The 72,089-nt window shown below is 37.9% G+C and overlaps 3 protein-coding genes across 3 annotated transcripts; all 3 read left to right on the forward strand.

The window, feature by feature from the left end:
• The first annotated feature begins 2,485 nt into the window (after positions 1-2,485).
• On the forward strand, positions 2,486-5,120 carry LOC137827054 (putative receptor protein kinase ZmPK1). The gene has a single exon (XM_068633262.2). The coding sequence runs from the start codon at positions 2,521-2,523 to the stop codon at positions 4,909-4,911; it is 2,391 nt and encodes a 796-aa protein (XP_068489363.2). The 5' UTR covers positions 2,486-2,520; the 3' UTR covers positions 4,912-5,120.
• A 32,214-nt stretch (positions 5,121-37,334) lies between these two features.
• On the forward strand, positions 37,335-39,928 carry LOC137826535 (putative receptor protein kinase ZmPK1). Its single transcript, XM_068632533.2, has one exon. The coding sequence runs from the start codon at positions 37,437-37,439 to the stop codon at positions 39,828-39,830; it is 2,394 nt and encodes a 797-aa protein (XP_068488634.2). The 5' UTR covers positions 37,335-37,436; the 3' UTR covers positions 39,831-39,928.
• A 1,751-nt stretch (positions 39,929-41,679) lies between these two features.
• LOC150025475 (uncharacterized) lies at positions 41,680-42,498 on the forward strand. The gene is made up of 2 exons (XM_090294054.1): positions 41,680-41,864; positions 42,216-42,498. The coding sequence occupies exons 1-2, from the start codon at positions 41,680-41,682 to the stop codon at positions 42,496-42,498; spliced, it is 468 nt and encodes a 155-aa protein (XP_090150180.1).
• The last annotated feature ends 29,591 nt before the right edge of the window (positions 42,499-72,089 follow it).

Genomic DNA, 72,089 nt, shown 5'->3' on the forward strand with positions numbered 1-72,089 from the left:
ATGATGAATTTGCAAGAATTTAAATAAAGCAAAGTAAAATATTTGTGTGATTCAATTGAGAAAATTGAGATTGAGGTTCGTATTGATTCTTCGCATAAAAAATTATTAAGAGAATCTTTTAAATATCAATTCATCGCATATTTATAAAAACTCCTTATCATTATGAACAAATGTTATAAAACAATTAACATTTCAAATCTATTCCTAACATTCAAATATGTTAAGTGCATTATCATTTAGGTCAAATTCTTATAAGTACTTTCCAGTCAAATCTAAGAATCAAAATCATGAATAATTCAAGCTTTGAAAATAAAATGATAATACCAATCTTTCAATCAAGAACTAAAATATTGTAGATAAATATCACCTCAATACATAAGAGTTTGAACAAATTACTCTTAATCCCAAAGGAAAAAATTAGTCACTCATGGTGACTATTACAAACATGGACAACAAGAAAAGAAGATCTAGAGCATTTCTCCTTGACGGCGGTCCCCTTCCTTTGGTTCCCCCAATGATCTCAATGATGTTTAGGGTCATGCCTTGCACCTCATATTTAACCTAGTTGGGCTTGGGCTAAGTGACTTCTTGTCTAGGTGAGTTATTACTTGTTTGACGAGAAAAAACTCAACTTCAATGGAGTGAACTCGCTTGGGCTAGTCTTGGGCAAGTTTCACTAATGATCTTGTTTAGGCGAATTTGAGCGAGTTTGTGTTTTAGCTTTCTCTTTTCATCTTTTTTTATTCTCCTTTAGTCCTTTCATCTCCATCTTCTCCTAGAATCCTAAAATTAACACAAATTTGAGAATAAATAGTTCTTATTCATATTATAATCACAAAATATGTAAAAGGATTTAAATTCATAAATTAGGGGTTAAATTATAGTTATTTTATCAATAAATATCCATAAGTGTTTATCTTTTAATATCAAATATTACTGAAATATGACCCTTATCAAGAAGGAATGCTCTCCATTTAGGTGTAGCCAAGTGTCCTTCACACCTTCCATGTGGCTGATCCAGCTGGATATTTACACTTCCCTAACTAGACTCTGTAATCTTATTTTTACCCCACTCTACTAGGCTCAATACATGGCTTAAATACAAGCCCAAATAAATCTTACACAAATTTACAAATTTATACACTCTATACAAATTTACAAGACTAAGAAGATGAAAAAGACTCTAAAAAAAGGATGCTCTAATGTAAGTTCTATCTTCTTCAATCTTCTTAGTCCAAAGTTGCGGTGGCTTGATGGTCCTCCATCCCCACCCTTTCAGGATCCACTAACTTCTCACTCTCATCCTTTCTAATAGTTGCCTCCACCGCATGCAATATTCTCTAAAAGACTCACTTTCGTCTCTACCATTCACTTTACTCTCTATCGTTTGCTTCTATCGTTAGCCATTACCTTTATCGTCAATTAAATGTAAATATTTGATACCTTCCAACTTTAAATATCTACTTAAAATGCAACTTTTGGGTTTGTCATTAGCATGTCAGGGTCTAGATTGACCATGTCACGGTCTGGATTGATCACATAAGAGTGTGGCATTGTACGTGAAACCTAGGTATACAGTGAAACTTTTTATTCTACTTTTTAGGAAAAAATGTTACTTTGACATTTACAAGCAAAAATAATCCCTCTTGACAAATGTGACATGACACGGGGTGTTTATGTGGCAAAGGGTAATTTTTTCTTTTTAAAGAATTAAAATTTTGAAATATGCAAAAGGACTATTGAGGGAATATAAAAGACGCCAAATTTAGGTCGAAGGAATTTTTGACGAACTTGAGTGGAGGAGCGCTTGGATCTTGGCTTGAGAAGTGCTTGACTCTTGGCTTAATTAAACTAGGAGGATGAATGTTTGGCTTTTTGGCTCAATCTGAACTAGAAAATAACCCCATACCAGAGGGAAGGAAAGAGAGGACGAGAGTACATCAAGAAATCTCGTATAGTGATCACGTGCCACACTAAGAAATCGTCCCTCATCTAAATAAAAGAAAGGAGTGAGATCGATACCACCGAGAAAGGAATGAGGATATGCATAGGATAAAAAGGAAGAAGAAATGAGTCAAAACTCCTCATTCATTTTCATTAAAAAGTCATCCCACATTTATTAAAAATTAATAATAACCATGCCAAGATCATCATTTATCGAGGATAATGATATTAACAACCCACATTTTTTATACAACCCACATTTTTTATACAACAACATTACAACTCCCAGTATTATTATTTTAATATTTTTTCATATCATTTAATTTCATAAGAGTTCTATGGAAATCTATGGTTTTTTCAATGTATCATTTTCCTTTATCAAGTGCAGGAAAAAGGGTTGTTAACTTATAGAAACTCATTTTTACGTGAAATCTCATGAGAAACATATCAACAAATGTGCCATCAGAACTTTTGATCCACTGAACAAACCTTTTAGATGTGCAACTGAGTATATATTAGCATCTCTGTCTTCTTATACGGTAGTTCAACAAGTACACCCAATAACTTGCATTGAATATGAGTATGACTTTGTTAGCCACGTTCTTTCTTCTAGCATCGTTATTGTCCTTCCAACCTTCACGTTCTTCATCATCATTGAGAATGGGTTCTTCCCTCTCTGTGGAAAATCCACAACATATTCTCATCTCACCAAATGCTATCTTCTCTGCAGGCTTCTTAGCCATTGGCCATAACGCATATTCATTTGCAATATGGTTCACGGAGCCTCATTTTCACAGCCCTAACACTGTCACATGGATGGCAAACCGTGACCAACCTGTGAACGGAAAACGCTCCAAACTTTCCCTAACACACGATGGCAACATACTCTTGATTGATGCTTCTCTTAACACTGCTTGGTCTTCAAACACCGATTCATTAGACCCAGTAGAATTGCATCTCAAAGATGATGGCAATCTAGTGTTGCGCAAGCTTCAAGGAACCGTTCTGTGGCAAAGTTTCGATTTTCCAACCGACACGCTCGTTCCTGGCCAGCCTCTTACCAGATACACACAACTGGTGTCTTCAAGAAGCCACACTAACCATTCATCTTGTTTCTACAAGCTGTTTTTCGGCGATGATAACATTCTTCGTCTTGTATACGATGGCCCTGATGTTTCCAGCAATTACTGGCCAAGTCCCTGGCGAGTAAGTTGGGATGTTGGTAGAACTTTATTCAATAGCTCTAGAATAGCTGTGTTGAATTCTTTTGGGGTCTTTCATTCCTCAGATAACTTCACTTCTAAAACATCAGATTATGGCACCATACTTCAGAGAAGGTTGAAATTAGATTCTGATGGTAATTTCCGAGTGTATAGTCGAAAGAGTGTGTCAGAGAAATGGTATGTTTCGTGGCAAGCCATTACTAATGGTTGCTTGATTCATGGGGTTTGTGGAGCCAACAGCACGTGTGGTTATGATGGTAAGAGTGGGAAAAAGTGTAAGTGTCTTCCAGGGTACAGATTGAACAACCAGAGTGATTGGTCTCATGGGTGCAAACCCATGTTTGATCTCACCTGCAATAGGAATGAGTCTACCTTCTTGGAGATGCGGGGTGTTGAATTTTACGGGTATGATAATTATTATATACAATTTAGTAACTTCAGTGCTTGTGAAGATTTGTGCTTGCAAAATTGCAGTTGTCAGGGGTTTCAGTACTCCTATAACGATAAAAAGGGTATCACCTTCAAGTGTTATACCAAAACGCAATTGCTCAATGGAAGGCGTTCGCCCAGATTCCCAGGAGCAACATACTTGAGAGTGTCCAAAAGTTATAGCTTCTCTGGCGAAGAATCTGCTAATGACACTGCACATGATCATCGAGTTTGTTCAGTTCAACTTCAAAGAGATTACATAAAAACATCTGGAAACCGAATTGTGAGTGTTTTTATGTGGTTTGCTACCGCACTTGGAGCTTTTGAAATGGTTTGCGTTTCTGTGATTTGGTGCTTCCTAATTAGGACCAGCCAAAAGTCCGATGCAGATCAACAGGGCTACCATCTTACAGCAACGGGATTCAGAAAATTTAGCTACTCCGAGCTGAAAAAGGCTACAAAGGGATTCAGTGAAGAGATTGGAAGAGGTGGGGGAGGGGTTGTGTACAAAGGTATTTTATCAGATCAGAGACATGCAGCAATTAAGAGACTTTATAATGCTAAACAAGGAGAAGGGGAGTTTCTTGCTGAAGTAGGCATCATTGGAAAGCTTAACCACATGAACTTGATTGAAATGTGGGGATATTGTGCTGAGGGAAAACATAGGTTGTTGGTGTATGAGTATATGGAGAATGGTTCTTTGGCAGAAAATCTCTCTACTAACAAACTTGATTGGAGTAAGAAATATAACATTGCAATTGGAACAGCAAGAGTTCTAGCATATCTGCATGAAGAATGCTTGGAGTGGATTTTACACTGTGATATAAAGCCACAAAATATACTTCTAGATTCCAATTATGAGCCAAAGTTAGCAGACTTTGGCTTGTCTAAGCTCCTGAACAGAAATAACCCCAACAATCCAAGCATCTCTATGATCAGAGGGACCAGAGGCTACATGGCACCTGAGTGGGTTCTGAACTTGCCTATCACATCCAAGGTGGATGTTTATAGCTATGGAATTGTTGTTTTGGAAATGGTAACTGGGAGAAGCACAGTAAGTGTGCAAGAAATTAATGGTGAAGAGACATATGATGGGAGGCTAGTGGCATGGGTGAGAGAAAAAAGAAGCAACACCAACTCATATTGGGTGGAACAAATAATTGAACCTTCTATTGGACCTGATTATGATAGAAGTAAGATGGAAATGTTGACTACAGTGGCTTTGAACTGTGTAAATGAAGACAGAGATTCAAGACCAAGCATGAGCCAAGTAGTTGAGATGCTTCAAGGTCATGGAAGTGATCCTTATTCATGATTCGGTACTGTCTCATTCTCTTATGGCTAGTTTTAACATATCATTCAACAGATTTTTTACTTCAACTTTATTCAGGATTTACACAAATTGTCTGTTTTTCATAGGTATTTAAAAAGATGGAGATATTTCTTATGGGAGAACTGCACCTTTGTTCACGATTTCTTTTTTATTTATATCTGACCTTCCTCAAGAAATTTATAGATGTATTCCCTCCCCCAAAGATAATTTGAGAAAATTTATGTTCTAGTTATGTCTCTTGAGGCAATATCCTTGTCTAGAATTTGATGTACCTCGTGGTTCAAGTTGAAAGTAATAAGGAACTGAATTCGAACACACGCTTAAAAAGCATAAAAAAAACGAGATTAGAGATGAATAGGAGTGCTGGAATTAATGCACAAGTTCATTATAAACAAAAGTAGAGAGTTAGTTAATGTGATTCAAATGAACTCTAGGCTACATCTAGGGACAAATTCAATATGAATAACTTCTTTCTTAAACAATTTACAAAAAGAACTTCAAGGATTATCATTCATAAAATATTCACACTCTTAACATAATCAATTTTTGCAACTCAATCTAACAACTAATGGTATATTTTACACAATGTATCTATATATATAACAAACTCTTTTTAAGAGTCATGTTAAGTATCACTCAATAAAATTCGACTCATGAAACATGTGCTTCACACTTAGATTTATAGGAAACACGAAAGGCACACTACATTGTGAAAGACATAGTTGAAATGCAACACCAAACAAGCATGTATACAAGACATGTTTCATTAGATGGGTAGAAAAAACACTCTTTTACCAAATGGGTATACGAGATGCTCTTTAGTAGACAGTAGACGAGGCACACTTAACCAAACAGGTACATGAGGTGTTCTTTACCAAACTAATACATAAGGAAAAATGATAGTTTGACAATTCTTAGAGTTGTATACAACTCTAGATGTGATGAGTTTAGAAATAAATATATATAATAAAGGATAAAATTGTAATTAAATTATATAAAAAAATATTAAAATAATAGTATTAGGAGTTGTAATGTGGTTGTATAAAAACATGGGATTGTCAATGTATCATTACATATAAACAAGATAGTAAACTAGATGGGTAGACGATTCATTCTTCACTCCACATGTGTGTGAGAAGACTTTCACTTGACACCCCTAAATAGTAAACAATCATGTGCTATCAAATTACCTTTTTCAGCTAGATGATATTTGATCATATTTTTATGAACCAATTTTTATAGATCTCCAGCTTTTGAGCAAGACTTGCTTTAACTACCACTAAGTTCATCATAACCTTAATAACCAATTAACAAGATTAAATCCAAACAATGAAATAATTTGCTACCTAACAAGATTTTTGTAATCAAATCAAATATTATGATTTGTTAAGACCTTCATTACCTTCACATACCATCTAGCAATCACCTTACAAAATGTAGCTTGATATCTGTATCGACTAGGTCATCGGGTATGATGACGTGTCTAACACGTGACTATGTGGGGCGTGCTCAGGAGAACGCGTGGACAAGAGGAAGATGAATAGTTCAGACGTGAGCATAGTCGCCGATTCGTGGAACTAGCGTTCTATAAGGAACGTGGTCGGTTGTCGTTGGATTTGTATGTGATCGACGTAGTACGTAATGGAAGATCAGGTGGTCTGACATCGCCACAAGGAGCACATCGCCGAATCTCCCAGTAAGCTTAGTTGAAGCTGCTGGAGGCTCAGAAGAGTAAGTTCAAGCGTATAAGTTCAGTAAGATGATTGTTGCGCCAACATAGGGCGTGAAGGGCATGTGGGTTGAAGGGAACAACTTGCCCATCAGCGACAGGATTCCCAGAGTGGACATTCGTTGGTGGCAAGGTTTCCCCAGCTAGAACATGCATGGCGTAACAATAAGGAAGGTGCCACTTGCGACAAGCGATATCACAGAGATGGTGCACTTTGCTGCATCCGATACTCGCCTTGTCAGGTGGTGTTCCAGAGCATATTACGTGCTAGATTACTCCTTGAGTAGGAGACTTAGCCGCGCAACTGGTTATTACACAAAAATAACGCTCAAGTTACCCCAACCCAGATGACGACACATGTAGGGTTGGATGCAATATGGAAATGACGCTCGAGTTATCCTAGCTCAGATGATGACACGTGTAGGGCTGGGTGCTACCTGCTACCCCAGCCCAGATGATGACACGTGTAGGGTATAGTGTTCAAAGAAGGAGGGAATAGAATACACCTGGGTATTACAAAGCTAAAGGTTCAAAAGTACACAACTCAATCATATTCTACACACTTGAGATGACCCAAAGCTTTTAAAATCTTGAAAAACGTTTTTGATAATCTCTCTTAGTTTATTTAAAAAAATGTTAAACAACCTTTATATAACCTCAATCAAGTGGTCAAAGCTGTTAAATCAAAAACCAAAAGTAGTTGGAATCATTTAAAACAATTTAAAACACTTAACATAATTATGTTATGAAAACGAGTTGTTTTCCAAATTAATCAATTGAAAATAATTTTTCTGTTAAGGTTTTCATAAAAACAACCAGTTGGTTTATCGAAACAATCGGTTGATTCTCTCTGACACCAAAGAAAAAAAAAGCAAAGCTTTTCCAAACCATTTTAAAAACCACTAAGTTTCAAACAACAGGTTGATTCGACATTTCAACAGGTTGAAATTTCACAGCCTTTTAGAAAACCCATATTTTCAAAAAGATAAAGATTCAAATGAACTTGGATCATCCTAAGGATTGAATTAACAAGTTAAAAACTACTAGACAACATTCACACACCCAGGAACAAGATCTTCTAGCTTTCCACTTAGATTTGGAGGCATCAAAGCATCTTTTCAACAATCTCTCCCTATTTGATGAAGACAAATCCCTTGTTTGTTTGTGTTGTAGTTTTTGAACTTAAAAGGTCTTGCACACAAAACTAGTTTTTTGCATAAGCAAAAAGTAGAAAAAAACCAGTCAAAACAGTGTGCAAATCAGTTTGTATCAACAGAAGTATGCAGCAAAATCAATGAGCATCAGAGTGTAGCAACAGTAGTTTACACACCATAGTTTAGTAGAAATTAGAACCAAGAAACCACTAATTCTCCCTCTATTTGTCTTTACAAATAGACTTAGGAAATGAATGAAACAAAATTAAAAGAAACACTAGAAATAGAATTAAAAAACCAGTTCAATAAAATTAAAAAAAACCCAGAATTAAATCCTTCAGTCATCCTTGTCATACTGGAATTCAAAAAGCTGGTTCTATACAACTTCAATTTGTTCATCAAGATTTTGGAACCTGGCAGCACAAAACTCATAGTGGTTCATTTAATCACTGGCCATATTGTCCAAGCGATTGATCATCAACCTATCAAAAGGTGACATAGGAATAACATACTCATTTACATTTCCAGCACTTGGACCAACTCCATATGTTTCACCAGCAGCTTTTTCATTTGGATTCTTAGTGGCCTTGATTATCATGTTCAACTTGGTGTTCATCATCTGATCCACCTTGATCTTCATAAGTAGGATCCACCTATTCTTCATCTTTACTCACCCATTTGTTGCCAACCTTGATGGATCCCATTTTGCTAAGAGACCCATTGTTAATTTCATGAGATGGCTTCACCACCTCAAATAGTTATTCCTCAAGGTCAATTTCAAAATATTGCAGAAATTTTGATATAAGAACAACAAAAGGGAAATGATAGTTTTTAGAATGTATGGCTTTAAACTAGAGGGGGTGAATGGTTTAAAGAGAGATTTCGAAAACTTTTAAGCCTTGAATGAAATTACTTCGAGAATATCTTGATTAAGAAATTAGTTTTTCAAACACAAAGCAAAAAGCACTGCACCAGAAAAACAATCGGTTGTTTCGCAAAAACAATCGGTTGTTTATACCAGTTTACAAATAACAAAACTGAATTTAAAGAGTTAAGGGATAGAGAAAATGCACACGGAGATTTATACTGGTTCACTCTAAACCCAGAGCTAAATCCAGTCTTCTCAGAAACCACTGAGGAACACCACTAAGCAATCAAACCTAGATTAATTACAACACAACCAAGAAAGTGACCTTGATCCCCTCAAGACACACACTTCTCTTGGCCAACACACAAACACTAAGAATGTTGATCTTGATCCCCTCAAGAACACACAACACTTCTCAGCAAACACACAAAGATTCTTGTTCAACAAAATACAAGGATTACACTTGTTACAGAAGCAATTATGAAATCAATACACGCAGAAATCCTATTTCACACTCTTTGATCAATCTCAATCTCTAAGCAATCTCAACTCTTTGAAAAACTCAAAACACTTCAAAAAACTTCTTAATTCAAATTCTGTTTTTCTGAATATATTCAAAGATGTTGTTTGTTATCAAATCTTAACAAACTTATTCATTGCATTTAAGGATTGGTCAAAGCATTAAAGACTGGAGTGTAAACAGTTAGAAAAACATTTAATGCTCAGTCAAAGTGTAAACCATTTTTCTGTTATGGTACCAAAACAAACAATCGGTTGTTTCCACGAATCAATCGGTTGTTTTAGTTTTAACAGCTCAACCATTTGAAAAACAGTTTTCAACCTTTTCTAAAAACTCCTAAGTATAAAACAATCGGTTGTTTCGACAAAACAATCGGTTGTTTTTCACTTAGTTTGAAAAACACTTTTCTTTTAAAAAGATTGAGAATGCCTATGCTTTGGATTCAATCAAGAGTGGATTACATAAACAATCTACCCCAGATCCTATCTAAGACATCTCAGCAACAGCAAGCATAGCCAAGCCTTCAACATCCTTCAAAGGGTTTGGATTCTTCAAAGCTTGAACACCACTTGGTTCAACAATCACCCCCTATTTGATGAAGACAAATCCCTGGTGCTAGTGTTTGATCTGATTGAATCTGAAGCAGTACCTGCAAAAATAGCATATCTACCATCCAATGCTTCTTACAGCAGTAGGTTAGATTTTCACACATTTAAGACATAAAATCTGATAAACAATCGGTTGTTTACTCGAAACAATCGGTTGTTTCTATCAGCAACAACAGAAACCAGTTTTATATCAGAGATTTTAACAGAATCAAATAGTTTCAGATAAGGATTCACAAGACCAATTAATTCTCCCCCTATTTGTCTTCACAAATAGACTTTAACAGTAACAACACATATTTAGGAGAGATTATTAAGATCAAGAATACCTAACTCATTTCTTAGGAAAAAGAACCTCTCTTTTGGTAGTGGTTTTGTGAAGATGTCAGCTAATTTCAGTTTGGTCTCCATAAACTTCACTTCACAGTTCCCATTGTTTACATGATCCCTGATGAAATGATGTCTTATCTCAATATGTTTGGTCCTTGAGTGCTGAATTTGATTTTTGGTAAGATTGATGGCACTTGTGTTATCACACATCAAAGGAACTTTGTTGATTTGTAATCCAAAATCTGCTAATTGTTGTTTGAGCCATAGAATCTGTGCACAGCAGCTACCAGCAGCTATATACTCAGCCTCAGCAGTAGAGAGAGCAACACATGCTTGCTTCTTGCTATGCCATGAGATTAGGCTTGAGCCAAGGAGGTGGCAAGTGCCACTTATGCTCTTTCTATCTAGCTTGCAACCTGCAAAGTCAGAATCTGAATAACCAATTAAATGAATTGGAGAGTGAGAAGGATACCATTATCCAACAGATGATGTTCCTTTGAGATATTTCAGAATTCTTTTTGCAGCTTTGAAGTGTGACTCTTTAGGATTTGCTTGATATCTAGCACAAAGACACACCGCAAACATGATGTCCGACCTACTAGCTGTTAGATATAGCAAAGAGCCAATCAATCCTCTGTATTTGGTTTGATCTACACTATTTCCAGCAGAATCAGCATCCATGTAGCAGCTTGATGGCATTAGAGTGCTTGCTTCTTTGCAACTCTCCATTTCAAATTTCTTGAGAATCTCTTTGCAATACTTTGATTGACATAGAAAGATCCCATCCTTTGTTTGCTTAACCTGCAATCCAAGAAAGAAAGACAATTCTCCCATCATAGACATTTCAAACTCACCTTTCATTGCAGCCACAAATTCTTCACACAAATTATCTTGCGTAGCACCAAAGATGATGTCATCAACATAGATTTGCAGCAGAAAGTTGCTAAGCCTCTCATACCACTGCCTTGGAGCTTGCTTCAGTCCATACAAAGCTTTCTTCAACTTGAAGACATGGTTGGGATGCTTATGATCTTCAAAACCCGGTGGTTGATCTACATACACTTCCTCATTGATGTAGCCATTCAAGAAGGCACTCTTGACATCCATTTGGAAGAGTTTGAAACCACTCATACAAGCAAAAGCCAGCAGTAGCCTCACAGCCTCCAACCTTGCAACAAGGGCAAAGGTTTCACCATAATCTATGCCCTCCTCTTGATTGTAGCCTTTGGCAACTAGCCTTGCTTTGTTCCTTGTGATCACATCATCTTCATCTAACTTGTTCCTGAAAACCCACTTCGAACCTATAATGTTCATTTCATCTGTTCTAGGAACAAGAAACCAGACCTCATTCCTTGCAAACTGATTTAACTCTTCATGCATAGCTTCAACCCACTTCTCGTCCTTAAGAGCTTCATCAATTGACTTTGGTTCAATTTGAGATACGAAAGTTGTGTGCCTGCAGAAGTTTGAGATGGAGCTTCGTGTGGAGACACCTTCCTTTATCTGCCCTATGATGTTTTCCACAGACAGATCTCTAGGAATCCTCCACTCTTTGGGCAACTCACTCTGTTGCAGAATTTCAATCGGTTGTTTCTGCGAATCAACCGGTTGGTTTTCTGCACAGATTTCCAGCTTCTCCAAACTGATGCTTTGTTCATCCTCTTCAGCTCTGGTCTTCAGGATTTGGATGTTTCTGTGATCTACCTCATCAAAGACAATGTGAACTGATTCTTCTACAGTCATCAACCTCTTATTGTAGATTCTATATGCATGACTTGTGAGAGAATACCTTATGAAGATGCCAAGATCCGCTTTCTCATCAAGCTTCCCCAAGTTTTCCTTTCCATTGTTGAGAACGAAACAACTGCAGCCAAAAACTCTAAGATGGTTGATGTTAGGCTTCCTTCCATTGAAGAGTTCATATGGAGTTTTCTTCAAAATGGGCCTAATAAGCACTCTATTCATCACATAACACGAAGTGCTCACTGCATTCGCCTAAAAGTACTTAGGAAGAGATGATTCACTGAGCATTATCCTTGCTAGCTCTTCAAGAGACCTGTTCTTCCTCTCTACCACACCATTCTGCTGTGGAGTTCTTGGAGCAGAGAAGTTGTGCATAATCCCCATCTTTTCACGGAATTTGCTAAACTTCTCATTTTGGAATTCTCCTCCATCGTCACTTCTAATAGAGCCTATGTTGCAGTTCTTTGTATTTTGTATCCTTCTTGCTAGCTTTTTGAATGCAGAAAAGGCGTTACTCTTTGATTCCAAGAAAAGAGTCCACGTAAACCTAGAAAAGTCATCAACAATAACAAGAGCATAATAATTTCCAACAGGACTCATAGTTCTTGAGGGTCCAAAGAGATCCATGTGAAGAAGTTCAAGGGGTTTTAAAGAAGAAACAACATTTTTTATTTTAAAAGAACTTTTCACTTGTTTCCCTTTTTGGCATGCTTCACAAATATGATCCCTCTCAAACTTGAGCTTTGGTAGCCCAATCACAAAATCCCTTGAAATTAACTTATTCAAGTGATTCATGTGAATATGAGCAATTCTTCTATGCCAAAGCCAAGATTCATCTTGCTTGGATAGAAGACATCCAATTGAACATGGTGAAGAGATATCTAGAAGATACACATTATTTACTCTCTTACCTACCAATATTAATCTTTTGTGTTGGGTAGACAGATTTCACATGTGTTTGACTTGAACATCACTTGATATCCCTTGTCACATAGGTGGCTAATGATCAGCAGATTGTGCTTTAGACCTTCTACATAGAGCACATCATGAATGACCAAGATGTCTTTGTCTCCTATGGATCCTCTCCCAAGAATCCTTCCTTTGTTGTTGTCCCCATAGGTGACATGCCCTTCTTGCTTAAAGGAGATGCTCAGGAACTTTGATTTGTCCCCTGTCATGTGCTTGGAGCAACCACTGTCCAAGTACCATTGTTGCTTGCTCTCCTCCAAGATTTCCTACAAAGAAGATTTTCAAGTACAAAGATTTGGTCCCCTTATGAATGTGGGTCCATTTTGTTTATATTCATCAATTGAATCTTTATTGCACTTAGGAATCCACTTCATAAAGCCTCTAGGAACAACAAATTTTCTTATTTTACAGAACCTCACAGAATGACCTCTTTTCATGCAATAAAAGCATGTAACAATCGGTTGTTTCGATGGTCCAATCGGTTGTTTTTCTGGCATTTTCGAAAATGATTTTGAAAATCTATCTTGTTTGTTTTGTGGGTTAAAACCCAATCCAGCTTTTCCAAAAACACAGTTTTGAGATGCCAAGACATTCTCAAAGTTGAATTGACCTTTAGAAAGCTTATCCACAGTTTTAACAAGATAGTGAACCTTATTTTCAAGATTTTCGCAATTTTCACAAACAAGAGTATTACACTTGCAAGAGGAGATTTTGTAAATGATTTCAAGGTTTTCAAAATCTGTTTTTGAATTTTCTAATTCCTCTTCCAATGATTTTACTCTGTTTTCAAGCCAGTTATTCTTTTCTTTTAACCGATTGTTCAAAAGGGCCAATCAGTTGGCTTCTTCATGCGTTTCTTGAAAATCTTGAAGTAATTGACCATAATTTTCAGAGTTTGAGGAGTTAGATGAACTTACACTACTTGAGTGATACTCCTTTCTGGCCATGAAGCAGAGGTTGAGGCTTTTCTTGTTTTGCCTTCTTTTCCTTCTTGCTTGACTCTTTGACCTTGCCTCCTTTGGTTCATTGTTTCCATGAGTAGCCTTGAGTGTGTCCCACATCTCTTTAGCAGTTTTGCAGTTTGATATCCTAAAAAACTCATTAGTATCTAGTGCAGAAGCTATTATGTTTTGAGCAGTACAATCAAGCTTGGCCATTTTACATTCATCATTGGTCCATTGAGACCAAGGTTTTGCAATGAAAGAACCATTCTTTTTAAACTTTGGAATGTAAGGACCATTCTCAATTGAGTCCCAAATTCCTTGATCAATAGATTCCACAAAGATTTTCATTTTGGCTTCCCAGTATTTGTAATCCAATCCACATAATAAAGGTGGTTTGTAGATTGAAGCACCTTCCTCAAAAGATTGTTTTCCAGCCATAGAAAAAAAAACTTTTGGATCAACTTGAATAACTTTCAAGAACCAAGCTCTGATACCAATTGTTAGAATGTATGGCTTTAAACTAGAGGGGGGGGGGTGTGAATGGTTTAAAGAGAGATTTCGAAAACTTTTAAGCCTTGACTGAAATTACTTCGAGAATATATTGATTAAGAAATTAGTTTTTCAAAACACAAAGCAAAAAGCACAGCACCAGAAAAATAATTGGTTGTTTCGCAAAAACAATCGGTTGTTTATACCAGTTTACAAATAACAAAACTGAATTTAAAGAGTTAAGGGATAGAGAAAATGCACACGGAGATTTATACTGGTTCACTCTAAACTCAGAGCTACATCCAGTCTTCTCATAAACCACTGAGGAACACCACTAAGCAATCAAACCTAAATCACTTACAACACAACCAAGAAAGTGACCTTGATCCCCTCAAGACACACACTTCTCTTGGCCAACACACCAACACTAAGAATGCTAATCTTGATCCCCTCAAGAACACACAACACTTCTTAGCAAACACACAAAGATTATTGTTCAACAAAATACAAGGATTACACTTGTTACAGAAGCAATTCTGAAATCAATAATGGCAAAAATCCTATCTCACACTCTTTGATCAATCTCAATCTCTAAGCAATCTCAACTCTTTGAAAAACTCAAAACACTTCAAAAAACTTCTTAATTCAAATTCTGTTTTTCTGAATATATTCAAAGATGTTGTTTGTTATCAAATCTTAACAAACATATTCATTGCATTTAAGGATTGGTCAAAGCATTAAATACTGGAACGTAAACAGTTACAAAAACATTTAATGCTCAGTCAAAGTGTAAACCATTTTTCTGTTATGGTACCAAAACAAACAATCGGTTGTTTCCACGAATCAATCGGTTGTTTTGGTTTTAACAGCTCAACCATTTGAAAAATAGTTTTCAACCTTTTCTAAAAACTCCTAAGTATAAAACAATCGGTTGTTTCGACAAAACAATCGGTTGTTTCAACAAAACAATCGGATGTTTCGACAAAACAATCGGTTGTTTTTCACTTAGTTTGAAAAACACTTTTCTTTTAAAAAGATTGAGAATGCCTATGCTTTGGATTCAATCAAGAGTGGATTACATTAACAATCTACCCAGATCCTATCTAAGACAGCTCAGCAACCGCAAGCACAGCCAAACCTTCAACATCCTTCAAAGGGTTTGGATTCTTCAAAGCTTGAACACCACTTGGTTCAACAATCACTTAACCTCATAGGCTTTTGCATGTGCTCCTTGAAGAAATGAATCAAATTAACTTTGATGTTTTTCATTATGCAGTATATGAGAAAAAGATCTTCTTCAGTGAGGACCGAGTGATTACTCCCCTTTAGAGTCAGCATCCATGACAATATGAAGGAAATGATTCTTTCATCCAGTTTTAAGTTACCTACAAAAAACCCTTCACTTTCAGGTGAGGATTTTTTAGGCAGCTCACATAATATTGCATCTTGTTGAAGTCTTCCAGCACACCTATGTTCTCTTTTTGGATTCTTAACCCAGTGTATTTCAGCCCCGTGATAGCAGTCCCCACAACAGGAGTGATCTCCATATCTACTCCTTTGACATTAGAATACATGTTCTCACCATCAATAAGAAGATTTTTATAGAAAACATTTTCAAGATCTGGATATGTGTTCCCAGACATCTCAAAAAACCTTCTTAGCTTTTGTTCTTTCTAAGCATTACTCACATCCTTGATATTCTGCTCCTTTAGCCAGTTGTAGAATATCAATTTTGGGTTATTGATTGCTTTTTGGCTTGACTCATATAGAAACATTTCAATTTTCTCATCATCACCCGAAAACCAATTCTCAAGATGTCCAACCCTTTTGGTAGCACGAGTTTTCTTTGTTTTTGGTGAGGGAGAAGAATAGGCCATGATACAGAGCTGAATTTGTGAAGAAGTAGTGAAAACAACTAGTTTCAAGTGAGGCAGTAGAAAAACAATGGGTTGTTTCTGTGAAATATTCAGTTGAAACCACACACATATATAAGTCGAAAAAGCTAATCAAGATAAATTAGCTTTTAGTGAGTTGTTTTTCCAAAGAAAAAGAATCTATTGCAGTGGGAATATGCAGTGCATCAAACCCAAACAGAGATAGCTTTTACAGCCCCTTTATTTTTTATTTAACCATACATAAAGAGCACTTAAATTTCCAAAGAAACCATAGAATATATTCCTTCATGACCAAAATATATTTCATTATGATCTGATTCAAAGGCAAATTAAATGCACATTTGACCCACAAAAGATTTTGAAAAACATAAACAGCTATAACCATGCGTAAGCAACCATGTCAGCTTTATGCATAGGTGTTAGAGGAAAAACAATCGGTTGTTTCGAGCTTTCAACCGATTGTTTTACTGTGACAGCAAGGTGAAATTTTTTCCATAACAAATAATCTTTTGAAGTAACGGGAAATGCATAATGTAATTCATTCATACCATTGCACATAGACAACCTCAACAAGTTTAACCAAGACAAAATGTTTAGATGTTCATTTGGTCATATGAGACACATGCATAGGATGAGAATATACAACTTACTTTACATGGGTCATGAGTCTTTGACTTGTCAAGAATATGAGTAATATGCATACTTTTGAACCATAAGAACATGCATCACTTTCATGAGTTTTCAATTAAGCATTGAAGCTTTGATGTTTCAAATCCAAGATAAAGCTTGAAGTCTTGCTTCTTTTAGTTTGGGTTTAGATTAGAATGTTTAGAATCCATGTAAAGATCAGTTCTTGTCACTTGCACAAAGCTTGCCCAATCTATTTTAAAAACCAAAGTGTTTTACTAAGCAAAGGAAAAAACAACCGGTTGAATTATCGAAATAATCGGTTGTTGGTCACTTAGTTGGCTTAAAGGTTTTTGAAACTGCCTAACCAATTCAACCGGTTAAATCGTGCTTTCAACCGGTTGATTGTGTGTTTTCATAACAGCTTTTTGAAAACCAGTTATTCTTTTTTGGGTCTGATCAAAACTATTTTAGATCATTAAATGTTGCCTTGAACTACTAGATTTCAAGTGCTATAAATATAACATTTCTTTCAAAACAATACAACATGTTTTACAGAGTTTGAAATAGAGTTTGAGATTTGTTTTTGAAAGGAGTTTTCAAAAGGTTTGCAAGATTGTTGTTAAGCTTTGCACTAGTACAAGATCTAATCATAGGGCTTCCTGTTTTGTGTAATCTCAGGTGTTTTCTATCCCTTTCAAGATTCTTGTAATTGTACTTTCATTAACTGTAAGTGTGTGTGAAATCCTACAAAGTCATACGGTGTTCTAACTTGAGGTGTGTGGTGTTGCAAAGAGGGTGATGTGATTCCAATAGCCACATAGAACAAGATTCTTGACACTTTGAGGAATCACCTTGAGCTGGAAAATGTAGAGGCACTTTCTTAGAAGTTGGATCATAGTTCTAAGATCAAGAACTCACCAAAACAAGTACCAAATCCCAAACTCATTTGGATGAACCAAATATTGTCAAATTGAATCAACAAAGGAGAAGGAAAAGAACAAACCGAACAGAATTGAACTTCAAAACAAAAGAACCGAACAGAATTTAAAAACTAAACAGAAAATAGGTGCTGGAAAATTAAAGGAACCGAAACAAAAACAACTCAAAACTCAAGGCAATAAGAACAAATTGAAGAAGAAGAAAGGAAGGAGAAGAGAATGCTCATGAAGATGGAGGAATGGTTGGATGATCACGCCACTAGAAGAATGGATGCTCCTAGATGAGTGTGGAAGCCGCCACTTGAGGAAACCATGGTCCTTCAAGATAAGACTAGAGAAGAAGCTCAAAGCTCTCCAAATGCTCACTCCAATTTTGAGTATAGTTTCTTTAGATAAAATTCAAATCTGAATTTTACAAAGGAAGCACCTCTATTTATAGCCTAAGGTGCTGAAAAATAGGTGGGAAATTTCAAATAAACTCATTTGAAATTCCCACCAAAAACAAGTCACATGGGAGGTGTGACCTTTTTCTACTATGACACCTCCCAAAAACTACACATACACCACTCTCCTAAGTCACATGGACAATGTGACTTTATTTTACATTTTCACACACCTTTATTTAATAACCACACCTCCTAAAACTATACAAGAGTATTTCAAAGCTTGGCCTTGCCCCTCATGGGATGGACTTGGGCTCTTTGGGCTTTGGCCTTCTTGGGCTTGGGCTTGGGCTTTGGGCTTGGGCCTCATCTTTATTTTATGTCTTCTTTTAATTTTGAGAAGACTAGAAGGAAGAACTTCAAATGTGAGGGTGGATGTCCTCTTCCTCCATTAATAAAAACCTCCTTTATTTGATTCTCATCACTTGTAATTGTACTTTCATTAACTGTAAGTGTGTGTGAAATCCTACAAAGTCATACGGTGTTCTAACTTGAGGTGTGTGGTGTTGCAAAGAGGGTGAGTGGATCTTGTGGTTTTCAAGGTCACCTCTTTGTGGTGTGTTGGTGTAATCTGGAATTGATTACTAGTGAAACTCAAATGTTGTTTTGAGAACTGGATGTAGCTCAAGGTTGAGTAATCCAGTATAAATCTCGCTATGTAAATCTCTCTATCTCTATCTCCTTATAATTGTCTGTGTTAATTCAATTTTTGCTGCTGGTATAAACAACTGATTAAAACAAAATTTCAATCGGTTAAAATTCTGAAAATAGTTTCTGTATCATTGGTTGATTGCTTTCCTTAATTGCTTATCTGTGATTGTTTGATAAAGGTTCATTCTTAATCAATCTTTGCGAAAATCTTTGACAAACAATTCACCCCCCTCCCCCCCCTTTGTTTAAGCCATCAATTCTTACAATTGGCATCAAGAGCTAGGTTCTTGAAAAATATTCAAGTTTTTGTATTTGTTTTGAAAAATCTTTTTACATGGTTGACAAGTTGCCTTTTGGGGAAAGTGCTTCCATAAACAGTCCACCACTGTTTTGTGGGGTCAATTACCCGTTTTGGAAGGTGAGAATGAAAATCTTTATGCATTCAACTAATAAGGGTATTTGGGAAACAATTGAAAATGGTCACTTTATACCTCAAGTCAAAAGAGATGAGGCTTTAATTGATAAACCTTCATCTGATTAGACTGAGGCTGAAAGTAAGAAAGCCAAGTTTGACTGGATTGCTAAGAATATAATAACTTTTGCCTTGAGTTGTGATGAATTTTTCAGGGTATCACAGTGTAACTCAACAAAGGAAATGTGGGACATCCTTAAAGTCACACATGAAGGGACAAACGATGTCAAGCGAGCCAGAAAGCATGCTCTTATTCAAGAGTATGAACTCTTTAGAATGCAGAAGGGAGAGACCATTTGTGATTTGCAGAAGAGGTTCTCTCACATAGTGAATCACTTGGTGAGTCTTGGTAAGACTTTTGAAAAGGAGGAGCTGAACATCAAGATATTGAAATGTCTTGATAGAACATGGCATTCAAAGGTCACTACCATCTCAGAATCAAAAGATTTGACATCAATGACAGTTGCATCATTGTTTGGTAAGCTTAGGGAACACGAGCTTGAAATGAATAGCCTTGTTGTCCAAGAAAGTGAAGACAAACACAACAAGGGCAGAACACTCAAAGCTTGCAATCATAAACAACAACAAGATTCAAGTGGAAGTGATGGAGACACCATGAGTCTGCTATCAAGAAAATTTAGCAAGTTCTTGAAGAAGAAAAATCAAGTTCAAAGAGGTATGGTTCTAAAAAACCTAGTGATTTTAATATTAACAAGTACACTTGCTATGGCTGTGGTGAATAGGGTCATATCAAGGCAGAATGCCTCAACAATGAAATCAAAGAAAGAGCAGATTTCAAAAATGAGAAAAGGGGAAAAGCCAAAAAGGCATATGCGGCATGGGATGACAATGAAGTATCATCCCCAAGCTCTTCTGATGAAGAAGAAGCAAATTTGTGCCTCAGAGCATTTGTATCCTGTAGCATGAGTTCATCATCTTCAATCAAAGATAACAAATATTATCAATTGCTTGAAGCTTTAAATGAAACTCATGAAGAGGCTAACCGATTGGCACTTTCTCAGAACCGGTTGAAAGGTCTAAATAATTGGCTTGAAAATAGAATCAAGTCTCTGGAATAAGAGTTGGGAAAAACAAAAAGAAGATTTTGAAAACCTTGATTTAATTTACAAAAACTCATCTTGCAGTTGTGAGTCAAAAGTTTGTGAAAATTGTGAAAATCTTGAAAGAAAGATTTACTATCTTTTGAAAACCTTAGACAAACTAACAACTGGAAAATCCAACTTTGAAGATGTTCTTGCATCTCAAAATTGTGTTTTTGGAAAAACTGGTGTGGGTGTTTATCCACAAAGCAAAGGAAATGGGATTTCAAAACCTTTTTCAACTGTACCAAAAAAACAATCGGTTAAAAGGTTGATTCAACCGGTTGTTACATGTTTCTATTGCATGAAGAAGGGTCATTTAGTAGGTTTTGCAGGTTTCAAAAATCTCTTGTTCCTAAAGGGATCTTTAAAAGGATTCCTAGATGTTTTGATGGTTCCAAAGACAAGTCTAACACAAAGGGTCCCAAGTTCTTTAAGGGATCAAACCTTGTGATTTAACAAGTTCTGTTTTGCAGAATTTTTACTATACTTGAAGGGTCAGAAAGATCAGGATCTCAATAAGTTTTGTGCACAAGTCAAAGCCTTGTCTTGATTCTATGAATTGCTTACATTTGCGTAACTGTAATCTGAGGATAATTTTTTTGTTCTTCTCGTTGTTGAACATTTGTTTTAAATCCAATTTCATTTTCTCTATGTCTATGCTTGGATTATAATTAACTTGTATTTCATCAGTTCCTTATACAATCTGTGTACATTGTAAACCTTGATGTTTGAATATAGCATGACTGTTTGAAAATCTGATTTTCTCAAAACTTTTCATCAGTACAGAATTTCAACCGATTGTTTCTTCTAAACAACTGATTGTTTTCTCTCTGCCAACACTGGGCAAAACTGTTTTTAATTTCTAAATCCTTATTTGTAATTTTGTTCAAACCCAATGATATCTGTGGTCAATATTGTATTAATTACATGTTTGAATACAATTTGCCTCTGCTATAACTGCTCTTAATAAATCAGATTCTTCTTATGTTGGAAAATAAAGTTGCTTTTAAAGTTTGGTCAAATCAACATGTGAGTATCTGTACTTTCTGTTTGACTGAAAAAAATAGCTTTATGGTTCAGATTTGATTCGTTTTTCTGTTTTGAAAAACAACCCATATAATGCCAACGTTGACCAAGAGTTATGGCTATATAAGGATTGCAATAAGCTGTTGTTTTTCACACAAACAACCTGGTGTTCTTCTTTTTCCTCTACTCTATAGTTTTCTCTCCAGTGTGCAAAAGTTCCTCTCTGAATTAAGCTATGGTTGGAACTCCTCCATCTACTAAAAGGATGAAAACCATGGTTGTTAGAAGTGGTGGGAAGCTTGAAGGATGGTTTTCTGGAGAATTAGAATTGATTGACAAATACCTACATGAAACAAGTAGGAAGATTGTCAATACATCAAAGCTTGTCTCCTTTACATGGATGAAACAACAAAATCTGAATATTGTGAGGAGACTACTCAAGGAACAAAGGCTGAAACGTTTTCTTGAGCTCACTGGAAACATTTATCCAGATTTGGTGAAGGTATTTTATACTCACCTTCAATTCAATGGTGACTCACTTGTTTCTCATGTGAAAGGTGTAGAAATGGTCATCACAAATGATGTATGGAAGGAGAATCAACAGAGGAAATTTAGGGGTTGTTGAAGAGTTCAACAAAATGCAATTTTACAAAAGTTGTTTCAATAATCCTCTCTCTAAAGTGAGAAATTTTCTGCTGGAAGGTTAAAGCTTGATGAAGACCTACTGTTGATCTATAACATCATGAATAAAGTGAAGATCAATTGGATCCACACCATCAAGGAGCATATGCAAAAATCCATAAGGTTATATGATTTCCACTATCCCTATGCAATTTTAATCTCTAAATTTCTTCACTATTTGGAGTGGATATATAAGGGGAGCTAGTTGAAATTATCAAGCCCTCAAGTGAGATTAATAGTGGATCCCTAAGAAAAATCGGGTTTACTAAAATTGGTGGGAGATGGGTGAGAAAAGATGATGATCAAGCTGGACCAAGTGGAACCAATGGTGGGGATGAACCTGAAGATGCAGTAACTCACGATGAACCTGCTGCTGAGACTCAAGAGGCTGGTCATAATGATGCTTACATGGGAGAAAGGATGACCACAATGTCTCCTTTTGAAAGATTGATGATCAACCGCATGGACACATTTTCTGAGAATCAACGGAATCTCCATGATTTGCGTGAGTCAAGGTTTAATCATATGGATTCACATGTTTCAACCCTGAATGAGAAGATAGAAGAGGTGCAGAATCAGATTATGGAATTATAATTTGAAAGGGAGAACATTCATTCTTTCTAATTTTATGGTTTAAATTTCTGAACAATATTTCTTTTCTTTTATGATTTTTTTAATCCTTCCTTTATCTATTTGATAAGACAAATAGGGGGAGAAGTATTGGGTTTTGTAATGTTCTTATCTGCATTTATTACTGTTAGGATTGGTGGCTAGAACAAGAGGAGGGGGAGGGGTGGGGTGGTGAATTGTTTTTGAAAGCTTTTCACAAATACTTTGCATAAAATAAAACTTTAACAATCAACTTAGAAAAGCAATTCAGAAAGCTAATCAAATTACCAAACAGAAACTGATAGCAGAATTTTAATTGGTTAAAATAACGATTCAACCGATTATTTATGACAACGAAAAATATCAAACAGTTATGGAGAGAAGAGATAGAGAGAATTATACACAAGGTTTATACTGGTTCACTCTATCCAAGAGCTACATCCAGTCCTCAGTCAAACCACTGAGAATTTCACTATACAACCAATCACAGATTACACATACACCACACAAAGAGGTGACTTTGAATCCCACAAAGCCTACTCACCCTCTTTGCACACAACCAACACCCCAAGCCAGAATCACACTGATTTTACATGATTTTACAACAGTTTTACAGAGAGTAATATGAATAATTACAAGAACCTAAACATGGTTAGAAAACACCTGGAATCACAGTACACCAGAAACCCTATTGATCAGTTCTTTGAATCATAGCAAAGCTCAAAAGCAATCTTGCTAAAACTTGGTAAAACACCTTTTCACAAAATGTTGGTAATCTCTCAAATCAATCACAATTAGAGTATCAAACTTTTTTGTTTCATCAATCTCTCTACATTTGAAAGAAGACTCATTTTATAAACCTTGAGAAGCTACCGTTGAAGGCAGATTTGAAACAACCAAATCAGTTAAAATAGGTTTTCAAAAACCTGTTATGAAAACATACATTTAATCGGTTAAAACCACGATTTAACCGGTTGAATGATTTTGACAATTATACAACTGATTCAAAAAACAGTTTCAAAACACCTTTGCCAGCTAAGTGACAAACAACCGATTATCTCGGAACTTTAATCGGTGATTTTTCCCTTTGCATGGAAAAACACTTTAATCTTTAAAACAGATCTCCCCCTATTTGTCTCATCAAATAAACAAAGCAAAAGAAGACACAACTAAGATAAAACATGCATATCAAGAATTCCCAATTCATTTCGTAGAGAATAGAATTTGTCCTTGGATAAAGGTTTGGTGAAGATATCAGCAAGTTGTCTCTCTATGGAAACGAACTTGATTTCACAGTCTCTATTGGTTATATGATCACGAATGAAGTGGTGTCTTATTTCAATGTGCTTTGTCCTTGAGTGTTGGATATTATTCTTTGTCAAGTTAATGGCACTTGTGTTGTCACATAGAAGATGAACTTTGCTAATCTTTAATCCAAAATCTTCAAGCTGTTGTTTGATCCATAGAATCTGCGCACAGCAGCTACCAACAACTATATATTCAGCTTCAGCAGTGGATAAAGCTACACACGCTTGCTTCTTACTATGCCATGAAATGAGGCTTGATCCAAGTAAGTGGCATGTTCCACTTGTACTCTTCCTATCTAATTTGCAACCTACAAAATCCGAGTCAGAATAACCTACCAAATGTATAGGAGAGAAAGAGGGATACCATAAGCCCATGGATATTGTGCCTTTTAGATATTTCAGGATCCTCTTTGCGGCTTTGAGATGTGATTCCTTGGGGCAAGACTGGAATCTAGCACAAAGACACAGAGCGAACATAATGTCTGATCTGCTTGCATTTAGATAAAGAAGAGAACCTATTAAACCCATGTACATGGTTTGATTAACCTCTGGTCCAGCTTCATCAACTCCTAAATAGCATATTGTTGACATAGGAGTTACTGCTGCATTACATGCTTCCATCTCGAACTTCTTAAGGATGTCTTTGTAGTACTTTGATTGGCATACAAAGATTCCTTCTTTGGATTGTTTAACTTGTAGACCGAGAAAGAATGAAAGTTCTCCCATCATTGACATTTCGAACTCCCCCTGCATTGCTTTGACAAAGTCCTCACAAAGTTGTACATTAGAAGAGCCAAACACAATATCATCTACGTATATTTGTACTAAGATAATATCAGTTCCAGCTTTCTTAATGAACAAAGTCTTATCTACCTTACATCTTTCATACTCATGAGATAAAAGAAAAAGACTTAGCCTTTCATACCATTGACGTGGAGCTTGTTTGAGGCCATACAATGCTTTCTTAAGCTTGTATACATACTCGGGATGCTTGTGATTTTCAAAGCCAGGTGGCTGTGAGACATATATCTCCTCATTTACGATTCCATTGAGAAATGCACTTTTCACATCCATCAGAAACAATTTGAAACCACTCATACAAGCAAAAGCTAATAAAAACCTTACCACTTCTAACCTTGCCACTGGTGCGAAGGTTTCATCATAATCAATTCCTTCAGCTTGATTGTATCCTTTGGCAACAAGTCTCGCTTTGTTTCTTGTAATGATGCCTGAGTCATTCGATTTGTTTCTGAACACCCACTTGGTACCTATCACATTCATTTGATTGGTTTTTGAAACAAGAGTCCAGACTTCGTTTCTTACAAATTGATTAAGCTCTTCCTACATTGTTGTAGTCCAGAATTCATCCTTGAGAGCTTCACACACTGATTGAGGTTCAACCTTTGAAAAGAATGCAGTGTGATTGTAGAAATCTTCCATATTCCTTCTGGAGGAAACTCCTTTGTGGATTTGACTTATGATGTTGTCAAGAGACAAATCCTTTGGAATCTTCAAATCATTTGGCAGATCCTCCTGCTGCAGATTTTCAATCGGTTGATTCGAGGGTTCAACCGGTTGAATTTTTGAGTTGATGTCAAGATTATTTAAAAAGATGTTTTGATCATCCTCATCTGTATTGATCTTAGTTGCAGCTTGTTCACACTTGTTAGTCTCATCAAAAATAACATGAATAGATTCCTCAATAGTCATAATTTTTTTATTAAAGACTCTATAAGCATGGTTATTAAGAGAGTAACCAAGAAAGATACCTCTATCGGATTTAACATTAAACTTACCTAAGCTTTCCTTGCCATTGTTAAGGATATAACACTTACAGCCGAAGACTTTTAGGTGGTTCACGTTTGACTTTCTTCCATTCAGCAACTCATAAGGAGTTTTCTTCATAATAGGCCAAATCAGCACGCGATTCATCACGTAGCAGGCAGTACTCACAGCATCAGCCCATAAGCATTTTGGTAGAGCAGAGTCATTTAGGATGGTCCTTGCAAGCTCTTCTAGAGACTTGTTCTTTCTCTCCACCACACCATTCTGTTGGGGTGTTCTTGGTGCAGAGAATTTATGAGAAATCCCTAACTTGTTGCAAAACCTGATGAACTTTTCATTTTGAAACTCCCCTCCATGATCACTTCTTTTTGCTCCTGTAGCATGTGTTCTGAAGTTTCCTTGCAAGCTTCCTAAATTGTGAATATGCTTCCTTCTTTGTGTGTAGAAAAAGTGTCCAAGTGTACTTGGAAAATTCATCTACAACAACAAGACCATATAAATTTCCTCCAATACTCATAGTCCTAGAAGTTCAAGGGGTTTTGAAGTTGAAACACAGTTTTTCAATGAGAAAGATTTTCTAGTTTGTTTCCCCCTTTGACATGCTTCACACACATGTTCTTTTTCGAATTTGAGTTTGGGTAAGCCATAGACAAGTTCATTTGATACAAGCTTATTTAAATGATTCATATGAATATGAGCAAACCTTCTATGCCAAAGCCATGATTCCTCATGCTTTGATAGAAGACAACCTATTGAAGAATGACTAGATATATCTAGCAGATAAATGTTGTTAGATCTCTGACAAATGAGAAGAAAATCATTTGAATAAGGTAAGCGAATCTCACATGAATTGGTCTGAAAGGTTACTTGATAACCTCTATCACATAGCTGACTGATGTTGAGCAAGTTGTGCTTCAAACCTTCAACATAGAGCACATCATGAATAAGCAAACTACTTTCGTTACCTATTGTACCTTTTCCAAGGATTTTCCCCTTGTTATTGTCACCGTAGGTTACATGTCCATCTTGTTTGAGAGAGATGCTAATGAACCTGGATGCATCACCTGTCATATGTTTTGAACAACCACTATCTAGATACCATAGGTGTTGTTTTCTCTCTAAACAACCCTACAAAAGAAACAAAATCAAGTTGCTAGATTTGGTCCCCTTGTGAATTTGGGTCCATAGGTGTTAATGTGTTTCTAAGAATCATTAGGCTCCTTAGGAACCCATTTCAGAATACCATTAGGGACAGAAAACTTTATGATTCTGCAAAACCTAACAGAGTGTCCCTTTTTCATGCAATAGAAACAACAAACAACTAGTTGTTTCGATTTTTTAACCGATTGTTTTTTAGTGAAAGTTGAAAAAGGTTTTGTACACCCACTTTGTTTGCTTTGGGGATTAAAACCCAAGCCAGATTTTCCAAATACACATGTTTGGGATGCCAACACATTTTCAAAATTTGATTTTCCTTTCGAAATGATATCAATAATTTTCACAAGATATAAGACTTTCTCTTGAAGAGACTCACAATTTTTGCAAAAATTTGAATCACATTTGCAAGAGGATTTTTCATACACCAGATCAGAATTTTCTAAATCAGTTTTTGATTGATTCAAGTCTTTTTCCAAAACTGTGATTTTCATTTTCAACTTGTTGTTTTCAAATTTCAATCGGTTATTTGAAAAAGTTAATCTCTTAGCTTCTTCATGAATTTCTTGGAAAACATCAAGCAATTGAAAATAACTTTCACACTTATTGGAAGAGGCAACACTTACTTGACTCGATTCTGATTCTCCCTTGGTCATTAAGCAGACTTCTAATTTGTTTTTGGAAGAGATTAAGCCAACAAATGACTCTTCTTTATCCATCAAGTCCCTCCTTGGATTCTTGTGCCATTCCTCAAGTGTGTCCCACAGTCCCTTAGCCGAAGTGCATTCTGAAATCTTGAGCAATCCATCAGAGTCTAGAGCAGACACAATAATATGTTGTGCCATACAATCAAGATGTTCTTTAGAGGATTCATTAATTTCAGGCATATGCACATAGGTATTATTTGAAATAACATTCCAAATATTCTTATCTAAGGATTGAATAAAGAACTTCATTGTTATGCACCAAATAGGATAGTTTTGACCACAGAACAAAGGTGGTTTGTTCAGAGAGGTACCTTCCCCGAAAAAACTTTTATCAACCATCAAAAGATTTTCAAAAAACCAGAAATCAAAACTTGAGTAACTTTCAAGAACCTTGCTCTTGATGCCAATTGTTAGGATTGATGGCTAGAACAAGAGGGGGGTGAATTTTTTTCTAAAGCTTTTCACAAATACTTTGCTTAGAATGAAACATTAACAATCAAATCAGAAAAGAAATTCAGAAAGCTAATCAAAATACCAAACAGAAACTGATAGCAGAATTTTAATCAGTTAAAATAACGATTCAACCGGTTGTTTATGACAGCGAAAAATATCAAACAGTTATGGAGAGAAGAGATAAAGAGAATTACACACAAGGTTTATACTGGTTCACTCTATCCAAAAGCTACATCCAGTCCTCAGTCAAACCACTGAGAATTTCACTATGCAACCAATCACAGATTACACATACACCACACAAAGAGGTGACTTTGAATTCTACAAAGCCTACTCACCCTCTTTTTCACAAAACCAACACCTCAAGCCAGAATCACACTGACTTTACAGGATTTTACAACAGTTTTACATAGAGTAATATGAACAATTACAAGAACCTAAACATGGTTAGAAAACACTTGGAATCACAGTACACCAGAAACCCTATTGATCAGTTCTTTGAATCACAACAAAGCTCAAAAACAATCTTGCTAAAACTTGGTAAAACACCTTTTCACAAACAGTTGGTAAACTCTCAAATAAATCACAATTAGAGTATCAAACTTTTTTGTTTCATCAATCTCTTTACATTTGAAAGAGGACTCATTTTATAAACCTTGAGAAGTTATAGTTGAAGGCAAATTTGAAACAACCAAATCAGTTAAAATAGGTTTTCAAAAAACTGTTATGAAAACATACATTTAATCGGTTAAAACCATGATTTCACCGGTTGAATGGTTTTGACAGTTATACATCTTTGCCAGCTAAGTGACAAACAACCAATTATCTTGAAACTTTAATCAGTTTTTTTTCCCTTTGCATGGAAAAACACTTTAATCTTTAAAACAGATTGAAATAAGCTTTGTTTGAGAATCAATATTGATCTTACAAAGATTCTAAACCCCATAACAAAACCTAGACCTAAAACATAACACAGCTTCAGGCTTCATGAGGATTTGATACATCAAAGCTTCCCATCTGCAACAATTACTGCTATAACTGTTTAACTGTTTTAAATTTGAAATTTTATAACTGTTGAAACACTTATACAAAATTTCAACCGATTATTTCTGCGAAATAACTGATTGTTTATCTGTGTTTGCACCATTGTATGTTGACTGGTTGCTCATATGATTTGGCCGATGTTCCTCTTTGGAAATCACCTAGTGGGAACTGGTTTCTGGTGCTTATTTGATGGGAATAGATTACCCTATGTTTCTATGTTTTCTCATGAATGCATGTTATACAGATTCTAAACAAGAACATTCCAAAAAGCATCCAAAGGATTTGTCTCCATCAAATAGGGGGAGATTGTTGAGCATGAGAGCTTTGATGTTTCAAATCCAAGATAAAGCTTGAAGCCTTGCTTCTTTTGGCTTGGGTTTAGATTAGAATGTTTAGAATCCATATAAAGATAAATTCTTGTCACTTGCACAAAGCTTGCCCAATCTGTTTTAAAGAGCAAAGTGTTTTTCTAAGCAAAGGGAAAAACAACCGGTTGAGTTATCGAAATAATCGGTTGTTTGTCACTTAGTTGGCTTAGAGGTTTTTGAAATTGTTTTTGACTTGGTTATGTAATTGCCTAACCAATTCAACCGGTTAAATCGTGCTTTCAACCAGTTGATTGTGTGTTTTCATAACAGTTTTTTGAAAACCTGTTATTCTGTTTTGGGTGTGATCAAAACTACTTTGGCTCATTAAATGCTACCTTGAACGGCTAGATTTCAAGTGCTATAAATATATCCTTTCTTTCCAAACAATACAAAAAGTTTTACAAAGTTTGAAATAGAGATTGAGATTTGTTTTTGAAAGGAGTTTTCAAAAGGTTTGCAAGATTGTTGTTAAGCTTTGCACTAGTATAAGATCTGATCACAGGGCTTCCTGTTTTCTGTAATCTCATGTGTTTTCTATCCCTTTCAAGATTCTTGTAATTGTACTTTCATTAACTGTAAGTGTGTGTGAAATCCTGCAAAATCATACGGTGTTCTAACTTGAGGTGTGTGGTGTTGCAAAGAGGGTGAGTGGATCTTGTGGTTTTCAAGGTCACCTCTTTGTGGTGTGTTGGTGTAATTTGGAATTGATTACTAGTTAAACTCAAAGGTTGTTCTGAGAACTCGATGTAGCTCAAAGTTGAGTGAACCAGTATAAATCTCGCTATGTAAATTTCTCTATCTTTATCTCCTTATAACTCTTTGTGTTAAATCGGTTTATGCTACTGGTATAAACAACAGATTAAAACACAATTTCAATTGGTTAAAATTCTGAAAACAGTTTCTGTATCATTGGTTGATTTCTTTCCTTAATTGCTTATCTGTGATTGTTTGATAGAGGTTCATTCTTAATCAATCTTTTGCGAAAATCTTTGATAAACAATTCACCCCCCCCCCCCCCCCCCCCCCCGCCCCTCTTGTTTAAGCCATCAATTCTTACATTTTCACCAAAGCAATTCTTCTTTAACCCAAAGTTTTTTTTGATTCCCAAGGATACCTTTGTTGTTGTCCCCATATGTTCATGACCTTCTTGCTTAAGGATTAGATTTGGCAGGCTTGCATTTATCCTTTGTTATGTGCTTTAGAACAACCACAGTTCAGGTATCATAAGTGCTAGTTTATTGTCAAAGAACCCTACAAGAAATAAGATCAAGAAGCAAGATTTGGTCCCCTTACGAATTTGAATCCAATGATATTAGTAGGAACCTTAGAAAACTTAGGAACACATTTCAAAATACTTTTGGGAACAGAAAACCTCTTTACCCTACAGAATCTAACAGTGTGGCCCCTTTTCATGCAGTAAAAGCACTTTTCAACCGGTTATTTCGACAAATCAACAGGTTTTTTTCAAAGAAACATGAAAAATGTTTGTTTTTGCCTTTTGGATCAAACCCCAACCTAGCCTTTCCAAAAACACAGTTTTGAGAATCAAGAACAATTTCAAGATTGGATTGACTTTTGGAAAACTTGTCCACAATTTTTAAAAGATAATGCATTTTTTTTAAGAGATTCGCATTTTTCACAAAAGTTAGAATCAACACAATTGCAATAAGAGTTTTAATAAATCATTTCCAAAGTTTCAAAATCAGTTTTTGAATGGTTCAACTCTTCTTCCAAGGTTTTGACTATTTTTTTGAACAAGTTTTCAACCCTTTCAACTGGTTATTCAAAAGGATCAGCCTATTAACTTCTCCATGAGTTTCTTTGAAGTCATCAAGAAGTTGACTATAATTTTCAAGATTAATATAAGTGCTTAAACTTACACTGCTTGATTCAGATTCTTCCTTTGCCATCAAACACATATTGACTTCTTCATCTTCCTTAGATGTTGAAGTTGAGGATAAATCATCATTATCTTGCCAAGCTATCTAGACTTTTCTTGCTTTGCCTTTCTTTTCAAATTTCTTGATTGCCTCTTTGTCTTTACTTTCACTGTTTGGACAATAAGCCTTGATTGGACCTTGTTTATCACATCCAAAACAAGTGTAGTTTGTAGAACTGAATTCATTCACTTTCTTACTATTATACCTATTTGATGGTTGATTCTTGTCCCAATTGTTCTTCTTCAAGAATTTCCCAAACTTTCTTATGAGAAAACTGAGAGTCTCACCATCACTGCACTCACTTGAGTCTTGACCATCCTTATGAACAATAGTTGTGCCTTCATGGGTAACCTCAAGGATGTCCCACATCTCCTTTGTAGATGCACAGTGAGACCCTGAAAAATTCATCAGAGTGCAAAGCAGAGGAGATAATGTTCTTGGAAATGCAATCATATTGAGCTCTTTTATTTTCACGCTTAGTCCATTGGGACCAAGGTTTTTCAATTAAAACATCATCCTTTTCAAGCTTAGGTACAAAAGGGCTATTTGTGATAGCATCCCAGGTTCCTCTATCAATTCATTCAACAAAATATTTCATTCAAACTCTCCAGAATTGATAGTTCAGTCTACAAAACAAAGGTGGCCTATTTATAGAAGCATCCCCCCAAAGGGTAGTTTTTCAATCATTTTAGAAAAAAAAATAGGATCAAAACTTGAGTAACTTTCAAGAACTCAACTCCTGAAGCCAATTGTTAGAATTACTAAACAAGAGGGGGATGAATTGTTTTCACAAGATTTTCGTAAGGTTTGAAGGTAGAGTGAAAAGTTCTGATAAATCAACCAATTAATTTTCTATTCAACTCAATAAATTTTTTGTTTTAAGGTTATTTCTAGAAAATCAACCTGTTGTTTTCATGAAACAAACGATTGTTTATACCAACAAAATATGAAATCAAGTTAAAACAATTTATAGGATTAGAGATAGAGAGAATAACACAAGAGGTTTATACTAGTTCACTCTTAACCAAGAGCTACATCTAGTCATCAGCTAACCATTGAGAATTCACTATGTAATCAAACCTAGATTACAAAACACACATCAAGAGTGATGATCTTGAACCCCTCAAGAACACACACCGGTTCTTGGCCAAAACCACACCAAGAATGTTGATCTTGAACCCCTCAAGAACACACAACACTCCTTGGTAACACCACAGTTTTCATAAACACTTTCTGAAACTGCCTTACACACAAATACAGAAATACAATGTTCAAAGAAGATAAGAATAGAATACACTTGAGTATAACAAAACTAAAGGTTCAGAAGTACAAAAATCAATCATATTCCACACACTTAAGATCATCCAAAGCTTTTGAAATCTTGAAAAAAGTTTTTGATAATCTCTCTTCTTAGTTTTTTTAAAAGAATGTTAAACAACCTCAATCAAGTGGTCAAAGTTGTTAAATCAAAAACCAAAAGTAGTTGGAATCATGTAAAACAATTTAAAACACTTAACAAAATTATGTTATGAAAACAACGAGTTGTTTTCAAAATCAATCGATTGAAATAATTTTTTTTAAGGTTTTCATAAAAACAACTAGTTGATTTATCGAAACAACCGATTGATTCTGTTTGACACCAAAGACAAAACAAAGCAAAACTTTTGCAAACCATTTTAAAAACCATTAAGTGTCAAACAACAGGTTGATTCGACATTTCAACAGGTTGAAATTTCACAGCCTTTTAGAAAACCCATATTTTCAAAAAGATAAAGATAGAAATGAACTTGGATTATCTTAAGAAGTGAATTAACAAGTTAAAAACTACTAGACAACACTCACTCACCCAACAACAAGGTTTTCAAGCTTTCCACATAGATTTTGATATATCAAATCATCTTCTTCAACACAAGATCCTTCATATCAAATTTTCCATTCAACTAAGCCTTAACCTTATTAGCCTCATGCTTAATGTGATCCATTTGTTGCCTTAACACTTCCAAAGTTTCACACAAGATACTACTATTTAAGTTATCATTCTCGATATTTCTAATATAAGTATATGTCAAAATTTCAACTTCCATTAGAATAGATCCTATATTATCACCTAACCTTGTCATTTGGGTATTTGGCCAATGTGACATCCCTAATGATACCTTTGACTCAATTTTCCTGCCCTCATTGTAGGGGTAACATAGACTAGTCAAATTGATTTCCATTTGAGTCATCATCACATAATTAATTGGCATCACTACCAATGGGCTAGAAATCAGACTAATAGACATCATAATAGTTAAGGATGCTAATATTGTACTCGACATGGTGGTTGTTGTTCCATTATATATTTATATTCGTTTCTTGTTAATTATTAGTATTATTATTTTTTGTCTAAATTATTAGTCATATTTAATATTTTACCATTATGTAATCACATATAACAATACCAATATCAAGTAACACAATCATGCAAACAACATAGTACTAATATTAAACCATTTAACTAAAAATAACTTCAAATCACAAAATTAACCGTCACATACATCAAAATAACATGAATGCTTGTCTCATTGTTTGATATAAAAAACATTTTTTGCAAAATTGGATAAGAGTTTACTTAACTTTCAATTTATGATTTTATGTTTAACTTATTTATGACTATTTTACGGTAAGTGTACCCAGTCAAAAGTAATAATTTATTCTTAAGGACGGATATTGAGTCCACAAGGAACAATTCTAAAATCTCAAGTATAATATTCACTAGATATAAGAAAATGTGTAAAAGTTTGTTGTGAAGGTTGTTTGCATTATGAATTTGCAAGAAATTAAATATAGCAAAGTAAAATATTTGTATGAGTCAATTGGGAAAATTGGGATTGGGGTTCATCATTCTCACTCGTCTATACTTTTTAAAAGGCATATAATATTCAATATTGATTATTGATTGATATTGATGCATATATAAAAAACATTCATATCGATTCCTTGCATAAAAAATTATTAAAAGAGACTCATAAATATCGATTGTTCACATATTTATAAAAACTCCTTATCGTTATGAACAAATGTTATAAAACAATTAATATTTCAAATTTGTTTCTAGCATTGAAATATGTTAATCATTTAGGTTAGAAGCTTAGAAGTACTTTCTAGTCCAGTATAAGAATCAAAATCATGATTAATTCAAACTTTAAGAATAAAATGATAATATCAATCATCAATCAAGAACTGAATATTATAGATAAATATCACCTCAATACATAAGTTTGAAAATATTACTCTCAATTCCAAAGGGAAGAATTAGTCATTCATGTTGGTCATTACAAGCATGAAAAATAAGAAAAGAAGATCCATGATGTTTGTCCTTGATGCCTCCTATTGGCTTTTCTATCTCTCTATTCTCCCAATGATGTCTAGGGTTATGCTTTCCGCCTTCTATTTAACCTAGTTGGGCTTGGGCTAAGTGACATCTCGCTTAAGCGAGTTATTACTTCTTTAAGCGAGTTTGACAAGAAAAAACCCAACTTCACTAGAGTGAACTCGCTTGGGTGAGTTCCTCTGAAGTGATCTTACTTGGACGAGTTTGGGAGAGTTTTGGACAAGTTTCTAATGTTTCAACTTTGTCTTTTTTATCTTGTTCATTCTTCTTTAGCCATTTTATCTCCATTTTCCCCTAAAATTCTGAAATTAACACATATTTTAGATAAATCGTTCATATTCATCTTATAATCAAAATTATGTAAAAATAAATAAATTTCCAAATTAGTGGTTGAATTATAGCTATTTTATCAATTAAAATCTATAAGTCTATCTTTTTATATGAAATATCACTTCTAAAGTTATATAAATTTAAGTTCATGCACACAATTACCACACTTATGTTAATATGATTGATTTGATCTTCAATTAATAGTATAGATAAGAAATACATTTTATCATATTAACTTATTATACATGTTCTTAAAATAAATTTATGTAACTTATTGAGAAAATATATATGAAAAGAAGTGTAAAAATTTAAAAGAAAAGAAGTTAAAAATGAAAAGGGGGAGAGGATTAACAAAATATATTGGAGTTGCAATTCCTTTATTTTCATTGTGTTACGAATGTTTTATATAAGTAAATTTTACAAATATATTATTTTCTTACAAAGTGGCCATCATGTCATGTATATAATATTTATATAACAATTTAAAATAAAATAAAAATGTAAACTTCCATAAACTTCATTTCATACTCTAAGTTGTTTAACCATTTTGGACATGTGTCACCATTTTTCTTTTAAAAATAATATTCTTGTAATTCTTCCACGACTTATTCTTAATAACTACTTCGTTGATCTCTTGATTCAATAATTGTGGGGCTAACTTTTTCTTTGGAACTTATTGAATTTTGTCAAAAGATATCTTGAAGTATACTTCTCTTTTTCTTAAATATGTTTTTAATAATCTTTCTACTTTCATAATATCTCCAAGTCCCATTTTCTTTTGAAGAATTGTATTATTAGTCACGTATTCTTATTCTTTATATCCTATAATTATCTATATTTTCAAGTAAATTTATCTCACTCCAATCATTCCCTCACTATTCCGGGGGAGGACTAAACATTTTTATTAGAACTTTTATTTTGAATCGCATTGCACGTGTGAAATGTATGTTTTATATTTAGAATTGTAAATGCTATTCACTTGAATATTCAATTTTGTAAAATTTTAATTTTAATTTTGTAAAATATCTTTCATTTTATGTTGTGAAAATATTAATATGGCAAAAAGGAACCGAAGTGAATAAAATTTTAGAATATATTATGAAACAAAAAATTATAAAAATTAAAAGTAAATAATGGTTAAAATATTTTTTTTATATTTTATGTTTTATTAATTTAGGCTTTGAGTTTTATATTAAAAAAAATATTTTAGTCCTTTAAACTTACAATGCTATATAAAATTATCATTCCATTATTAAACTAATAGAAGGTATATTTTAGGCATTTAAGAAACACTACCACAAAAAATTATTAAAAACAATATAAGGACAAAATTTAGCCGACAATGATAGACATCAAAGTGAATATTTAGTCTTGCACGTATACAAATTGATTTCAATTCACCGAACCATCTCATAGTCGATTAGGTATGAAAATTTAATAGGCCAATAAATTATAGTTGAAAGTCTATGAACCTAACACCTAACTACTCTATTTATGATTTAAGATATTAATGTTTCTTTTTAATTAATCACTGATTTATTTTATGCTTTAAGAAATTTTTAATTTAATCATTATCTTTTAATAAAAAAAATTAATTTAATCATTATCTTTAAATAAAGAAATTTTTAATGTACAAAAAGTGCCACAACTAATCTTTCTTACCATATAATGATAAATTCTCTCAAATTTACAATTTAATACTAAATTGATTATGAAAATATTTTAATATTAAATTGATTCTTAAATATTATAACTCTTGACAAAATAGTTACGCGAAATATAATATCTAAACATAATTTTCGTAGCTTCTATATAAAGAAATCAATTTTTTTATTATTTCAAGAAAAAGTTGCCACCGATTTGAAGAATTGGATTATTTAATATATAGTTATCACTTTTTATAATTCTTTTTATTTTTTTTCATTTTATTTCCATTTTTTCTCACTCTATATATTATATATTAAAAGTTATAGGAGTGTCATATGAAATATTCATGAAGAGTGGTAATATATATTTATTTTATTTTTTAATTCAAAATCTTAACATATATTATTAAAATTGGTTATTAAGTGGGTGTATATTATTCTTTCCGTTTCAATAAATTGAAATTTATTAATTTATTTATGGCAACATAACCAAGAATTGATGTTCTCATGATCACGTAAGGAACACCAAAGATAAATTATAATAATATATCTATACAGTTCCTGCAAAAAAAAAATTGAATATAGAGAGTGAAATGAATGAATTTCCAACAAGAATACTCAGGAGATCTTGCACTTTGTACGAGTATGGCTTTGTCGATCACACTCTTTCTTCTAGCATTAATGCATTTCCAAGGTTCATCTTCTTCATCATCGTTGAGAATGGGTTCTTCCCTCTCTGTGGAAAATCCACAACATATTCTCATCTCACCAAATGCCATCTTCTCTGCTGGTTTTGTTTCCATTGGGGAGAACGCATATTCATTTGCAATATGGTTCACGGAACCTCGTTTTCACAGCCCTAACACTGTCACATGGATGGCCAACCGTGACCAACCTGTGAATGGAAAACGCTCCAAACTTTCCCTCACAGACGATGGCAACATAGTCTTGATTGATGCTTCTCTTAACACTGTTTGGTCTTCAAACACCGATTCATTAGACCCAGTAGAGTTGCATCTCAAGGATGATGGAAATCTTGTGTTACACCAGCTTCAAGGAACGGTTCTATGGCAAAGTTTTGATTTTCCCACCGATACTCTTGTTCCTGGTCAACCTCTTACCAGATACACACAACTTGTGTCTTCAAGAAGCGAGAGTAACCATTCCTCAGGTTTCTATACGTTTTTATTCGACGATAGCAACGTTCTTGGTCTTCATTATGATGGTCCTGATGTTTCAAGCTCCTACTGGCCACAACCTTGGTTGATAAGTTGGGATGCTGGAAGAACTAATTTCAACAGTAGTAGAATTGGCGTGATGAACTCTCTTGGGCTTTTCAATTCAACCGATAATTTCACTTTCGTGACATCTGATTATGGCACAGTGCTGCAGAGAAGGTTGAAAGTGGATTGTGATGGGAATGTTCGAGTGTATAGTCGAAAGAATGTTTTGCAGAAGTGGTATGTTTCATGGCAAGCAATTTCTAGTGGTTGCATACCTCATGGGATTTGTGGACCCAACAGCTTCTGCGTTTATGCTCATGCGAGTGGAAGAAAATGTTTGTGTCTTCCGGGGCATAGATTGAAGAACCACAGTGATTGGTCTCAAGGGTGTGAACCCTTGTTTCAGCTTACTTGCCATGGGAATGAGTCTATGTTCTTGGAGATTCCAAATGTTGAGTTCTATGGCTATGACAATCATTATGTAGAAGTTAGTAACTATAGTGCCTGCCAGAATTTATGCTTGCAAGACTGCAATTGTAAGGGGTTTCAGCACTCCTATAGTGATGATAAACGCTTTTATAGGTGCTATACAAAAACACAATTGCTCAATGGAAAACATTCACCGGTATTCCAAGGAACAACATACTTGAGATTGCCCAAAAGCAATAGCTTCTCTCACAAACAATATGCCAGTGAACCTTTATATGATCATGTTTGTTCTGTTCAACTTCAACGAGCTTATGTCAAACCACATGCAAACCGTTTTGTAAAGATTTTCCTGTGGTTTTCTACAGCCCTTGGAGCTTCTGAAGTGATTTGCGCTTTTGCGATTTGGCGTCTACTAGTTTGGACCAGACAAAAGTCTGACGTTGATCGAGAGGGCTACCATCTTACAGAAACAGGATTCAGAAAGTTTAGCTTCTCTGAGCTGAAAAAGGCTACAAAGGGTTTCAGTGAAGAGATAGGAAGAGGTGGGGGAGGGGTTGTGTACAAAGGTATTTTATCAGATCAGAGACATGCAGCAATTAAGAGACTTTATAATGCTAAACAAGGAGAAGGGGAGTTTCTTGCTGAAGTAGGCATCATTGGAAAGCTTAACCACATGAACTTGATTGAAATGTGGGGATATTGTGCTGAGGGAAAACATAGGTTGTTGGTGTATGAGTATATGGAGAATGGTTCTTTAGCAGAAAATCTCTCATCCAACACTCTTGATTGGAGGAAGAGATACAACATAGCTCTTGGAACAGCAAGAGTTTTAGCATATCTGCATGAAGAATGTTTGGAGTGGATTTTGCACTGTGATATAAAGCCACAAAATATACTTCTAGATTCTAACTATGAGCCAAAGTTAGCAGACTTTGGCTTGTCTAAGCTCCTGAACAGAAATAACCCCAACAATCCAAGCATCTCTATGATAAGAGGGACCAGAGGCTATATGGCACCTGAGTGGGTTTTTAACTTGCCTATCACATCCAAGGTGGATGTTTATAGCTATGGAATTGTTGTTTTGGAAATGGTAACTGGGAAAAGCACAACAAGAAGTATCAATAATGAAGAAAGATATGATGGGAGGGTGGTGGAATGGGTGAGAGAGAAAAGAGGGAACAGTAGCTCATGTTGGTTGGAGGAAATAATTGAAGCTGATATTGGAGATGATTATGATCATAGGAAGATGGAAATTTTGAGTAAAGTGGCTTTGAAGTGTGTGATGGAAGACAGAGATTCAAGGCCCACCATGAGCCAAGTAGTTGAGATGCTTCAGTGAAACAATGTAATGGAAATTATCCTTGGTGATAATGATTCAGTAGGGTCTCATTATTGAGAATGTGTTTTAACTGGATTCTAGTTATTAACCTCCGACAATCTCTTTATCATCATATACTTTTCTATGTACTTGCTTGTTTGTAATTGATGAAAGGATCTAGATACACTTAAATTTAAACAAACTTGAAGAAGACTTAGGAAAATTGCCAATTTTGGAAAGTAACACGGAAATATGAACTCAACTTATAAGGACAAACAAATAAAATTATACACACTTAATTAAGTTTCCAGTGTAATAAATTTGGTTAGTCTTAATTAAATTTTTATTAAATTCTTTAGATCTATTTAGTCAAAAAAAATTATATTTTTAATTGAGTTAATCTAATTTATGTTAATTAGGTGATAAGTCTTATCTTATTTACTTATATGTATATCTTCAGAGAAATTTTGAAATTTTATAATTAATATAAAATGATATTGTACCGGTCAGGTCTGTACGACTGAATCGAAGTCTAGTATTTGGTTATGACTGATCGAAATTATTACACTCAGGCGGAGAGCTAACGACACTAATCAAAGATCAAGCATTAAATAGTGTATTCTTAATTATAGATTAAATCCTTAATCAGGTCCAATAACAAAGGGCCCACCATAATTATATAAATAAGCACAAAATCCAAAAATCAGGTACGTCATCATCTAGTACTAATTGCACTGCATACCGAGTGTCGAAGTCTTACTTGAGCGTCGAAGGGCCTTTTGCAGGTACCATCCAAGCCCGGAGTTCACGGAGACGAAGAGTGGAGGAGCGAGAGGTGCAAAAGGAGTTTGTTTGAGGAATGAAGAGAAGATCAACCGACTGAGAAGGAGTTTAATCGTTCTTTTGGTTCTAATCCCGTTCGAGAACAATTGGCGCCCATCGTGGGGCCAAGAGAATTCGAAGAAGGGAGAGATCAGATGGTGTCTACAAGAAGCATGATGAATGAGAAAATGTTGGAGACTGAGCAGATGACGCTAATGATGTCTCTGTGGAGGGAGATGGATGAGATGAAGAAGAAGAACGAGGAGGAGATTCTAGCCCTCCGAAGAGAGAATGAAGAGAAAGTTGGTCGGGGAAGGTTCCTTTGGCGGGCTAGCAACCCCGTTGGGAGACCTGATGCAACCCCAACCGGCACGAAGGTTGTTGAGGTGTCGAAGTCCACTCGTACTCAGAAGACTGTAGGCGAATCATATCCAAACAAGTCTTTTCCCCTGTCCGACGCACTGGATTCCACCTTTGTGGAAAGGGCTTAACATAGATCGTAATGACAGGACGACCGATCGCGATGAACACATGGATGTGTACACCACGCACATGAGTTTATATACCTCAGGCAGCACTGTCATGTGTCGAGTGTTCCCCACCTCGCTGAAGGGAGGGGCCTTGAGTTGGTTCACAAGGCTTCCTCCAAACTCCATCGATTGCTTCGAGACTCATGGTCACGGCCCTTCAACCAAAACCAATTTTTGATAGTTTGTGCAAGAAGCCAGCTGCAAACCTTGATAAGCTTAGGCAGAGGGCTGCTAAGTACATGCAACTAGAGAAGTTGAGGGACTATAAGAGTCATGCCAAGGTCGAGGAAGGTAGAGAAGAAGAGGAAGAGGAGAGATACCGCATCGGTCTCCCCATTGTACACCGAGACGACCTCTTCCACCATCCACTCCACCATCGATTTGTTGTACAGACTTGCCTACGAAATCCTAGCGTGTGAGAGGCCAAATGCTTACCCGTGACCGAGAACGAAACATGGATGACCCCAATTGCAAAATACCTCAAGCTCAGCGTATGCAAACCAGAAGAGGAGTAAACGATGAGGCAGCAATGCACCAGGTACACCTTGATTGTCCAGGACCTCTATACAAGAGCATACTCCAAGCCATTACTGAAGTGCATCACCAAGGAGCAAGCAAAATATGTCCTTGAAGAGATCAATGAAGGAGTATGTGGGAGCCACTCAGGCGCAAGAACTATGGCTGCAAAAATGCTCGGGGATGGGTATTTCTAGTCGACTGTACCAAGTGACTATGTAGAATATGTGAAGAAATGCGCTAAGTGTCAAAAGCACGACCCCTTGTCCCATCTCAAACCCGAGGCACTCCACAACATCGTGTCTCCTGGTCGTTCGCCATCTGGGGATGGACATCATTGGTCCCTTCATTCCAGGAAAAGGGCAAACCAAAATCCTCTTGGTCAAAGCGGACTACTTCACCAAGTGAATCAAGGTCGAGCCCCTCGCCTCCATCTCGCCCAAGAATGTTCAAAACTTCGTATGGAGGAGTACAGTATGCCGATTTGGAGTACCCCATATGATCATAACTGATAATGGTCGGTAGTTCATCGATAAAGGGCTCCAAGATTTCTACGAAGGGCTCGACATCAAGTCAATAATGAGCTCGATCGAGCACCCCAGACCAATGGGAAAGCTGAAGCAGCGAATAAAGTCACCGTGAATGAGTTGAAGAAACAAATCAGCATGGTGAAAGGACGTTGGACTGAAGAACTGGTAGAAGTCCTTTGGGCGTATCGCTGCACACCCCAAACTTCAACACAAGAAACTCCATATAGCCTGACCTACAACACCGAGGCTATGATTTCGGTCAAGGCTGAGGAGCCATCACTCAGAAGATAGATCTTTGACTTATGCCTCAACCAGGAATGTCTGTCGGTCGAATTCGACCTCATAAACGAGATCCAAGACAGAAGTAAGATTCGAGAAGCTGCATGAAAACTCCGAGTAACCAGGCAATACAATATGGAGATTCAGCCGAGAAGCTTTCAGAAAGGAGAACTTCTGTGGCGAATGCGAAGTGAAGCAAGGAAGACCGGTGGAAAATTCTCATCCAACTGAGAAGGTCTCTTCCGGATTCGAGATGTTGTAGTTGAAGGGCATACTACCTAGAGTGGTTATCCGGAAAAACTATACCGAGGACGTGGAATGTCACGCACCTCAAATTTTATTACAGTTAAATCAATAAAACTATGCAACTCTTTAAAAAAATCAATAAAACTATGCACTCTTTCCTCGCCCAACAGTTTTTTTCCTAAGGAGGGTTTTCGGTCAGTAAGGTTTTAATGAGGCATTTATTTTCAATTTGTGTATCCAGAATACAAGTTAAATTTACATGCTCTATAACAACACTCGGTTTGGCCAAGGATGTTTACCTTAATCGGTAATCCCTCCCAACACCTAAAAACTCGGTTCGGCCAAGGACACTTACCTTAATCGGTAATCCCTCCTGATACCTAAAGACTCGGTTCGGCCAAGGATGTTTATCTTAATCGGTAATCCCTCCCGATACCTAAAAAATCGGTTCGACCAAGGACGCTTACCTTTATCGATAATCCCTTCTGATACCTAAAGACTCTGTTCGGCCAAGGATGCTTACCTTAATAAGTAATCCTCCCACCCTAACGTCTCACCTCGATCAAAGACGCTTACCTTAATCGGTAAACCCTCCCGAGACTCAAAGAATCAGTTTGGCTAAGGATGCTTACCTTAACCGATAATCCCTCCCGAGACTCAACTACTTAAGAAAAAAAGGAATCATACATACTAGTAATCTGATCGAATGACATTATTGTATACTCGATAAATTTCAATTATTACTACTTGTCCAATTTTAGAAATAGAAATTAAGAGGAACAACTGATATATTGAGTTAAAATCAAAAGGAGGAGGTCACACCCTGACCCCGAGGGAACAAAATACATCAAAGACTAAACCTATTGGTCTTCATCTTCAACGTCTTCAACAACGGTGATGTGAGTTGATTTTAGAATTGTTCATTTTTTGTGTGACACTTTACTTAGATTGAGCTTTTAAGTAAGAATATGATGAGAACACTAAGAAGATCACCACTGGACACGAACTTAACCAAGTAGTTAAGTAAGTGTGAAAGTTCACTTCACAAGAGCAAAAGGAAAAGACAATTACAAGGTGAACAAGATGCCAATAGGTGTGGAATTAAAGAACATGAAAAGGCAAGCCAAAGAGAATTGTCGACTGGAAACCAGGAAACAAAAAAAGAACATAATACAAACAGTTAAAATGGAATGACAATGGAAGAAGAGATGAAGGAAGGAGAAAACTTATGTGATGGATTTGAGAAGTGGAACATGCCACTTGGAGTGTGGTTGGCCTCCAAGATAAGTGATGCTAGCCTCCACTTGAGAGCTCTCAATTACTCACAAGATAAGACTTAAATGCTAAGAGGAATTCAAACCTCACTAACACCTCACACAATTTGTGTAGAGTAACTCTTCTTCTATTAATTTCAACTTCTTAAATACACTAGGTAGGTCTCCTATTTATAGGTGAATGAGCCTTGGAGAACAAGATAAAGGAGTAGGATGGGAAAAGGGAAAAAATGGAAAGTCTTAGGGTTTGACTAAGTCAAACCCGCATCCTAGGCTTGTCCTTCTAGAAACTAGGTCAAAATGCCTTCCAAAATGGCTAGGAACAAGCTAAAATACAACCCACACCCCCTATTATGCTAATGGTACCTTATTCTAGCCTATCTTTGCTATTTGGACCCCTAAAGTGAGCCCAATTTATTTACATAACTTTTCTCTTGTGGAAAAGACCATAAGGAAGAACTTCTGATATTCTGGTTTATAACTTCTTCTTCCCCTGATGCTTTCTCAAGGTTTGGCAGGACCCGGCTTTGTATACTAAGATGACTGACCTTATTTTTAGGTACTTGATGTGTCCTTAGTCATTTGTTGGTTGCTTTGGTTTCTATCATGCCCCCAGATTGGAAAGAAGTCGACTTCGAATTTAGAACTCTTGCAAATAACATAGTTAGTTTGTTCCCAGAGAAGATATTTCGAAGTTGAGGATGTGAAACAAACTTATGTTCATGAAGCTTGGGGAGTTCACATGGGTGAATTCTAGATACAGGCCACAGTTTTAGAGAATGTTTAGGGAAGAGATGGTTTGTTTGTGAAAATCCAATTAGAAGTGGATAACCTTTAGGAGGTTTTTGAAAATCATCCTTAAACTTCTTTAACAAAGATGTCAAGTATTTAGAATTATTTGGGAATGAAAAACAGAAGGAAGAAGTATACCTACGAGGTGTAGTCATTTTCGTAGGAGTCAACAAGATGAGACTCACTTTACTTTTCTCTTCTTTTTCATTTTCTTTTTTGGCTTTTGTTTTAATTTGGTCTTCATTTACTTCTTCTAACATTGTGGTTCTTTTATTTGGACAATTGGCAGCTATGTGCCCAAAACCTAAACATTTAAAACATTTTGTGCTTGAAGTTTTGGTGGATGACTTAGGGGTAGATGTAGAAGGATTGTGTTTAGAAACGTTTTGGTGAGAAGTGGTTTCTTTTGAAAAATTGGAAGGAGAAGTTTTTGTAGAGTTTTTGTTTGTATCCTTCCATGAAGATTTTTAGAAGTCATCATTATGAATATTTTTTAAAGTTGTTTTCTTCAAAAGTTGTGATTCCACCTTGATGGCTAGGTGAACCACTTTCTTTAAAGAAGAGTACTCATATAATTCTACGATATCTTAAATTTCTCTCCATAAAGAACTCAAACCCAGCTATCTTTAACTCTTCATTATCATGCGTATTAATTTTAGTCAAAGTTGTTTCTAAGTCTTTAAAGTATTCATCTACCGTCTTAGGTCCTTGATGAAGTCGTTGGAGCTTCAACAAGAGTTTCTTCCTATAAGGAGGATGAACAAACTGTGCGCATATACATGCTTTCAAATCATACCAAGAGACCACGATTGGCCTCTTGTTTAGCCCAATGACCATTATAGTTTGTTGCCACCATTGGTTGGCGTAGTCTAAAAAAAACTAGGGAAGTTAACCTAACCTTTTGGTCCTCGGTGACCTTATACACATTAAAAAGATGTTCAACTTTAGCTTCCCATTCTAAATACAAAGTAGGGTCATTGAACCCACTAAAACTAGGTAACTTTACAAAATCAAAAGAATGTTGTGGTTGGTGGTGGTGTTGATGGTGTCGGTTTGCAAAAGTGTGCACTCGCAAATGATGTTCTTGACTCCCATAGTGCATGGATGGTCTAGGTGTTCTTGGCGACTCCAATCTCCTTTCTTGATTTTGCCTCGCTTGAGCTTCTTCTAATCTTTGCAATCTTTTTGCTAGTTGGCTTATTTTCTCATCTTTGTGGACAAGTCACTTCTTCACCTCCACAAGTTCTCCCAAAAGGTGGGCTTTGTGAAATGATTGCGGTTTTGAAAATTCACCTAAGACAAATGACCCATAATTTTTACACAAAGGAACAAACAATTAGTGAAAACAATTTAAACACTCCTCATGTTTGCATAACTTTTGGTGAAATTCAAGAAGAGAACACTGAAAGCACTTCAAAGAAAAATTTTCTCCCTTAACAAAGGTCTTTCCTGAGGTTGAAATACTCTCAAATGAAAATGGTCAATGCCTTCAACACTTGATCTTAGAGGAAACCACCACAAGGAAAAGAAATAAAAGACAAACAAGAAAAGATAAACCAAATTTTAGAAAGAAATTATGACAAAACTAGAAGAAAGACAATCAAGAAAAAAGGCACACAAAAAGGACTCAATGATACTTACTAAACTTTTAACAATGAAATTTTTTCTTTAGAAATAGCTAAAGCAAAAGGATAAAAATTCCACAATGGTTAAAATCAATTTGCCAATCAAGTTGAATCCAAATTTGGAAAATGTTTTTCTTTAGGAATTGATACCACCCAGAGTTTTAATCATGCATAATTTCCAATAACTCCAATTTTCACAAAAATTTTGGGATTCAATATAATTGAACCTTGAAATCTTTTTTTTGGAATTTAAATCTTTTCTTCTACTAAAACAAGTTTCTAGTTACTTTTCAAACTTTCAAAATAAAAAACAAAGTAAGTAGAATCAAAGTAGGGACTCCTAGAACACTAATGACCATATGACTCAAAGCAAAAGTTAAGAACATAATAAGACACAAAAAAAATAGCAATCCAAAAGCGAAACAAAGCTATGGAAGATAAAATGGCCAAATGAAAATTGCAAGAAGAATAAATGGCTGAAAATTAAATTGCAAGAATGTAAAGACAAGAATTTAAAGACAAGAAATTAAAGGACCTTGAATTTAAAGACACAAGAGTAAAGGTAATTGAATTTAAAGACACGAGAGTAAAGGTAGTTGAATTTAAAGTCAAGAAATTAAAGGTGCAAGAAAAGTAAAGTGTCAAATCAACTCAAAGCAAAATAAGCTCAAGAACCTAAGCTCTGATAACCACATGATGTGAGTTGATTTTAGGATTGTTCATTTTTTGTGTGACACTTTACTTAGATTGAGATTTTAAGCAAGATATGGTGAGAACACTAAGAAGATCCCCACTAGACACGAACTTAACCAAGTGGTTAAGTAAGTGTGAAGGTTCACTTCACAAGAGCAAAAGAAAAAGACAATTACAAGGTGAACATGATGCCAATACGTGTGGAATTAAAGAACATGAAAAAGGCATGTCAAATAGAATTGTCGAATGGAAACAAGGAAACAAAACAAGAATATAATACAAAGAGTTAAAATGGAATGACAATGGAAGAAGAGATCAAGGAAGGAGAAAGTTTATGTGAAGGATTTGAGAAGTGGAACATGCCACTTGGAGTGTGGTTGGCCTCCAAGATAAGTGATGTTAGCCGTCACTTGAGAGCTCTCAATTACTCACAAGACAAGACCTAAATGCTAAGAGGAATTCAAACCTCACTAACACCTCACACAATTTGTTCAGACTAACTATTCTTCTATTAATTTTAACTTTTCAAATATACTAGGTAGGCCTCATATTTATAGGTGAAGGAGCCTTGGAAAACAAGCTAAAGGGGTAGGATGGGAAAAGGGAAAAAATGGGCAGCCTTAGTGTTTGACTTAGTCAAACCCGCATCCTAGGTTTGTCCTTCTAGAAACTAGGTCAAAATGCCTTCCAAAAGGGCTAGGAACAAGCTAAAATGCTACCCACACCCCCTATTATGCTAATGGTACATTATTATAGCCTATCTTTGCTATTTGGACCCCTAAAGTAAGCCCAATTTATTTACATAACTTTGCTCATGTGGAAAAGACCAGAAGGAAGAACTGATATTCTGGTTTATAACTTCTTCTTCCGCTGATGCTTTCTCGAGGTTTGGTGGGGCCCGACTTTGTATACTGAGATGACTGACCTTTTTGTGAGGTGCTTGATGTGTCCTTAGTCAGCTGTTGGTTGCTTTGGTTTGTATTAAGCGGTCCCAAATGCCGAGCTCCGAAGGGCAGTCTGTTGAACAAGGTGCTTTGATGTCTCCAAATCCAAGATGAATGCCTGAAGACCTTGTTGTTGTTTTTGTGTGTGAGTCTAATAGTCTTTGAATTGTTAATCCACTCTTTAAGATGATCCAATGTTAATTGAATCGTAATATTTTTTAAAAGATGAGTTTTCTAAAGAGTGTGAAATTTCAACCGGTTGAAATGTCAATTCAACCAATTGTTTAACACTTAGTGGCTTTTAAAATGAGTTTGAAAAGCTTGGCTTTGTTTTGACTTTGTTGTCTAATTGATTCTACCAGTTGTTTCGAGAATTCAACTGGTTGTTTTTTGAAAACCTAAACAGAATTATGTTAACTTGTTCCAAACTGTTTTAAAGGATTCCAACAACTTTTGGTTCTTTATTTAACTGCTTTGACCATTTGATTGGAGTATAAAAAGGTTGTTTTACACTCCTGTGCATTAACTAAGAAATTGAGATTAATCAAAAACAGTTTTCAAGATTACAAAAAGCTTTTGGATGATCTCAAGTGTGGAATAGGATTGGGTTTTGTAATTCTGAACTTTAATCTTTGATTTACCCAGGTGTATTCTATTCTCTTCTTCCTTGAACATTGTATTTGTATTTGTTCTGGTGTGGTGCAGTTTCATAAGGTGTTTCTAGAAGCTGTGTGGTTTTCCAAAAGTGGTGTGTGTTCTTAAAGGGTTCAAGATCATCACTTTTGGTGTGTAGTTTGTAACCTAGGTTTGATTACATAGTGATTTCTTAGTGGTTAGCTAAGAACTGGATGTAGCTCTTGGTTAAGTGTGAGCCAGTATAAACACCTTGTGTGAATTTCTCTATCCCTACACTCATTAAACTATTTTAGCTTTTCTTTTCAAATCTGTTGGTATAAACAATCGGTTGTTTCGTGAAAACAACATGTTGATTTTTTGGAATCAAGTTTAAAAACAATTTTCTATTTGGCTAAACAGGTTTTCCATTGATTAATTCTTCATAGTTTTTCATTCAATCTTTAATACTTGCAAAAATCTTTAAAAAATAATCACCCCTTTAAGGCCTTTAATTCTAACACAGCCAACTCGAAAATGGTCATCGACCTTTAAAAGCGTCTTTGTTAACGTCGAAGGCACCTTCCGAAGGTGGACCCTTGTAGAGAAAGTAGGCCTGCCGAACGGCCTAGTTGAAGGTCTCACCCAACATCAGCAAAATATTATCCTGCTGCTTGTCGAGCTCACTCTCCACCGATACCTTCTCGACCTCCAATGTCGAGTACTTACCCTTCAACTCCGTTATGCCCTTCCCCAGCTCGACCACCCTCCTCTTCTATCTTTCCATCTGCTCCCTTGGCGCACCTCATGTTTCTCAGCTCGAGATTAGCCTCAACCTTGGCCATCCGCGACTCGAAAGATGACACTGCTTCTAGCGACGACTTAAGAGAGATTGAGGTCTTATCCAATTCATGCTCTAGCCGAGATATTTCTTCAACCTTCCGATTGCGGGCATCGACGACCATCCGGGTCAATACGAGCCCTTAGGACTACATCTCAATAACAGTCGAGAGTAACTCGTCTTTAGGGACCGCAAAGAGGAGATTCTCCTTGGTCAGCGTTAACCTTACTTGAACGACCCTAGAGAATTTGGAATCTCCTCCAATGAGCGTCAAAGGATGAGCAGCAATAGGAGGGGCCCCGGTCGACGAGTGGTAGAGGCGATATCTCTCCTCTTCCTCTTCTTCTCCTTGGGAGCGGTTGAAGGGCCGACCGTTCCAACAGTGGAAGGGTTGCTAGCTATAACCGTCTCCAATATCCCTTTGCCTTTGTTGGCAGCCTTGTTTCGGAAGGCAGTCAACACGTCGACCGTCTAGGGAGCTTCTCTAGTCATGATGCCTACATCGAAAAAGACACATAAGTCAACAATTTAGGTCGACGAGGAGAGGGATAATAAAAAAACATGCCATGAAAATCAGTCCACCACTGAGACGATTTATATACAGGTAAGAGCTTTCGAGTAGGGAGCCTCCTTGGGAGGTTATCAAATAAAGCGTAAACCTCCAACTCCTCGGTGCTAGAGGCTAGGCGAGGCCACTATTTGAATCGAGTGGGAGTCTTAGTCCAATACAAAAGAAATTTGGATCGGTCGTACCCATGAAAGAAAAGCTCCCTACCCTGAGGCTGAATGAAGATTTTAAAAAACTTTCCCTTAAAGTTTTTATACAAGGACGTGAAAGGGGCAAAGAGTATGTTACCTGACCAACTGATAAGAGACAAGTAGCTAATAGGGTCGTGATGAGGACCTAGGAGAGAGTGTGCCTACTGACCAAGCCCAACCTCCTTTTTTTTTATCAGCAATAAATTAATAGAATAAATAGAGACACTTAGGGGGTGTCCCAACCCTTCTACAAGACCAGTCTATAGTTAAGCGAGCAACATTACATAACATAGTTAAAAAAGGCACTTAACACTAGAGAGGGCTTAAGCTAAAGGGGAACCAATCCCAGGGACATGGTCTACACATACAACCAGTAGAACGGCACACTGCAGTTCGCCTACATAAAAAAGGGCACATACAACCAAGCCCAGCCTCCTAGGAGGATGACTAGGAACATGCCTCAAGACACAGGGCTAGGTCAGGATTCTCCAGTCACTGCCTCAGCACCTAGCTTGCCCCAGAGGATCACGAGGAGCAGAGCACAGGCCTTGGATGTTTAGCATCAGTTGGTGTCATTATTTTTAATTTCAGTAGAATAGGTGTCCTTTAGCATAAAAAGGGGGTGCGTTTATCACTTTAGCTTGTTTTTTACCTAGTTTCTAGAAGAACAAGCCTAAGATGTGGTTTGACTTAGTCAAACCCTAAAGGAAGCCCCATTATTTAGGTTTCCCATCCTACCCTTGCTTCTTGTTTTCCAAGGCACAATCTCTTATAAATAGGGTGTCATACTCCTTGTATTTTAGATGTTAATTTTGAAGAGAAAAGTTACTATGTACAAATTGTGTGAGAAGTGTGTGAGGTTTGAATCCTCTTGGCTAGGTCTTATTTTGAGTGGCGTGAGACTCTCAAGTGGCAGTCCTTCACTCATCTTGGTGGCTACCACACCCCAAGTGGCGTGAACCCCTCTCACAGCCACTTCATAAGCTACTTTTCTTTCACTCTTTTCAATTCATTTCCATTTCATATATGTCTTTGTTTTGCTTTAGTTAAATGCTTGTGGTTCATCATTTGGTTCGGCAATGACCACCATTGATGTTTACCTTATTGCTATTTCCATTCTACATTGCATTTCATCTATCACTTTGTATTGATTTTCATCTTTTCCTTTGTGAAGTGAACCTTCACACTTACTTAACCATTTGGTTAAGTTCGTGTCCACTGGGAATCTTCCTTAGGTTTTCACCATAAGTTGCTAAAATCTCAACTCTAAGTAAAGTATCACCATAAAATGGAACCATCTAAACATTAACTCACATCAGGTTGGCTGGGTTAAGTGGAAGGAGTTAGACAGAGGCGAAATAGGTCGCATATGAGACGGAAGGTTTGAAGGGAAGCCAAGGTGTTAGGGTGAAGTTGAGAAGGAGCAACGTTGAGTGTCTGAAGGATACCTATCGTGAAGTCATCGAAAGGTAAGACCACATGTAATCAGAAAAAAAAAAAAAAAAAAAAAAAAAGGACCCTCTGAGGTAGCCCAACCCATGCAAATGGTATCGGTCGGTTGACCATAATCAATTTCCAATATGTCATCAACAACATCCGGCTTCAATAGGTTAAGGTTATCCACAAAGGAACCAATAGAGGATAAATCTCTATACACAATGGGATCAACCCAGTCAAATCCCGAACAATGGGATGACTCTTTGACAAGGTCTTCCTAGTTGACAGCGTCCCCTGGATCATTGACCCTCACAGAAGTCTCCACGGGAGGCAACGTTTTAATTGCCCCAATGAACAAAAGCTCGGTCATGGAGGAATCAGGAGAGGAAGAAGACAAAGAAGATGACGAGGGAGAAGACGAAGAGCTAGGGGAAGACATGACTAACCTCTCGGAACGAATAGGAAATGCCTCGCCAGAATGATTGGGGTTCAAAAGTCGGAGCAAAGGAGCAGTGAGACAGAACAGTGGGGGACCACTATTTATATCCTTCGAGGAGAGAGGAAGAGTGAACGTCCATCTCATCTCAACCATTGGATCTTCCCTGGTCCAACAGTCCACATTAAATGGTGCCAAAAAAATCTTAGGTAATCATTACGCGTCACGTCACGCATTCGGCGTCGCCAACATCACATCTCGTCTCGGAAAGCTCAACCATCACAAAGACTCTTTGGATTCAACATCCTCAAGCCTGGGGACAAGTGTATCGGTCGGGTCCGTGCGATCGAATCAAAGCCCAACACCCAGTCAAGATTGACTGAAACCATCACACCCAAGCGGAGAGCTAACGACACTAATCAAAGATCCAGCATTAAATAGTGTACCCTTAAGTACATATTAAATCCTTAATCAGGCCTATTAACAAAGGGTCCACAATAATTATATAAATAAGCAAAGAATCCAAGAATCAAGTACGTCATCATCTAGTACTAATTGCATGCATACCGAGTGTCAAAGTCTTACTTGAGCGTCAAAGTGTCTTTTACATGTACCATGCTCGGAGTTCATGGACACAAAGAGTGGAGGAGTGAGAGGTGTAGAAGGAGTTTGTTCGAGGAAGGAAGATCAAATCGACCGACCGAGAAGAACTTCAATCGTTCTCTTAGTTCCAACTCCGTTCGAGAACATATATAATTATTATTTATATGAAATTTCAAAAAAAAATATTAGCATTTTATATTAATGTCAAAATCTTTTTATTTCTTAATTTATAACCACAAGTAAACAAAATAAAAATGCAAAATAACAAATTTAATTGAAATTTAAATGGCAGTGGTTCAGTTAAAAAATATAAAAATTTGGAGTACTTAATATAAAAAAACACTCAATTAAAAATATTGAAATTTATAAAAAATTTAAAATTTAACTAAACTATATATATATATATATATATATATATATATATATTTTATCAGCAATGAATAAATAAAATTAAAGGGGATACTTCAGGGGTATCCCAACCCATATACATATCTCTCCTTTATGGTTGGAACAAAACAACCTTAAAGTGAGAAAACCATACCAAAAAAATTCCCAATCAAGATAAACCTTGCTCTCGGGGAGGATCCACTCGGGAAAACCCCATCTCATTGCTCTTATAAGGTTAACAGACATCTTTATCGAACCAGCACAAACCCGGCGATGTGTCTACCTCGGTAATTTTAAGTACCTGATCTTCCGTTCTTCGAATACGGCAATGATACACAACTTCACCGACCACTTCATTCAGATCGCCGCTTCATCGACCGACGATCATGTTTACCTTTGCCTTCGGCGACCCCCGACTAGCGCATGGAGATCGCCATTTCAAGTTCCGACGACCACCACGCACGCAAGGAGATCGCCGCTTCCTCGACCGGCGATCATGTTTACCTTTGCCTTCGGCGACCACCGACTAGCGCATGGAGATCGCCATTTCAAGTTTCGACGACCACCAGCTACGCACGCAAGGAGATCGCCGCTTCCTCGACCGGCGATCATGTTTACCTTTGCCTTCGACGACCACCGACTAGCGCATGGAGATCGCCATTTCAATTCAACGACCACTAGCTACGCACGCAAGGAGATCGTCGTTTCCTCGATCGGCGATCATGTTTACCTGTGAGAGAGCCACTGTAGCCTTCTTCTTCCAAGTCCTTGTCAAACTCAAATACACTCATACGCCTGCACCCGTGGCACCTCTTAACTTTGTGTTGGGTCTATAGGCCTTATGATTGCTCCTACTGCCCCTCTGCCACTCACTCCATATTATTTAATGCAACTTATGCATGTAACCGGGTTGAGAATCCAGTCTGCATACGCAAAATCGAACAACCTGGTTCTATATTTCAGCCATAACCACGCTTTTAGCTGGGCCATCTGGACAATCTCCTCTGCATCTGCCACTCCTTGATTGAACAAGATAGAGTTTCTTTGATCCCAAATACACCTTACAATAGCTGCCCATATACCTTTCCAAACCAAGATTTGTTTACAGTTGGCCTGAACACAATGAAAGTTCACAAAGTGAGTCTTTGGCTCGTTGTGTTGTACTAAGATGATGTCCAGCCACTTAAGACATAACGACCATACTTGCTGGGCAAACTTACATTCTATGAACAAGTGTTGGCACGTTTCCACCTGGGTCATACACATAACACATACTGTTGTATTCATCTGCACTCCTCTTCTACAAAGCCCCTCTCTCGTTGGGATTCTATCGATAAGAACTCGCCAAGCTGTTACCAACACATTGGAAAAAGCTTTCACTTTCCAAACTAGATCCAAAGCATCCTGCCTCACGCCTCTCATTTGCTTTGTTAGGCTAACATATGCTGCATTCACTGTGAACTCGTCAGACAGCTCATCCCCCCAAACCTGGACATCTTCCATATCTCTCTTCACAAAAGATCTTGCAATGCATACCATAAGATTTCCTTCAATCTCAGTTTCCCATTTTGTCCCTCCTCCACTCTAGCCTCCACCGCCAATCTGTTCCCTCTCACACGCCTACATCTTCCACCTTTCGTCCTTGATTCATCGACAGTGTGAACAACCTTTGAAACTTTGCTTTAAGTGTTGACTCACCCACCCATACATCTTCCCAAAATCTGATCTTATCTCCTCTCCCTAGTTTCCACCTTAACTCATTTTGGAACCATCCCTCTCCTTCCCCCTCCTTGCAAACTTTTACTATGTCCCGCCACCACCATGACTGATGTTTTACTGGGATATGAGAGTAATCCAAATCTACACCATACTTTGATTGCAACACCTCCTTCCATTTTCCTTTGTCTTTCGCAATAGACCTCCATCTCCACTTAGCTAAGAGTGAGAAGTTGAATTTTTTGATATCCTTAAGACCCAAGCCTCCCTCCTCCTTCGGTTTGCACAAGTCTCCCCAACTTACCCATGATATTGGTTTTTTCTCCTTTCCCCACCCCCATAGGAACTTCCTTTGGATACTTATAATACTCTTGTATACTGATTCTGGGGCCTTGAACACTGACAGATAGAATAGGGGAATTGCTGTGAGCACAGACTTAATGACACAAATCCTACCCGCCAGTGATAGATGTCTTCCTTTCCACACACTTAGCTTAGCTCTCAATTTATTCAAAACTGGTTCCCAAAAATATTTCCTCCTTGGGTTGCCTCCTACTTCTAGGCCCAAATATTTGAACGGGTGACTCTTCTGGGCATAATTCAGGGTCTTCGAGTAGTAGCCAAGGCTTTGACTATGGACATTTATACCTGCTAGCTTTGATTTATGGAAGTTAATTTTCAACCCTGAAGCTAGTTCAAAACCCCTTAGGATAGCCTTCATAGTGATGACATTACTCCAGGATTCTTCACAGAAGAAGAGAGTGTCATCTGCAAATTGTAGGAAGCTCACCTCAACCTCCTTACTCCCAATCTTTACCCCAGACAAGAGATTGGTTTTCAATGCTTGCCTTACTAGTCTTGCTAGTCCTTCAGCCACTATAATAAACAGAAAAGGTGCTAGTGGGTCTCCCTGTCTCAGTCCTCTTGTCGGTCTAAACTCCTCCGTAGGGCTTCCATTCGCTAGCACTAATACTGAGGCTGATTCCAAACACCCTCTAATCCACTTTACCCATACAAAGTGGAAACCCAATCTTCCAAGCATGTCATACACAAACTCCCATCTAACCGAGTCATAGGCTTTCTCAAAATCTACCTTTAGACATAAACCACTCTTCCCCTTCCTCCTGAGTTCCTCGACCACCTCATTCGCCACTAGCACGCTGTCAATCAATCCCCTATCCTTGATAAAAGCTGACTGACTTTCATCTATAATAGAGGGAAGAACTTTCTTCAGTCTTCCTGCTAGCACTTTCGATATAACTTTATATATGGCCCCCACTAGCGAAATGGGTCTAAATTGGTCAAGCACACAGGGATCCCTGACTTTGGGTACGAGTACAATAAATGAAGCATTACACCCCTTCGGAATGTAACCGGTTTGATGAAACGCCTTCAGGACAGCAACAAAGTCTTCTTTAAGGTGATTCCAACTCTTTTTGATGAAGTTAAAGTTGAACCCATCTGGGCCTGGGCTTTTTGATCCTTCACATTGCCATACAGCATCCTTAATTTCTTCCTCAGAGAACCCTGCTATCAGCCCCAAACTTTGTGTTGTCGAGATAGTTTGGAATTCAACCCCATCAAGTCGAACCCCGAGATCCTTTGTTGCTTTGAATTTGGCTTCAAATAGCTTTTTTGTTTCCATCCGGACAGTGCTAGGCTCTTCACTCCAACATCCACCAACCTCAACCCCCTTCACTTCATTCCTTAGTCTTCTCCACCTTAATGACGAGTGGAAGAATTTTGAACAAGAATCACCATATTTGAGCCAATTAATTCTGGCCTTCTGACGAAGCAGGGAGTCTAGCTTTGTATCTGTCTCCCAAAGCCTTCTTAGGAGATCAATCCTTACCTGCCTCTCACTTCCTACACCTTGGCTGTCACAATCTTGTTGATCGAGGTTCTCTATATCCTGTAAGATAATCCTCTTGGTAGAGTTTAGGTTACCAAAGACATCCCTGTTCCATATTTTTAGATCAACTTTCAGTAGCTTGAATTTTTCCTTCAGTCCTATTATATTATCTTCGTGGTTTGCATACGACTTCCACCTATTAGCCACCATCCCTTCAAATCCCCGTTCCAAATGCCAAGCATCAATTGTTCTAAACGATTTGGGCCCCCAGTCCTTATCTAAGCACTTTATCACCAACACACAATGGTCAGAGACTTCCCTCTTCTGGACATATTGCTTACACATAGGCCAGCACTGCAACCATTCTTCAGAGACAAGAACTCTATCAATTCTACTCCTTGCCACTCCATTCGGTTTGTACCAAGTAAACTTTTTCCCCACAATGGGTAGCTCCAGAAGCATGTTTGACTCTATAAAACCATTGAAGCCTTTTATCTCACTTTTAAAGTCAGTCGTCCCTGCCCCTTGTCTTTCTATCCTCCTTCTTACTGCATTGAAGTCCCCACACAAGCACCACACTGTAATTTGGGATGAATCTTTAAAGCTAGATAGTTCCTCCCATAGAGACTTCTTTTCTTTCTGAGTGCACCCAGCATACACATTAACCATACAACACTTGTGGCCAGAATTTTTGTGTTGGCCCACTACTACTATGTACCCCTTCCCCATTACGTGGCTCTCATAGTTAAACACTTATTTGTGCCACATTGATAAGAGGCTTCCATTACCATTGTCCCCACCATTGTGAATCCAACCAATACTATTATCTCCCCACAAAGCAAAGCATCTGGCTTCCGTGACTTGAGCAACTTTTGTTTCTTGTATACATACAAATTCTACCCCTTCACTATGTATACATCGCTTCAAATACCTTGCTTTCATCCCTCCCCCTAGCCCTCTTATATTCAGATTAAAGATCAGCATGAGAAACGTTATGATCACCCACCTCTAATTTCTTCATGAACTCCACATCTCTATCTTCTATACATTGTAGTTCATGGACTACCTCTTCTTCCTCCTTACGACACACTAGCCCAACTTGTTTACCACGACCCCATATATCTGCAGGCTCCTCCCTATTTCCAAGGATGCGTACACGGGTATTACAGTTAACAATATCCCCATCTGAAATAGAGATTATCGGCAAACCTTCACTTGACAGTAAGTTCTTCCTCGCCTGTGACATCCTCTCGCTCAACCTTACAGACAGCCTAGGATGGGAATTAGGCTCCACCAATTCTCTAAGACCATTCGTCTTTCGTTGTCTAGATGAATTGGCGCACACGTTGCCCAATTTCCTTCCCTCCTCCTCTGTCTCAATCATGCCATTCATGTCCAATTCCCCATTCTCCCTTGTTTTCGACGCATCATTAGGGTTTAGAGTGCCCATCCTTCTGTTTTCCCCGTTGCCTCCTTGTGCACAATTGTATCCGACCGTGCTTCGTTCCTGATTTGTTCCTACATCAGCCTCTGTCTCCCCCTTCCTTGTGGATAGCAGTGTTCCGCCACTTAACATTATGCGTAGCCCAAAAACCTCATCTCTCCAAGAGTGGGCCTCGCTATTGTCCAAGCCCAAAGGTGCTTTGGGTTCACTTTGTGCACCCCTACATTCTATTTCCACCACCAACTTGGTCAGGTCATCATGCGCTAGTGGGTAGCTTTGTGGGGTAGGTTTCCCCTGGTACACTCCAGCAGTCTCCGCAGACTCCTTCTGACCCACAGTTCCCTCTTTGGTGAATAACCACGGTTCTTTTCTCTTAGCACTAGGGCTGCTGGTAGCAGATACCTCTGAATGCGCCCATTTTGTCTTATTCCCACTTCGGATCTCCTCTCCTTCCGTCTCCACCTCTGATTGGCGATCAGTCTTTCCGTCCATGATCTTCTCTTCCCCACTCCAGCCCGTCTGTGCTGTTTCCTCAACATAGGTCTCAGATGAGGTAACACTGTCGGAGGATTCAAATAGATTCCGATGACATGTGCATTGACCTCCGGGTTTTGCAGGTTGTTCTTCTTCAATAAAAATGCTAAGCGTTTGGCCATTAATCCTCATCTTTTTAGAAACTCTAGCACTACAATTCTTGAGCAAACGAACCTGGAGTCTCGCATACTCCAGATTTTCCCACTGCACCGTTGATTCATCTACCAATACTAGAGTGGCTGTCTCGCCTACCACCTTCGAAAAACAGTCTGTGTTCCACATAGTCAAAGGAATCCCATAGCATCTCACCCACGCAAGTTTGTGGCCTGCAACATGTTCCACCGACCATGGATCAATATTCTGAAAAATACTTTCAAACCATTCCTTATTGAGTTTGATCAGCTCCTCCAAGCTACTCCCTTCTCGCGGAGTAAGCAGGACAAGATTGTCCCCCATATACCTCACCCTAATCATACTCATCCCACCTCTCACAAATTCCTCCCCCAGTTGTTCATAGTCCAGCTCCTCCCTAAACTCCCCTATCACACTGGATTCCATCCACGGTAGGACCTTTTGTTCTGTTCTTATAATCGGTCCTTTCCATCTCATTTGAGAACCATTTCTCACAGCATCCGCATATGACTTCCCTTTTGATTTCACCTTCCACACCTCTTTTGTTCTCTTCTGAGCCTGCGTGGTAGAGGTTTCTGCATGAAACTCTATAGGATTTTTTTCCTTCTCTTTATGTTGCACCCCATTTTTACTGCCCCCCTATTAGCTCCATCCTCATTCCTTCTGTATCTTGGGACGTTTACGTGTAGTTTCTTGTTCCCAATATATATTTGGTCTAGATCCCTCTCTAGACTCTCCACATTCCTCACCTCAAAGAATCTTACAAAACCAAATCTTCTCCCCCATCTATTGAGTCTTCTTGCAATAAAGACTTCCTTCACCCTTGCCCATCTTCTAAAAATCATAAACATGTCCATTTCTCCATACCCGTTTGGGAAGTTAGCGAAGAAGAACGTAGTAAAGTCATACGAATGGCTTTTACGGCTAGTTTCAGTTGCTTCTTGGCCTCCTTGCCTCCTATCAGACGTCACTTGCCTCCTACTCCTCATATTTGGCTGAAACATAAACTATATATATATAATATATTTATGTAATATACGTTTTCTTATTTCGTTTTTTTATTCATATTCTTATTTAATAAGTATATTCTCCCAACAGTTTTACTTTGATAAGTTTAGAGGTTTAAGTTTGTAACTAAACTAACTTTTTCAACCTTTTTTAAAGAAAAAACATATGCTTAAATATTATTAATATTTTAATTATTGCTTGACGGTTATGATTATGAAACTTGAAAAAAAATAAAGTATTGTGTTTTTCTTATTTTGGATTTAACTCATCTTTCTCTTTATATTTTTGTTTCTTCTTGATCTTCTATTTAAATTTTTTGAAGCAATTTTTAAAAAAAAAATCTATTTATTGAGACAGTAATTAAATAAAGATAAACTATAATTTATTTTAGAGCGGGTTTTCTATTATTTTAATGTTTTTTTTATTTCATTTTAACATTTTATGTGAATGTTTTAAAATTTTATGGGTTTAATTACTTGAGAAAGTTTTCAACTAGTTGAACTTCTTCTTAGTATTTTCATTTATATGATGGTGCTTCTTTACATCTTGATACATTCTGGTTCCACCAGGATGTATAGAAAAGTTAATCTTACGTGTCTCTTATAATAGGTTCGCATTATCAATAACACATGTTCCTCCATTAAGAGCTAAGGTTTAGGTCTTGCTTTTCATTTAAATCTCATTTTTCTTTCTAGCCTTTAAGGTTTTAATCTACCCTCTATTTATTATTATTATTATTATTAATATTATTAACATTATTGTTAATATTAATATTAGAGTTAAATTAATATGTTTTTCGTCCCTATATTTTCTGACAAAATTGGTTTTCATATCTCTAGTCCAAATTTTAGACTTCATGCGTAATTGTAGTAAGGATTTTATGCTAACTCATCAATGACGTGGATGCTATCATATTAAAATATAGTCCACGTTGGAAATTCGTTTATTACATAAAAAAAAACACTAGTAAGAACTCATTCAAATAATTTTCTTACTACAAGTATCCAGTAAGTATAAAGTTTAGACTAGGGACCAAAAACATATATAACCCTTAATACTATTATTCATATTATTATTATTATTATTATTAACATTATTAATTATTATTATTATTATTAATATTATTATTAACATTATTATTAACATTATTAATTATTATTAATATTGTTATTAATATTTTTAATATTTTTAATATTTTTAATATTATTATTATTAACATTATTAATATTATTATTACTATTAATAATATTACTATTACTGTTAATAATAATCATAATAATAACAATCATAATAAAAATAATAATATTTATAATATGATCATCAAGTTTCTCTTATTAAGTGGTTATAGGTGTTGAAGATTCTTAATAATATAAAGGTTCTTTTATACTCATGGAACATGTGTTCAATTAAGAATAAGACATCTCTACTTAGAAGTTCTAAGTGATTAGATTGGCATGAGAACACTATTTGTGGTCAAGTAGCAAATTTATAGAGTGATTAAAATATACATACGTCACTAAACTCTCCACTAAGCAAACTCTTATGATCTTTTTTATCAGACTCTCATGAAAACTTTGTTTGTTTAGCAAGGAGTGACTATTTTCCAAAGAATATTCGTCTTATCCAAAAGTGGTTGTGGTTCAAATAATACTCAGTCTTAACAAGAGTGAATGCAATTCAAATAATATTTAGTTTACCAAAAGTGGTTGTGGTCCAAATAATACTAATTTGTCTCTTATAGTAGTATTCTTCCTATTGAAACTCAATTGATTGATTTAGAATTAGATGTAGTATTCGTTAATAGATAAATCAGTATAAATACTATTCAAATCCTTCTTAACTTTTGCCTCCTTAAATTACATTGTATTTATTTGTAGTTAATCTTAGAATGTGAGTTTTATGAAAACAAGTTTTGAAAAGCTTTTTAGATAAAAAAAAATTCTTATTTTCTTACTTAAAACAATTTAGAAACAACAATATTAAAATATAAATCCTCAATATTTATACCCTTGGGGATTCAAACCTTAGGACCTAAAATATTAAAACATGAATCTCCAAAATTTACACCAGTTGGGGGATTTGAACCTATGGAGCTAAAACAATTTCATTTCTTATAAAATATAATCAATTTGGTTAAAACTCAATATTCATCAATTTTCAAGATCAATGTTTAATATTATATCATAGTATCAAGGGAAAAGAGTAAAGAGTAAACTTAACCAACAAGAAAGGTCTGCATAGAAATTATTTTCCAACCTAACAAAGAGCCAAGTCTAATATCTCAACATGATTAATATAGAGAAACAATTTCTCTTAAGACAATCACTCTAGGGGTTTGGTACATACTAGCCAAGAATCATATTTCTTCTCCCATGTCACTTAAACAATCGAAAAGAGAAAATGATTGAGTAGAAGAAACCACTCACCGAACAAGTAGCTTACTTAAGGAGAATACGATGAAGATGAATTCTACCATTCTCTACTTATAATTTGACAACTCATCTTAAAAATTTTGAGTTGATTCTAATTCCTTTCGTGAATTTTCAAAAATAGAAGGAGCATCACCTTAAATTCATTAGGAGAATTGCAATTTGTTGAACGTAGCTTAACTTGAGAGCAACTCCAATTTACATGGTTGAAATCCTTGAAGAGTAACTAAATTCGCTAATTAGAAATGCTTTCACTAAGTGAAAAAAAAAATATTTTAGCATATTATGAAGAAAATGTAGGTGTTTTTCTTTTCCTTTCTTTTCTACACAATTTTGTTGAGCGAATTCTACTTCTTGAGCCAGTTTGGTGTAGTGAAAATTCATCAAATTGTTGTCATAGTTCACTTAGCGAATGAGACATAAAGAAGAAGTGTCTAATTTTGTAATATATTCGAAAATCAAAACAAATTATGTTGAGCAAAAGAAGATTATTGTGTTGTTCTCACAAATAACTTATAACTTTTCTCAATGTTAAGTTGCACATGCCAAAAAGTCATTCTCAACTTAGTGTAGTCTCGCACCTTAACTTGTTCTCTTGAAAAAGCCACCAAAACTTCATTAACTATTTAACAGAATCGCGTGAGATATTAGGACCAAAAAATTGTCCCAAAACAACACATGTATCAAGCTTATTGACAAGGAAAACCTAATGCACATTATAGCTCATCAAGGTCATAGAATAATGCATAAATAAGGAGAATCTTAAATAGTATTAAGTAAATAAATGTATGTAAAAAAATAATACTTTTGTTGTAGATGTTAGAAATTAATAATTTGTTTTCATTATAAAAATAGGGGCAACTAGTAAAAAATTTAATCAAAACTATTAAGTCCAAATATTCTAGGGTGAGAATAGTAGGAAATAAAGAAGTAAGGATTTTGTGTTTTGGCCTTTTGGTTGTATCTTGGGTTAAGCCCAACTCCATATTTTTTGCTTTAAATATACAATAGCAACATTATTTTTTACCCGAATCATATATTTCTTCCACTTTCTTCTTCTTTCTTCTTTTAGTTTCTTTTCGGTTTACATCTTTTCCTACCCCCAATTAATAGTAATATGCAGAAGAAGTTCAAGATGGTATCAGAGCGGGTTTAAACCTGCTCTACTGCACTGTCATTCTTGATACAACCCAATTAGCTAAGAAGATGATCAAGGACACGACAAACACTTCACACTTTGATCAATCATCTCAGCATACAAGAGAAGACCACACCAAATATCGAAAGGACCTCAACAGAAGAAGAATTCAGCATAGGCTAGAGCATCAGATGTTCTTTTTTCTAGTCTTCTTACAAGACAAATGTTTGTAAATAAATTGGACTCACTTTGGAGGTCCAAATAGAAGAAAAAGATAAAGTAGGGTGTGCTTAGTAATTTGAGTAGGGTGTGCTTATTAATTTAGGCTTGTGTCAAGCCCACCTTTCATGGCATGTGCACCTAGGTTTAGGGTTTCTTTGACCTACCTTCTAGAAGGTTTCTCACAAATGACACCCCTACCCTTGTATCTTGCTCTCCAAGTCACCCTCTCCTATATAAAGGGTGTCTTGCCTCATGTATTTTACACATTGAATTTGAAGATAGTAAAGAAACTTTGTAGGGGTGTTTTTGTGAGACTTGAGAGTTCTCACAGTGGGTCTTACCTTGAGTGTGTGAGCACTTCAAGTGTCGGTTCTTTCACCACTCATCTTGGAGTGCCTCCTTCTCCAAGTGGCATGACATCCCTTCTTTTTCCAAAAGCATCTCTTAATCTCTTCATCTTTTTTGTTTTTGTTTCCATTCCATTTTATATTTTTCTTTTTTTTACAATTCGGTCATCTATTATATTTGTTTCTTTTTGTTCTTCAATTCTGCACCTCATCATCATCACTCTATATTTGTGTTTTTCTCTTTGCTCTCTAGAAGTGAACCTTCACACTTACTTAACCACTTGGTTATGTTCGTGTCAAGTGGGAATCTTCTTTGGGTTTCTCACCATAATTTTTAATCCAAAAATCATAAACAAAAGTGCAACCTATAAATGTGCAATCTTAAAATCAACTCACATCAATTCTTCTCTTTTCTCCCTTCTTCCTTTTTCTTGCTTCTCTTTTTTGTTTTTCTTGCACCCTTTGTTTTGTAGCTTATGGCTGAAGAAAAAACCGAATGAAAACCCTCATAGCATAATGATCAACAAAATCCAACCAGTGTGTATTACCTTCACCCTTGGGAAAATCCAAGTATGGTTCTTGTAACTCCACAATTAGATGGATCGAATTACCACTCATGGAGTTGGGCGGTGAAACGTGCTCTTCTTTCGAAAAATAAGTTCAAGTTTGTGAACAGAGATATTCATGAGCCATCATGCGGTGAAAGTCAATATGAAGCATGGGAGAGATGCAATGTTATGGTTATCTCACGGATCACGCATAGCATCTCAACACAAATTGCACTGAGCATACTCTATATTGACAATGTGAAGGAATTGTGGGAAGATCTAAATGAGAGATTCTCGAAAAGCAATCATTTCAGAGTGTCTGGTCTTTTGCAAGAAACAAATTCTATTAAGCAGGGAGAAAGAAGCATCACATAATATTATACTGGCTTCAAAACTTTGCGGGAAGAATCAAATTCTTTACGGCCATTACCAAATTGTTCTTGTAAAGTGAAATGTACCTGTGAGATGATGAAGATCATGTCAAGTTATAGAGATTCAGAGTGTGTTATGAGTTTCTTGAAAGGTTTGAGAGAGGCTTAAAATGTTGTCAAGACACATATCTTATTAACAGAACCTTTGCCAGGTATTAACAAAGTTTTCTCTTTTGTCCTACAACAAGAAAGGCACTTGAATGAAAGTATAGGACTGATACAAATATTTTAGCCAATAGCACTGATCAAAAGTATGAAAGAACTAGTAAAACTAGTAATCATGGGCAAGGTTGTTGCAACTACAGAAGAGGAAGAGGAAAAAGCTATGGAAAGCTATATTCATTTTGTCACAAAATTAACCACACTGCTGAAGAGTGCTACTCGAAACATGGGTTCCCACCCTAGATGAAGCAAAGGGTCAACTACAATGCAAGCACTACTGAAAGGATGAAGACTGTGAGAGTGAGAAAGGAAAACACGCTTCCAATGACACTTTCAATGAGCAGAACTTTAAGGCTATCAATCCATAACAACTTCAACATCTTCTAAATATGATTCAGAATTTGTACCGTCCCGTATCCGGGCGTTGACTAAGTCAAGGTCAAAGTCAACGGCTTGAGAGTCAAAGTCAACACAAGGCGTCGCCTAGGTGGAGAAATGCCAAGAGGAAGCATCGCCAAGGCAAGGCGTCGCCTAGGTGAAGGCGTCGCCCAACCAGGGCTTCGCCAGATCAAATAGTGCTAAAGTAAGGCAATCACGGTGTGGTTCCCCGATACCCATGGGTAGGAAAGACCATGGAGGGAGCGACGCCGTGGGAAGGCCTCAGGTCCCAATAGCACGGGGCAGCGATAAAGAGAAGGAAAAGGTGGCTTCAAGGCCATAGTAATAGTACCAGTGAAGGGCAGCCTGACTCGTGAAGTGCTCCTGCCGCCCCAGAGACGCCTGTGGGGCAGATACGACTCAAGAGGAAGGTCACGCCCAGGGCAGCCGGGTGCAGGGTACAAGAGGAAGGCAGATACGCTCTCAAAGTAAGTGACCAGATACTTGGGTGCATGAGTTGGCACCCAAAAAGTCACCCCTAGCGCAGTAGCACTCCCAAGCAGGAGGACTCACACGTAGAAACGTCCCCAGATGGGCAGAAACGCCCCCAGATGGGCAGAAACGCCCCCAGATGGGGTCATGGCGTCGTGAGGCCCTCCACGTGTAAGACAGCCATACCAATATAGAAACACCCTTTAGTCAGGTGCCAGGTAATTAAAAGTCATTCAATACAGTTTCCCTTTCGAGCATTCAGGTACTATAATGGCTCCCGAGCGTTTCAACGTCTTAAATGCGCTACGTTTTCTAATTAAGCGCTTTAATGAGTGCGTTACGTTTGTGATTAAAAGCGCTTTAAGGCGCTTTAAATGCTGGGGTAGTTTAAATAGCGCGGAGAATGTTGGAAAGAGGGTTCGAACTTTCTGCAAATTTACCAGAGCTCTCTAGTTGCTTGCTCGTGCTTCGCTAGTTACGAACAAGGGACTGGGGAATATTTTTGCCTGAAAGAGAGAACACAGATACACAGTACACAGTTATTTCTTACCACCTTCAGAGTGCCATACGCGGTGCTCAGAGACGTAGGTGAACAGTTTTGGTGTTTCTTGCTGGCTGACTTGAGCGTCGGAGTGCAAACGGCCGCTAGGGCGCCCCTTTGTCCTCTTTTTTGCAGGAATCCACAGGCAATCAGTGGGAAGGAGTCCCTAGCTGACGGTTGAGGTCGCGCACGAAGACGTCCCGGTCAACCGGACGGAACATTTGGCGCCCACCGTGGCTTGGCGAGGTTCACACCATTGCTGGAGGTTTTTCCGGCGGAGGACCCACCGCCTCCCAGCGGAAGAAATACGCGAGGGGGGTGAATTCAATCGAAGAGAGGCTCTCGGGGGAGCCATGGGAGTCAGATATTGTGTTCACAAGAAGAGACCTCCGAGATGTGGTACCCCACGACAACGACCCCGTTGTCATCTCAGTCGTCACCGCCGGAAGGAAGGTGCACAGAGTGCTTGTAGACCAAGGAAGTTCGGCAGATGTCATGTTTCTGTCGACCTTTAATAAGTTACGGTTGTCCCCCGATCTGTTGAGTCCCTATACGGGATGCCTGTATGGGGGTTCGGGGATAACCAGGTGGAAGTCCGGGGTTACCTGGAGTTGAGGACTACGTTCACAGACGGAGAGGCCTCCCGTACCGAGAGCATCAGGTACCTCGTCGTGAACGCTAATTCCGCCTACAATATTTTGTTGGGCAGACCGGCGTTAAACCGTCTGAGCGCGGTGTCCTCCACCCGTCACATGAAGATGAAGTTGCCGGACCTCAGTGGCCAGGTGATAGTAATCAGGTCAGACCAGGAGGAGGCGAGGAAATGCTATGAAAACAGCCTGAAAACGAAGAGAGGCGTATTCATGGTGTATGAACATCCGCCGAGCGCGGACGCGACGATGATTGAGGCGACGCCCGCTGGGCTGACGCCTGAAGAGGCCATAGCGGAGAGGGCGATGCCCGAAGCAGATGTGCCAATGGAGGAAGGCCCTGACGACGCGGCGCCCGTAGAAGAGGCGGCGCCCGTCGAAGATGATAGCAGGGAGCAGCCTGCGGCTAACGCCGTAGGAAGGGAGATTGGCGGCAAGACTTTCAAGTTAGGAAGTTCGCTAAGCCCAGAGGAACAGGAAGGGGTGGCAGAAGTGATTTCACGCCACCTGGATGCCTTCGCATGGTCCGCCTCGGATATGCCAGGCATCGATCCCGATTTCCTGTGTCACCACTTCAGCATGGACGCCACGGTCCGCCCCGTGCGTTAGAGAAGGAGAAAGTTCAATGAGGAACGACAACAGGTGGTGAAAGACGAAACGCAGAAGCTGCTGAGTGCTGGCCACATTAGGGAGATTCAGTACCCTGAGTGGCTCGCCAACGTCGTCTTGGTGAAAAAGGCGAACGGAAAGTGGAGGATGTGTGTTGACTTCACGGACCTGAACAAGGCATGCCCAAAGGACTCGTATCCGCTGCCCAGCATCGACGCCTTGGTAGACAGTGCGTCCGGCAGCAAGGTGCTAAGTTTCCTGGACGCCTTTTCAGGGTACAACCAAATCAAGATGCACCCAAGAGACGAGAGCAACACTGCATTCATGACTGAGACATGCAGTTACTGCTATAAGGTGATGCCCTTCGGGCTGAAAAACGCGGGCGCCACGTACCAGAGGCTAATGGACAAGGTCCTGGCGCCAATGCTTGGGAGGAACGTGTACGCCTATGTAGACGACATGGTGGTGGCGTCGCAGAATAGGGCGCAGCACATGGCAGACCTGGAGGAGTTGTTCAACACAATATCCAAGTACCGCCTCAAGTTGAACCCCGAGAAGTGTGTTTTCGGGGTAGAGGCCGGTAAGTTCTTGGGTTTTCTGCTCACCGAGAGGGGGATAGAGGCGAACCCCGAAAAATGTGCGGCCATTATCGCCATGCGGAGCCCGACATCGGTAAAGGAGGTGCAACAGCTGACAGGGCGGATGGCGGCGCTCTCGAGGTTTGTTTCCGCCGGAGGAGAGAAGGGGCACCCGTACTTCCAGTGCCTCAAGAGAAACAGTTGCTTTGCATGGACTGATGAATGCGAAGCGGCTTTCATTAAGCTGAAGGAGTACCTGGCGACGCCACCGGTCCTCTGCAAGCCGGTAGCGGGCGTGCCCCTCTGGTTATATTTTACTGTAACGGAGCGGGCCATCAGTTCCGTGTTGGTCCAAGAGCAGCACCAGAGTCAGAAGCCCATCTACTTCATAAGCAAGGCCTTACAGGGGGCTGAGACGAGGTACCAAGCGCTAGAGAAGGCGGCGCTGGCGGTAGTGTTCTCTGCTAGGAGGCTCCGTCATTATTTCCACAGCTTCACGATGGTGGGGATGACCAACCTCCCTATACAGAAAGTGCTGCAGAAACCTGATGTGGCAGGAAGAATGGTACGTTGGGCGGTGGAACTGTCAGAGTTCGACATCCAGTACGAGCCTAGAGGATCCATCAAAGGGCAGGTGTACGCAGATTTTGTAGCAGAACTTTCGCCCGGAGGTGAGCAAGAGGTGGAAGCGAGTTCGCAGTGGCTGCTCTCGGTTGATGGCTCTTCAAACCAACAAGGGAGCGGTGCGGGAATAGTCTTGGAGGGACCCGACGGCATCCTGATCGAGCAGGCCCTGCGCTTCGCCTTCAAGGCAAGTAACAATCAGGCAGAATATGAAGCCCTGATAGCAGGAATGCTCTTGGCCAAGGAGATGGGCGCACAGAACCTCCTGGTGAAGAGCGACTCTCAGTTGATTACGGGGCAGGTGTCGGGTGAGTTCCAGGCGAAGGACCCACAGATGGCGGCGTATCTAAAATACGTCCAGTTGTTGAGGGGGGCGTTCAACGCTCTTGAGTTGATACATGTCCCGAGGGAGCAGAATGCCAGAGCTGACTTGCTCGCAAAGCTGGCCAACTCAGGCAAGGGGGGTAGACAGAGGACAGTGATCCAGGAAACTCTCAAAGCTCTGCGTCGATTCGTGGAAGACAATAGGGTGGATGTCCTCCAGATTTATACATCAAGGGGAAGGCCGAGGAGTCATTCCTCTTTGACCCAAGATACGCAGAGGGCGCCCCGCATCAGCATGTACGCGGGTGTGCCTGAGGAAGAGCAGATGCAGGTATGTGTTTTGTCCAAGGGAGACACCTGGATGACGCCCTATAAGCGATACCTGGCGGATGGGGCTCTCCCAGTGGACCCTGAAGAGGGTAAAAAAGTCAAAAGAAATGCTGCAAGATATACTTTGGTGGATTGGGTGCTGTTCAGGCACGGTTTCACTCACCCTATCCTAACATGCGTCAGTGGCGATGAGTGCGCCAGGATAATGGTGGAGCTACACGAAGGCATCTGCGGAAGCCACGTCGGGGGAAGATCCTTAGCCTCCAAGGTAATACGCGCAGGTTTCTTCTGGCCAACAGTGAAAGAGGACTGCGCACGGCACGCCCAGCGGTGTAAGCAATGCCAAAAGCACGCCGACTGGCACAAGGCGCCGCCAGAAGAGTTGCGGTCCATATACATCCTGGGCCCTTTCCCACTGGCAATCAGGCAGATGAAGTATCTGATCGTAGCCATCGAATACTTCACTAAGTGGATAGAGGCAGAGCCCGTGGCACAAATCACAGCGCACAAAGTACAACATTTTGTGTGGAAGAACATTGTGTGCCGTTTTGGCGTACCTAGGCGGTTGATATCCGACAACGGAACCCAGTTTGCCAGTCAACAGTTGAGAAACCTATGTGCTGAGGTAGGCATTAAACAGGTGTTTGCGTCCGTTGAGCACCCCCAGACTAATGGGCAGGTAGAATCGGCAAACAGAGTTCTGCTGAGGGGGTTAAAAAGGAGGTTAGAGAAAGCCAAAGGGGCGTGGGCGGAAGAGGTACCAAGGATCGTATGGGCGTATCACACCACGCCCCAATCCTTTACTATGGAGACGCCCTTCAGTCTGGTGTACGGGTCGGACGCGATGATTCCAGTAGAAATACATGAAAGCTCACCACGTTTTCAAAACTTTGTGGTGGAAGAATCCAATGAAGAGAGGCGGGTAAACCTGGATCTGCTAGACGAGGCCAGGGAAGAAGCTAGAATAAAAGCTGAAGCGATGAAGAGAAGAGTAGAGCGGCAATATAGCTCTAAGGTAAAGCCGCGACAGTTTCAGGTTGGCGACCTAGTGATGAGGAAAGCTCACCCATACGAGTTGGAAAACAAGCTGTCTCCCAAGTGGACCGGACCCTTCAAAGTTACTGAGGCTAAGGGCAACGGTTCGTACCACCTGGAGACTTTAGATGGAGGTCCTATCCCGCGCAGTTGGAATGCAGCCAACTTAAAATTTTATTTCAGTTGACATATGTAAGCAGTGTGTAACAATTTAGTTGAAGGGGACGCTCTTTTTCCCTCTCGGGGGTTTTTTAATGAGGTCACCCTAATAAAAGGAAAAACCAGTTTGAGAAAAAGAAGTGCCTTGGTTTTCAGCCTTTATCTTTCCTTGTTTGAAGTAATGTGATGCGCCGCCTAGGCCATGGCGCCGCCAAGAAAGAAGGCGTCGCCTAGGTCATGGCGCCGCCAAGAAAGAAGGCGTCGCCTAGGTCATGGCGTCGCCAAGAAAGAAGGCGTCGCCTAGGTCATGGCGTCGCCCAGAAAGAAGGCGCCACCTAGATAGGGGCGTCGCCCCCGAGCAGGCGTCGCCCCCGAGCAGGCGTCGCCCAAGTGAAGTCATGCACCGTTGGAAGAACAGGACGAAAGGAAAGCGCGCAGTACATGAAGCATATGCAAAGTAAAGTGGCGTTGCAAAAATCAAGTATGATATTGAAAAGTTGTTGTTACAAGCAATGTTCAATACAATGGGGGTAGTACAAACGGAGCAAACGCTACAAATCATGCAAAAACACGAACAAGCCATTCCTCAGTGCTCATCAGAGTCATCACTGGAGGAAGGCGAAGCCCCTTTTCCAGCCCGCAGAGCTCGAGTAAGTCGTGTCCTCTTTTCTTGGTTTATTTTCGAACCTGCACCAGGAGAAAGACGTGTTAGAGACACCATGAAGAAAAACAGGCACGGTTAGAAAGTAACGAAGGCCGAGTTTTCTAAGGCAGTGGTTCTTACATATGTACTTCTCAAGAGTCCCAGCGTTGAACTCCAGGCTGATCACCGTGGCAGAGTCAAAACCTCCCGCCTCAGCAAGAATCCGGCAAGCTATTTGATCACTTGGAGCCAGCTTCTTGAGGGGTTTGGCTTTGAGGACCTTCTCCTCTCTCACCCAGTACAGCGGAAACCCATCCAGAGCGTCGGGAACAAGATCAGTACGGCAGATCTTGAAGAACCGGCCTTTCCACCCAGTGAACGAGCTTTGGAAGGGTGTGAAGAGAACTCTCCCGGGTACATTGCTGAGAGTTACCTAGAGGTTGTGTCTCTGCCTCTTCACCTCAAAGAAGTGAAGAAAGAGGTCAACTGAGGGTGCACAACCCAGAAACCCGAAGAGAATGTCGAAGGCTTTGACAAAGGCCCAGCTGTTGGGGTATAACTGGGCCGGAGCAACGTTGATCTCCGTCAGCAGTTCCTTCTCAAACCAGGAGAAGGGTAAGCGCACTCC

This window comes from Phaseolus vulgaris, chromosome 8 (genome assembly GCF_051622355.1).
Source record: "Phaseolus vulgaris cultivar YP4 chromosome 8, ASM5162235v1, whole genome shotgun sequence".
In the NCBI taxonomy this organism is placed as follows: Eukaryota; Viridiplantae; Streptophyta; class Magnoliopsida; order Fabales; family Fabaceae; genus Phaseolus; species Phaseolus vulgaris.

What these genes read in the sequence shown, in the direction of transcription:
- LOC137826535 (XM_068632533.2), top strand. Translation starts at nt 37,437, where the DNA reads ATGAATTTCCAACAAGAATACTCAGGAGATCTTGCACTTTGTACGAGT.
- LOC137827054 (XM_068633262.2), top strand. Translation starts at nt 2,521, where the DNA reads ATGAGTATGACTTTGTTAGCCACGTTCTTTCTTCTAGCATCGTTATTG.
- LOC150025475 (XM_090294054.1), top strand. Translation starts at nt 41,680, where the DNA reads ATGAGGCAGCAATGCACCAGGTACACCTTGATTGTCCAGGACCTCTAT. An exon ending in GCAAAAATGCTCGGGGATGG is followed by an intron (nt 41,865 to 42,215) that starts GTATTTCTAGTC and finishes TCATCGATAAAG; the next exon opens with GGCTCCAAGATTTCTACGAA.